Below are 72089 nucleotides of genomic sequence, written 5' to 3'. Positions count from 1 at the left end.
TGACCTAATGGAAATTGCCCTAAGTTATATACAAGGGAAGGTGGAAATGCTGTGGAGGCACAAAATCTGAATTAGACAGACGTTCCACAACAGAGCAGTATCCCTTGTGTTTTCTGGCACTGGATTCTTAAGAATGAAGAAAATGAGGATGACGGGTAACAAATTTTGCATAGTTTCTGCTAACGATGGCATACTGACAAACACCCTCATAAAAAACCTGCTATCCTGTGTCTTCCATCATGGCAGATACTTTTTGTGTCATTTGTCTGACTACTATATCGTACAAGATCTTCCTGAAACCCTAAGAAGTCTTGAATGCCAAGAAAAGGATGTCCCCAAGTAGATTTTCACTGTTAACTTGTTCCCAGAGTTTGAGTTATACTTCCATAATGTCTCCAAAGGTAAAAGTAGCTTCTTGGGAGAAACTGTGAATGGAATTCTTCCCCGAAGTCCCATCAAGTACTGCCAGATTTAACATATCAATAGCAATATTTGGAAGTATTTCCACCTTCTTTTAATTTGGTCCATATGCTGGAAAAAGGGACTACGTCTGGTGTCAAAATGCATGTACGTATGGGAGAAAATGGGAAATAAATGGAAAAAACCCTCCAGCTTTCCTTAAAAATGGGGGTTTGGATAGAAATCAGAGCAGCTTTCAAACATGGATTTCAAGGTGAGTGAAGGCAAATAATGCCATGCCAGCATTTTTACAGTTCATATATTCCTGCTGTTGACTTTTCATGTGCAGAAACAAAGACAGCTCCCCATTGACTTTTCATGTGTTTTAGTTATGTTGCAGGTAGAAAGCAGATCTGTCATATTGTCCATTTATCAGTGTATAAGTTCAAGGAAGTCATTGTGTAATGTGATGTTGTTTTAAGTGATGCTATCAATGAAATTCCTCCATTTGGAGCAGGTAGACTCCCCAGTAAGTTTAGGATTACCATTTTATCTTCCTCACCACTGACCTGAGTGAAGATACCAGTATTATCACTGAAGTATTTTGACTCAAATTGAGTATGCTTTTGTGAGGTGTGAATTTTTATTCCTTAAGAGGCAACAGAAGTGTGAAGCATCAAAATTTTTACTGTGGTGAAATGCGCTGAAGAGACCCCAGCCATTGCTGTATCTGTTTTTGCAGCCTGTCTAGATGGAAGTGCTTTGAACTGGTGGTTGCAAACACTGTGTAGCTACAGGGGCTGCAGGGGGAGGTGGTTGCAGCTCATCAGATTGTTCTAAATAGTGCACTACAGTACCAATGCTTTCTGCTTTGTTGCTGGCTGAACATTATGTAAATCTGCAATCACAACATAAAAACACTTTCTCCAAGTAATTAGGAATCTTAACATTCTCCCCCTCTCCCCTTCAATGAATTGCTGTTACACATATATTTGGCTGGAGACCAACAATGCCCGCCAAGCCAAATTACTGGAAATTAATTATCTGGAAGTTTTGACTCAGCTCTTCAGTAGGTCCATCCAACCCAATGCATTTTTTTGATTTACCATGGATTTAGAAGTGGCACTCTGCTGCTCCATGTGATGAACAGCCTCAGCACACTTTCACACTTCATCTTGGTTTCTGTCCATGGCTTAAATCATGTCTTGAGAACATGTAAGGCTAATGAATTTCATTAACTTTCAGGTCCATATTAAAGGTATAGAAGGTGCCGTCAAGTAAACCACTCACTGACAGAAATCCATTGACTTCCACTCATTCACAGTCACTGCTGCTTCATGTAGATATAAACCAGCTCCTTTATACTTAAAAGTACAGACTGTTTCTCTTAGATGGAATATGTTCAAGGAAATTTTTTATCTGGCATCCATGGAGCTACCATTGAGAGTGTTTTCCTTTCTGCATGCAGAAATGCTTCTGATGTCCAGATTAAGTAAGTGTGAAAAGAGAGGTTTGGCCGTGAAGCTATCTCCAAAATACCCTAGTCCCATCGGGAGTACTGACATTATGCAGTGAATATTTCATAATGCTTTTATGTACATTAGCATCTATATTGTGCTCCAAAATGTGTTGAGTTTTTTTCTGAAACAAGACTGCAAATGCACTCAACAACTAGGGTGGCAAAGGGGCAGAATGTGTATCATGTGGAAGGGTGCTTCCCTTATATTAATAACTTTGTGTCTCCTGGAAAGAGGTGGGTGCTCTCTGTAGGCATACCCCACTGTGTTTATGCTGCTGAACAGTTTGACCTGTTTTTATCATTGCAGCATTCTCTTTATCTTCTATTTTGTAATTTTCCAGAACCTGTGATTTTCTTTCGAGACAAAGAACTGCAAAAACAAACATCCAGGATTTCTGTTGATGAGATTCAAGCTACCATGCTGTTCCCTCTCATAGGCTGAAGGATAGAAGCACAAGATCAGTTGGGTAGCTGAGTGGTAAGGTGTTTAACAGGAATAACCCCCACTTTGCCTGTGCCTCAAGATTACAGGATCTTAATATCTGAAGTGAAAAGCAATGTTCTTGAATTAGGGATAAAACCTTATTTAGTAGTGGAATAAAGAAATTCAAAGTAAACATCTAAGATGTCAGAAAACTATCTGTAAAATGAAAATTTTGAGTTTCCTTCAGAACCAATAAAGAAAAAAAACCAACATGCACATTTGCCAGTTTTTGCAATTTCATGGAAGTAAAAAAAAGCAAGCAAACAATGAAGTAGGAAGCTGCTGTTACTGTGGTCATAGTGTGGGAATGAAACTAATGGTTTATTAAGTAGCAACTACCCTGGCTTAAGTTAAAATTATTACATTCAAACTATAGGGAGATCACAGCTGTATGTTTCTTTCATTAATTTTGCAAATCATAAGATCTACGTGCATGCAAACGTCTCTGCCACAACCCATTACACAAGTAGCAAGATCAGTCTTCTAGGTCACTGTTGTACTAAAGACCAAGAAAACCACACAGTGTCAGCAACATCTAAGCTGTGGAAGAAAAATCAAATGAAGATGAGAATGACATCATAAAGTGTTTGGATGCTAATTTCACAAAGTCTGATATGAAAAGTACTGTTAAATGGAAGAAGTATTTTTCAGAATTTCATTGCCAAACATATTTTCAATTAAAAAATCATGCTACAGAATGCTTAGTAGAGAAAGAAACAATTCCCGAAAGAGGAAAAACAGAAAAATCAGCTATAAGTCAAGTGGGAAAAGGTTCAGTGTGTAGTGATGGGTATCAGACATCTTATGCTTGAATGATGAACATTTTTAAGGGAAAGGCACAGCTCCTGCTGCCATCAGGAAAACCAGAATCTTATCATTGTGGCTTATTAGGCTCAGTCTTGAAGTAGTTTCACAGGTGTTTGTATTTATATTTGAGCATGCTGCAGTGTGGTCTCATTTCCTCACTTGATTGTCTTTTGCTTATTTTTTAAGGATGAGAAGTAGGGAGCAAGGTGGAATAAAGATTTTATTAATTCCTAAATAATGCTGTTTAGGGTTTTTTTAAGATCCTGTTGATGCTTTACAGAAGGTGATCCATGACATCATCTAAAAAAAATCAATCAATCAAGCATCAGTTCAGATTCATGCCATCTAAAATATCCATCAGCAATCCACACTAACAGTAGTAGATTCTGATTTTTTCGGGGGGGGGGGGGGCATCTGAAGAAGCAGAACATCAGTGGAAACTTTTATCTGTCATTTAGAAAATTAAACAGCCCAATGTGAAAAGTGTAGATCTTCCTTCAGGGCATACCATATATAATCAATGGCTATATGGCAATAGCATACTGTATCCCTCCACTGATAGAGGAAAACAGAGCTGCAGAACCTTTTTGAAAACTTATTTGGGAGCATTCTTACAGTCTGGTTGTTGCCTACATTATATTTCCCAGCAGCACTTCTTTTGTTAAGTCTGAAGGGCTGGGAGTACAAACCTAGCAGGAAGGAATGCTGGGAGTTTGAAGCTTTTTGCAGTTTGTGTAATGGAGGGAAGAATTAATTCATCAAAAAGAGAAAGACATACCTACATTGTTTCCCAAAGTTCCCCAGAGGACTGGCATTAATGTGTTCCTTCCTTTCATTGCCCTGAGGCAGCTGTGGTGACAGCGTTCACCCTTGGGGAAGAAGGTAGTGTTATGATCCAAGTTCTGCTTGTACTAATTTTACCACTAAACTCAGTGGGATTTTCTTGACACTACTCACTTTACTCAGGTAAGCATTAAATTTACATACCCATGTGAGAGTTAGTGCCAGAGGACCTTATCTAGATCCGGTTTTCTTCTATCCCAAATTATTCCACTCTGTATGGAAAAGTACAGCTGGACACATTGGAGGAATGTTTTCATGAGATGCCTGATTGATTGTTCTTCCTATGTGTTCTGGCTGTCAAACAGAGTCCAGCCAGACTAAGTGTTTCCAAACAGCAAATCCTTCCAAAAAGAGGGAGATCAGCTAAATATAATTTGAAAGTGTATTAGGCTGTCTTTCTTGTATTTCCATATTTCCGATTTAAATATGATTCACTTGGACGTCTGAATGAAGTAGTTCAAGAATGTTGACATTTTCCTACTTAAGAGAAACAAAATGAAATGATTCTCAGAGGATCCTCATAAAAACCTTTCACTGTGTGCTTAGTCACAGACAGCAGGAGATGCAGAATTCCAGCAAGATGCCCGGGGGAGCTGCACGTGTTGTGTTTCCTCTGCTCTTTGTGCACAGACTCACAGGCAAACACACATCCATATCACTTCCTGAGCACAGCCCTGCTACTTTATTATACTCAAATTGTCTCTGTAGCAGCTGGAGAGGGTGAAATGGCAACGAGAGAGAGAAAGGCAGAGGGTTGTTCTTAACAGTATCAGCTGATGGACTTAATTGCATGTTTACTTCAGAACTGAATTTTCAAAAGAGACATATAATTTTGAGTGCTCAGTTTGAGAGACTTCAGGCATTTTTCTTTTATTCCAAGGTCAACCAGTGTTTCCATTACAGCTGGAATTTTGGGGGCTCAGCCAAGTCTACCCCTTTTTAAACAGCACATCATTTTTATTTAAAGCAAGTATCCAATTTGGGCAGATACTGGGTCATGTTTCTGACCCATTTTTAGAGTCCAATTTATATTAAAGCATACTCCAAATTAGAAGCAACATGAGGTCATTTAGAAATAAATAATTATCTTTTACCAAGTTACTTACATTGTAAACAGTACTTCCAGTGACTTTCCCACCTCTTTTTTTTTCTATCACAGTGATTTTTGCTAAACATGACAGATAATTACATCTTAGTTGATCCCTTGGCTATTGTACTTAAAAATGGCTGGTTTTGCCTAATTCACCTTTAATTCACCAGTTGCCTGCAGCCTACAATAAAAATGAATATGAACTGTGTTTAAAAGCTTTAGAAGGCAGATCTGACAAATGCACCATAGGATTTAGAGACATAAGGCAATTGGCCACTCCTACCAAATCATATCCCAACTAATGAGAGGGTTTGGGATCAACAGAACTCTTCCGTAATTTGGAGTCTCCTGACAGGCAACTAAATCTATTGCTGTCAGAATTTGGGCACCATGTTGAAGTCAAAGCAGAGGAACATTCTGGGAAATGTGGGAACAGAGGACTAGAAGGGATTGTCCGGGTCATCAAGTCCAGTTTTCTAATGTTGTAGACATCCATGTTTCATAATCCCTTTCATTAAGTTACCAAGGCCTATCTTAAAACTAGTTAGATTGTTTGCCCCCACCGCTCCCCTTGGCTGGCTGTCACAGAACCTTTTTCTTCTGATGGTTAGAAGCCTTCTAATTTCCAACCTAAATATATTCATGGTCAGCTGACGCCCATTTCTTCTTTCGCCAACACTGTCCTGAAACTGAAAAAAACTCTTCTCTCTCCTTCACTTCAATCCTTTGGTACAGGAGATTGCATGTCTCATTTATTCATTCTACTGCACTATTCAAGTTAGGTCTTTTGGGGTTTTTCTCCCATAAAGACATCTCCATTCTCCAGGGATGCCCTTCTCCAAGCAAGCTGGTCACAGTTTGAGTTCAGTTTTTTTGACGAATAGCAAGATTTAACCACAGTATGGCAGTGTGAGATCTTACCAGTTCCTTGTACAAAAGGGACATCCCACCTCAATTCTGCTGAGGACACCTCTGTTCAAAACAGTGGTTCACGCTTGTAACTCAGATGTGAAAGAGGATACCTGCAGTTGTCACAACATGAACACTGCAATTCATAAGCAGAAAGATACTGCAAGCTAAGAAATAGGTCTATCCAGCCTTAATGGATGAAGGTTTTAGCTTAAAAATGTGTCTTTGAGATTTTTCAATAAAATCACAATAATATAACTCTAATTAAAGCTGTCAATGAATTAATTTGTCCTACATGATGATATTGATCACATTCAGACAATGTGAACAGAATCTTCTTTATCAGATAAGGTATATGTGAGATTGCTTGCAAAGAAGTAACACATTTGTGTAGAGTGAATAATAAAAAGAAACAAATTTAAAATAAACTAGCTCTGTAGTAAAGTATTTAGGAGTTAGAAATCCTTGCTTTACCAGTAGATGGCACAAATCAGCTTGGTTTGGTTTCAGAACACGTATAAAGAGTACACTGAATAAATGATTAATTGAAATAATAATAAAATTCCTTTATTACGGTAACTAGATGACAGTAAAAATTATGAATGGGAAAATAGTATTCATATATTGTGTTATATTGTGCTAGTGGGATTTTTGGTTAAAATAATTTATCTGCCAATGTGTCTTAAGGGATTTTGACCTGATTCTGGGCTATTCAGACCCAAGCAGAAATGCCAAGGCAATTAGTGGGTTTGGATCTGGTCCTGATTTCATGAGTGCAAATCTTCTTGTTCTCTCTAGGCACTTTGCCTTGCACAGAGAGCAGATATGTGTTTGTTTATTTCATTGGTAGGGTGGTTTGTTTTTTCTTGCAAGAGGGAATACACTCTCACACTAAATCTTTCATTTCAGCTGCTTAAATACCAGTTGGTGAAGAGTTTCATCCGTTAAATTGCCAGCTCTTTTTAATTGGGCTGATTTTAGCTCAGGGCATTTGATACTTTGGAGAATGGCTCTGTATCTTGGAAGGCACATCCCACACTGAGCTGTGGAGGAGTGATTCTGACAGAACTCTTGCCTCATTCTCCACCCCTCCCTTGCCAACCCTGTGGCCAAGTTTTTCATGGGGAATCCCAGCCCTGGTGACTGAACAGATTGGCTCCTTACTTTGCAAAACAGGGCCATATTAGGGAGCAAGGGGGTAGTCCGAGATCAGGCAGCTACCTCCCTGTCCTCTCAGGTGTTGCCTCCGCCCTGATAACAACCAGAGAGTCATGGCCCATTTTCCCTCTGTCTCTGTCCCTCTTTTTGCTTCTACCAGGTCTTGTCACTAATGGTCCCTTTCAGGCAACATCACAGCACATTTTCTTTGAAATTGAGTTTTCCATACAAGACTGTAGTCTATGTATGGGTTACATAGCTGAAGATGTTTCTTGCAACAGGAGCAAATGCTAAGAAGGCAAAAATTGAATATTGGCTGTCTTTGAAAGTAGGTTTTGTCATCGTGACGATTAATTTGATTCTGTTATCCAACATGAAGGGAATTCCAGTTCAATGTAGACATTTTGTAAAGGGCCATCAGTAATTGGACAAAAAAAAGTGTTTTGTTAGGAGAGCTTGGAACAATAACACAGGATCTTGAAACAATTTTATATTTTATTAACTGAAGGGCTGATAAATAGCTAATTATTTTTGAGGTAAATAAAACCTCTCAGCCAACTTCTTCCCTCATAAATAAAATTACAAAAAGGCTCCTTTGAAGTGGAGTGAGTCAATATTACTTGGACAGACATTTATCCAGTTATGAACATTTAATGAGGACATTTTCTTACCAGGGAAAATAGCACATCATGTTGTATAATTAAAAAAGAAAAAAAGCAAAATAATTGCCTTTTTCCCGTTCCTTTAATTTCTCTGTATATAGTGAATATATTACACTTTGGCCAAGGAAGTCAGTGGAGAAAGCAGGATTTAGCCAACAGCATGTGAAAGTTGGGTTTGAGTTATATTCTAGCTTGAATGCTCTTTTATTTTTAAATATTTGAAGGGGCTGTGTTAGGAGCTCTGCCACAGTGTATGTCACTGGGAACACTGTCCTGGAGGAACTTAGGTGCCAAAGGGGAGATGCTCAGGAGCTATGTTTGTCCCCAGGTAACTCAAAAATCCCCCAAAAAGACAACACAGAGGTGAAGATGCTACTAATGACAACATCCCTCAGCTGATGAGTTGTTTCACAGCTCTTGGAAGGTGATTCTGACTTCGTTCAGGTGTGGAGGATTGGAACTTGAAGAAGGGATTTGTTTCAGGAACTACAAAGCAGGGAGGCAAAAAAATCACTTGTCTTTGGTGATGTGGTGTCCTGGGTGGCTGGTAGATGGCACTAGCACACGTTCATGTGGCAGAGGGGATGAGCATCTGGGCAGGCAGGGTTCTCATGGACTCCTGTTTGGCTCGTTCCAACAGCACAATGTGATGGACAGTGACTTCACATCTCCTGAGACTGACTTCCAACCTCATCCCTACTTTTATGGTGGGGTTTTAAGTATGGGAGAACAACTTTCCATTCATGTAAACAGCTTGTATTTCAGTGCTTTTAAACTTTAAAGGCACTTTGTGTTTCTTTGAGGATGAAGGATTTTGTGCAAATTTAATTATTGCTGTGACACTGCACAGCACAAAATCCTGCATGGGCGAAACTGGGCTTAAACATGAGAACAGGCCTTCAGTGCAAGGCTTTGGATATTTTTATGGATGAGACTATTTTTTAAATGCTCACAGCAAACAGAGAAAATTAAATTCAGTCTCATGAGACTCACTGTGAAAATGGAGAGAGAAAACACATAAAAACCATCCTGGATGATCATCAAAGCCTGATAATTATTTTTATTAGTTGTGCAGCACCATTTCTGATTGCATTGGCAAGCTCAGTAAAAGGCGGTGCGCACTTTAGAAGGGATTAAGATGAAAAGAGAGTGTCTGTGTCTGCCTTTCCCTGTCTGTGAGGTAGAAGGAGTTTGGTGTACAAGGAGCTGATGGGAAGTGGAGGTAGAGGGAGTTTCCGAGGAAGCAGTAGTGCCAGAGGCACTGGCATAATAATGGAAATGAAGAATAGGAGGAATTAAGAGCAAGAGTGTAGGCAGGGATGGACTTGTGCAGGGTCTGGAAGATTCTCTCTTGCCTCTGCTGGTTTCCAGGCAAAGGCACACTCATCTAATCTTTGCTATGGAGTGTGAATATTGCTCTTAAAATTTCTGGCTGTATCTAAAAGTACCACCTTCTTCTCTTTCCACATGTCTGAAAATGCAAACTGGGCTATCCAGACTGGAGCATTCACATTGTTTTTATACACTAATGGTGCATATGCACACCCTACACATGGAAGGGGAACTCTTGGTGCTCATGGCACCCTTGGCTCAAGCATTATGCTCACAGCACCATTTTTGCAGTATTATTTATGTTCATGGGGTTAATACAGATACTAGCAGTAGAGTTATTACAAGGATATATATTTAAAGGAGTGTATGGAGTTACAGTGATGATGAACTTACCCCTGGTCTTTCCCAGAAACTGCTATGGCAACCAGTTTTGGAGGGCAGCGTGAGATTGGTACTAAGGTACCCCTTAGGGAGGTTTCACTTTGACACTTTAGTCAAAAGAAAGGATTAAAAAAGGGAGCCTCCTGAGAGTCCAAATACCATTTAGAAAACTCTTAAGAGCAACCAAAGAGTTTTACTCTTCAGGTAATGCTGTCTCAGCTGTACTTTAATGCCTCTGTGTACCTGCTGTCCAGGCGTCTGCCACAGGGCAAATCTGGAGAAGCAGGATATCTTATAGCACTGCTAGATTTGTAGCTCAAGGCTGTCTGCATGCTTTTGGGTCAGGTTTATGGTAGTTGTAAATGACACCTTAGTAAAGATCCTTTAGGGATCAAGATACTGGTTATCTGATCATAATTGTTTCAAACCCAAGCTTTACCAAGGCCTGTTGCACAAAAGTACTGTTTTCTATGTTTTCTTTGTTTCATCTGGATAAAAACAAGAAGTTTATATGGAACTGGCAGTTAGCAAAGGGTTATGTCCATTTACCTGGAAAGAAGAGAGGGGGAACACAAGAAGCAAAATTTTCAGATGCTGGCAGAAGGTATTTGTATGTGTGATCAAAATTTTAGAGGAGAAAAGAAAATATAAATTTTGAAGATGTTTCTCTTTTAAAATGTAAGATAATAGACTGTAAGTTTGTTTCACAAAACATTTTTCCAAATATTTAGAATTTTCTACATTTTGGTATCTTATTTCCTTCATATTCTCCTTTTCGTTACTTAGCATAATAAGGCAAGTATTGTCAAAAGTATGTGAGCTTATTTTCCATTCTTTCTCTTTTTCCCTGCCACCATTTTTTTTTCTCAGTTCCTTTCTTTATTTTAGTTTTATTCTTCTGGAACTTTGTAAAATGTTTAAGAATTCTTTAAAAGCTTTTCTGATTTAGGAAAGGCTTCAGGATGGTAAGGAGGAGTAGTAACTTCATAACACTTGTTCTGCAAATCTTGCAGTTCTTATACCTTTAAAATCAGTTTTTACTTTCTCTATTTTCTCTATTATCTTAATTTTGGTGGGGTTTTTTAATGCTTCCAAACTGAGAAAAAATTCAAAAATTTAATTTGCCTAAAAAGAGGAAAAAAAGGACAAATCCCCAAAACTCATTTGTTGCATTCAGGGAGCAAAAAGAAATAAGGGGTACAGAGTAAAAACAAAAAAACTACAGTCTTTCTGAAAGAAATCTGATGACCGTGGTGAAAGTGAACTGGTTTCACATACGCAGTATTTTCTTGAATTTTTAATTTTAAACATTTAGTTTGTTTATTTATATCTCTATTGCTCTAAGGTATAATCTATAAGTAGTGTTCTTTGGGCTATGCTAGTTACAATTTAAAATAAGAAATGATGAAATTTGTAATGGTAGATTCCAATTCAGAAGTTGCTTACAGCAGCACAAAAATGTACTTCATCTGACAGCCTCTTACACAATTGTGCCTGATCTAAAGTTCTACTGGTATGTTTAAAACTACACAAGTTTGTGTTGTGAAACAAATCTTGTGTTAGACATGCTCTGAATGTTCCCATGGTGTGAGCACACAAAATGCTTCTGCATAGCTTAGCTGTTAGGTACACACCTGCTCTGTTATTGATGTATAATCTCCATAAACAATTTTGTCTAATTATGATCTAATCTTAATCTATTTAATCTTAAATTATATTTTATTTCCTTTAACCCCCCCCTTTTCTATATATTATTTTAAAACTCTGGTTTTTATAGTCTTTCTTGGCAAAGCTTGTGGATTAATTAGGGTAGAAAACTGCCATGCATACTGTAGTGACTGTGGCTACACATACTATGTGTTTATACTTAGATGTCACTATAGTTAACAAACTGAGATTAATAATATCATTCTTTCAATGTACAATACTTTTAATTAATTTTATACATAAAAAGTATTTATACGTAAAAGAAAAGTAGTACATTATACTTTCAGGTAATCTGCTAGTCCAAAAATATGTGCTAAAACTAAGGAATTGATATACTCTGCCTAGTACTAAGAACAGCACTGCTGACATGTCATCTTATTACTTTGTCTTCTCACCCTGTCATCTCCCATAGTCTTGTTTCTAAGCTTTTTCACGGAATGACAGAATAGTTAGGGTTGGAAGGGACCTCTGGAGATCATCTAGTCCAACCCCCACACCAAGGTAACCCCATACCAACTTCTGGTACAGGTTACTACTTTTTCAATGCCTGTATTTGGCATAAGGACCCTCCTAGGTGCTATTGCAGTGGTAGCACAGTAATAACTAGAGTGTACAATTATTTGGAACTAATATCTATATTACCTCTGAAAATTCATTAGAAATCAGTCAAATACTGTTAATTCTAGTTATCATTTGTGGAAGTGGATGTCTGTAATGCATAACTCAGTGTTCTGGAGATGACATTACCAAAAACATAGCTGTTCTCATGCTGAACTCTGTCTGTATCTTTGAGAAAAAAATTCAGTTGTTTGCTAAAGAGATTAGACTGCATCATTATTGTTACCTATTTGTTTGTTTGATAAAGCCAGTGAAGAACTTAAAATATAGAAAAGGAAGAAGAAGTTGTTCATGTGAAGAATTCTGTTGGGAGTGTGATCTTGCTTCTGGTTGGTTTTATTAATTGTTGTGATGGACAGTCATAGTAAACACTGTGTTAGCTTTTTACTGCCTAGCACCAAGAAAAATTGGTTACTTGAGATCCAATCACTCGTTGCATATGAAATTCTCATGTTTTGTGAAGAATTTACTGCCCTTCAAAAAGCAAGGTAACCATTTGACAGCATGCTAGTTCTACAAATGTCCTTAAAAAGGTAATGAGAGAAAGAGGCATCATATAAGAGAGAGCGTGTGGAGCAAGGAAGGACGGAGAGGAAGAAGCAGCAGGTCAAGGAAGGTTATCCTGCCCCTCTACTCAGCACTGGAGAGGTCACAGCTGGAGAACAGTGTCCAGTTCTGGGTTCCCTAGTACAGGGGAGACATGGAGCTGTTAAAGAATGTCCAGCAAATGGCCATGAAGATGACTGAGGAAGCAGATCATCTCCCATAAAATGAGAGGCCGAGGGAGCTGTGAATCTTCAGTCTACAGAAGACCTGGCTCTGAGGGGGATCTCATCAAAAGGCAGTTGTAAAGAAGATATTGGAGATAATTTGGAGATACTCAAAAGCTATTTGGACATAGTCCTGGATAAGCTTCTGTAGGTGGCCCTTTTTGAACAAGGAGATTGGACATGGTCACCTCCAGAAGTCCCTTCCAACCTCAACCATTTTGTGATTCAGAGTAGAGGAAAAGTGTATGCAGGTGGGAGGAGGGCTTGTTGAGCAAGTCTGAGACATGGAGAACATTATACTAACAGGCAGTCCAGGAGAGTGCCAAGTCAGACATGCAGAAAGAGCTCTTGAGATTTTTTGATCACCACAGTCTCTTGGTACCACCAACAACCATGCCTATGACTGTGCCATCAGATGGACAGTTTCTCTATCTCAGGAGCTGGCCCCTCCCTAGAGATGTCCTTCCCCCAGCAAATATATCTAGGAAGCACGGGAGCAATGCTCTGATTCTGAGTGCTCCTTGAGTGGTGAAGTAAGGTCAAACAGTGCTTGGCCTTCTGGCTAGAAAGTTGTGCAGCAGGACAGTGAGGAACCAACAGCTGCAGGTATGTAAGTCACCTGCAGATGAGCAATGCCAGAGTTTAGGAGTTGCAGCGATAAAGTCTTGTAGATAATCAGAGATGGGACTACGCCTAAAGGAGGAGAGAAAACAGGACGTACTGCTGCCGACAGTGTTGCTCCACCCGGAGGTTCCTGTTGAACAGGATATCCGCAAGTCCCTTCTGTGCTGTGTGCAAAAGGGAGTAAGAAGGGGAATGTCACAAAAATACTCAGCAGAACTCGTAGGAAGTATGCATGTATGTGTGTCTTGTGTGTGTGTATGCAGGTACACTCACATACCTACATACTATATGGCAGATGCTGGGAGATCTTAAGCAAAACTGAGCAACAGTAGGTAATATGGGTGTGCCTAAGTATAAGCATTTGTTGCAAGATGTAGGAGAGCAGAGTATCCAGAACATAGTTTTCCCTGTGAGCATCATAAGGCAAGATATTGCGCTGATAAGAGCTGCATAGACGTTCTACAGTGCCCTGTGTATCCCTTCTCTCCTGGACTTCAAAAACAGCAGAGGGCAAGCAATCTGGCAATGGTACCACATGTTACTAAATCCCAGTAGGCTGTTAGGAGCAAACTGAGAGACCTGTTGGTGACAAGCAGGATACCTCATATGCAGCCCAGCTCTTATTAATTCATTCATATTTGACAGTGTGGTTACCCAAATGGCAGTCAAACTACACGTGTATGATCAGCATCTTTGTTCTCGTCTCTGCAATTCTATTGTGGTTTAAACTCTCTTGCCAAATCAGATACAGGTTTTACAAAAGTCTGTGAGTGGAATGAGTGGTGAGAGAAGAGTGAACTTCTTATCCTCCAGCATATCTTTAAAAGTCTACTTTTTGCTGGGATTTCTTGCTGATTTTTCTCTTTGTTCAGGTCAGCTTATGCAGTCAGTCACCTTTATCACCTGTAGTTTCATGTTCATGCATCAAATGATTATGGGAAACCTCTTTTTCATTAATGAAGATTGATGTAGCTCTGTTCTTACAGCATTCTCCATCTGCCAGTGCTGGAGCTGAGTATCATCCTTTCACCTGATAGTGGGTGGGAGTAGTTGCATCTCCTTTCGTCCTCTGGGAAGCAAAAGTGACCTTCAGAACATGCTAAGATGTTGGCAAAGTGGCCAAAAATCTTCTCCTACTGAAGGAAAGAACTGAGAGCAAGGAAAAAGGAAAATGCTTCCATTGAAACTGCCTAACAGATCATCTCTCTTCCTGTTGTTTCCCAATATAGCTCTCTCTCACAGACTGTCACCAAGATATACTGAGTTTCTACTATCCCTACAGAGAGAGAAGTGGTGAAACATTATGATAAATAGGGTGAAGTAACATAGAGAGAGGAGAATACTTTACAAACTGCGGATAGATTAATATTCAATTGTTTTTATGCACAAATGAACCTCTGGTGCATAGACTTTATATTCAGTCAGTTCATCTTCTTTGATAGACAGGGCATATTCAGTAGATTATTTTCTTTTCAGTAGATGCATGCAAAACATATAACTTAATTTTGTGCATAGTGGCTAGCTCAGAGGGTCTGTTTGCTTAAAAAATTTTTGTGTGCCCAGGATAAACATCAGTTGGTGATGGCAGTGATTTGGTGTTTTGATAACTACATGGTGCTTCACTAGCGACAGGAATAGCTCTTACCACCAGACTTGATTTGTCCCATGGTTTTTGATGATAATATCAGCAATGGAGATGCTGAGAATTGCAAGTTTCTCAGATGGTATTGCCTGATGTATGTGGTGCAAAATTTCAACCTACATGAAAATAAGATTCCTTCTTCTTAAGAACATTTATTGTTTTTTTCCCCCATATCATGACACATTGTTATAGTACTAAGCAGAAAAGTTTAAAATTTTGGAAGCCAGTAACAGCAAGACTTGGATTTTTTTTCTTAAATCTCTGAATACTTTTGCTATTTGAAAGACCAGAAAGAAGATCAAATGTAGGTAATATGTAGCATGACTTTCCTTGTTACCTGTGTAACTACGCAAATACCAAACATGAGGATAGTGTATAAAGTGATGACAGCACAATTGGAAGTATTATTCTCTAATGCAAACTGTATCATTTGTTTTGGTGAGAAATTTGGAACTGAATCACTCCTGTTCTCTCTGATCTTTTGCAGTATTCCTTATTTTCAGTTGTTACATCCCACATAAGATTGGCCTAGACTCACTTCAGGAGGTAGCACAGTGACAGAGACACATTGTTGCCATGGAGGATATTGCTTACAGAGACTGTGGTGCTCTAAGCAGATGATTAATTTGATTTGTATTTGATATAGTATATAGTCCAATTAGCTATATATAGCTGATTTGATGCAATCAGCTTTGTAAGTAAAGAGCCTGGTTTCTTACAAGAGATAAGACTCATTAGCTTGTTGGCTGTTCAGCCTCTTAACTGACTAAGATAAAAGGTACCTGAAAAATAAAGGCATAGATGGTCATTGCCAGGCCATGGTCAACAGAACCAATTACTCTGTTTTCTGTAAGTTTCCGCGCATACAATAGGATTAGTGTATATCCTGAATGATGTATGGTTCCTTAATGACTGCAACTCAGTATCTGTATACGATGTGTGCCACATGCAATAGTTGATCTCTGTGTTGTCCTTCTGTTTATGAAAGACTAAAACAACTGAACTTGGCCATGTTGTTCAGACACTGTTTCTATAGATCACATGCAGTGGCTGCCAGCTGCTGAATCAAGATGCAAGCTCATTCTGTTAATTTCCTGTCTTCTTTCCAGTTCTCTGTGAAGTTAGTGCTGCCGTAAGACCAATCATTCTGTGCGTAAACAATATTTTCCTTCCATCCAGTGAAACAGAAATGGTTGCGTTCTTGGAATCACAAATGCCTTCATTTTGTTGGTAGCCCCATCACCATTAAGAGCAACCTGGGCTTGGCTAATTAGGGCATTCTCATTTGGCCTCGATTAATTAACTAATGTATTTGCAGTCTATAGGATGGAATGGAAGTACTACATAAATGTTAACTTACTATTCTGAGGGAATAGCTCCTAGAACAGCATTTAATTTGCATTTATTAGTATTATGGTGGTGGTGCCTGCTTACCATTTGCATAGAATTTGAACAAAGCACCTGGCAAATGAGGTGCAAAATACATGACCCAGTGAATTTGTAACCTTCTATCAGGCAGGTTCTCAAATGAATTAGAAAAACAAAAACTGAAAGGAATGCAAACATGAAGCTCAGTATAATAAGCAAGCATTGTCATGTGTAGATGGAAATTGTGGGGCCTTAGGAAAGATCTGAGAAGATAGTACTGTGTTGGACAAGAGTATTGTGACATCCCATGTACATTCATGTAGAAACAAGTAAAAGTATAATACACGAAAGAACAAAATATTTAGCAAACCACAGAGGAGGAGAATGTGCAGAGAAGTCAGGGTCATTTTGGTGGTCAACTGCACCAGTGTAAGAATTTGTCACATTTGTGTTTCTTTTGACTGTTCTTCACTCACCGTCAAGCTCTAGTGAGGATGGAATTCTTACTGACCTTTGGCAGAGAAGGTGATAATCACAATAGCGGCCTGTAATATTCTTTATCAACAAGCAGGTAGGAATGAATCACAAAGATGCTTGCTCATCTGGATGTTGTTACTACTTTCAAGTGCTTAAGGATACCATCTTGCAATATTGGTATCAGTAATTTCCCTTTCTATCTTCAGTGAAATCAAGTATGGTTCTTGTGCCATATGTGTTTAGCACACTTGCTCAAATTAGTTGTTCCTCAGGCCCTGCATCTTGTACTGTGTAATGGTATCTCATCATTTCTTGGTTCTGACTTTGCTAATCACCAATACACAGAAAAAACTGTGCCTAGGAACTTTCAGTTTTAGTAGAGAAAAGAGGAAAGATGAACATTGGTAGACTGATGAGCAGCAGCAGCAATGAGACTCTGCTGACTAGTGCGATTTGCACCATTCTCACAGAGTGAACATTGCAAATATATGAACAGCATAATCTCTCTTTTCTACCATAGTAGCATTATAACAAAGGAAAGTATAAGGAAGATCTAAAAAAGAACAACTAAATAATAGAATTTTTGAAGTTGGAAAAGACCCTTAAGATCATCAAGCAGAACCATTAACCTAACATTGCCAAGTACACCACTAAACCACGTCGGTAAATGCCACATCTGCACATCTTTTAAATACCTCCAGAGATGGTAATGCCACCACTTTGCTGGACAGCCTGTTCCAATGCTTGACAATCCTTTCAGTGAAGAAATTTTTCCTAATATCCAATCTAAATCTCCCCTGGTGCAACTTGAGGCCATTTCCTCTTGACATATTGCTTGTTATTTGGGAGAAAAGAATGACCCCCACCACTACCCTTCAGGTAGTTGTAGAGAGCAATAAAGTCCCCACTCAGCCTCCTTCTCTCCAGGCTAAACACCCCCATCTCCCTCAGCCACTCCTTGGAAGACTTGTGCTCCAGACCCTTCACCAGCTTCATTGCCCTTCTCTGGACATGCTCCAGCACCTCAATATCTTTCCTGTAATGAGGGACCAAAAATCGAACACAGGATTTGAGATGTGGCCACACCACTGCAGAGTATTTCAGTCACTGCCCTGGTTCTGCTGGCCACAATATTTCTGATACAGGCCAGGATGCCATTGGCCTTCCTGGCCTATTCTGGCTCATGTTCAGCTTCAGTCAACCAGCACCTCCAGGTCCTTTTCCTTCAGGCAGCTTTTCAGTCACTCTCCTCCAGCCTGTAGCACTGCAGGGGATTGTTGTGACTCAGCACTTGGCCTTGTTGAACCTCAAACCATTGGTCTTGGTCCATCAATCCAGACTGTCCAGATCCCTCTGCAGAGCCTTCCTTTCCTCCAGATGATCAACACTCATGCCCAACCTGGTGTCATCTGCAAACTGACTGAGGGTGCCCTAGATTCCCTTGTCCAAATCATTGAGAAATATACTGGCCCCAATACTCAGCCCTGGGGAATGCCACTTGTAACTGACCATCAGCTGGATTTAACTCTATGCACCACCACAATTCTTTGAGCTCAGCCATCCAGACAGTTTCTCAACAAGTGAAGAGTATGCCCATTCAAACCACAAGCACCCCGTTTGTCCAGGACAGTGCTCTGGGAGACAGTGTCAAAGGTTTACTAAAGTCCAGGTAGACAAAATCCACAGCCATTCCCTTATTCACTTAGCTGGTCATCTTGTCAGAAAAGGAGGTCAGGTCGGTCAAGCAGGACCTGCCTTTCATAAACCCATGCTGGCTGGGCCTGATCACTCAGTTGTCCTCTGCATGCTGTATCATGACACACATGATGATCTGCTCCATAACCTTCCCTGGCACTGAGGTCAGGCTGACTATCCTGTACTGTCCCAGATCCTTCTTCTGGCCCTTCCTGTAGATGGGCATCACGTTTACCAATCTCCCGTTGTCTGGGACCTCCCTGGTTAGCCAGAACTGCTGATAAATGATTGAAAGGGATTTGGTGAGCTCTTCCACCAGCTCCCTCAGTATCCTTGGGTGGATTCCATCCGGCCCCATAGATGTGTGTGTTTCTAAGTGGTGTAGCAGGTTGCTGAACATTTTCCCTTTGGTTATGGGGGCTTCGTTCTGCTCCCCATCCCTGTCTTGCAGCCCAGAGGTCTGGGTAGCCTGAGAACAACTGGTCTTACTATCAACAACTGAGGCAAAGAAAGCATTGAGTGCCTCAGCCTTTTCCTTATTCCTGTTTTCCCCCACATCCGATAAAGAATGGAGGTTCTCCTTAGTCCTCCATTGCTAATTTATTTATAGAATCATTTTTATTTTCTTTATGGCTAAATGGTTGTGTCAATAATTACAGGGAACTTTCTCAAAACATTGTGAGAATAATAGGGCAAGAGTTGTCCTTAGGCATTGAATGAGAGATTTAGGGAGTAGAAAGACTAGACAAGACTCTGAAAAGAAGATAAAGAGTTTATATTTGATATAATTAAAAGGATGAGAGAGTTAAGAGATGTGTGGGGAAGGGCAGTGTGATATTTTTAAAAAACCCTTGAAGAAGTACATTTGTCAGGAACAGGAAAGGGCTTGGTAGTATACTTGGGTAAATTTTTTGTGTGCATGGACAACAGTGTAAGTATGTAGGCAGGTTACATAAAAAAAATCTGCAGGCCTTGAACTAGACTGGTTATAACTAGTTAAGGAGATGCGAGGAAAAGAAGTAGGTTATGAATCCAGGCACATGTTTCCTGAGAGTTTCCTGGGAGTTTCCAGCTTTAAATTCTGTGCTAGTTTTAGCTGATGTGGTGTGCTCTTCCCTGTCTCCCAGTAGTGTCAAGTCCTCATGGCTGTGCAGACATTTCCAACTAAAGCTGCGCCCTCTCTGATACAAGCACAGTAGGCAGTAGTGAAAATTCCTTTTGAGGAATATTTAAGAGTTTTTATCTTGCTGTACTGAACTCAATGTGGACACTAGGCAATGAAGAGATGACAGAGAGACAGGCTAACATTTCAGCTTAGCTAAAAGGGGCAGAACATGAGATTTAGTAATAGTGTATCTGCCTTTGTTTGTGGATGAAATACCCCAGAATGAGGCACAGATGAGAAAGAGACCAAAGCCAATATTCTTTAAAATCCCCATCAGAAATTGAAGGAGTGATTATATAAGGTCCCAGACAAGTTCTTTAAGATAAGGGTTACATCATGAACTCCCTATAACTGAGATTAAAAGCTCTATTTTCAACTTAGTGGTGATCATATTCTTCTTGTGATGTCCCTGGATTCCTATGGGGCTGAAATTCTTAAAGGTAATGACACAAACAGAATAACAGAGGATGGTTAGACAGAGTTCATATCAACAGACGTTATGTACAATGAAAGAGACCCTCTGAAGGAGAACTGGTTTCTTAAGAGAGCAATTGTCCAAAACAAATTTACTTAAACATGCTGTAGGAAAAGATTTTAGAACACTGAGTCATCTGGAAGACGATGTAGATGTTGAACCTTGGAGTTCAACAGGCTAATGAACTATGGAGATTACCTGTATTGCGTAAGTTTAACTGAAGATTTTAAAGTGGAAGGGTGATGCATTGACTAGATTCCTCAAGGATTTGATTTGTGAAGGACCAAGTGTTTGTGACTTCAGATGTCAGCTCAGTCGGTAGCCTAAAACCAGATGTTCAACTAGACTTCGTTGCAGGATGTTGTCTTTGAGGGATGTATTGAAGGAATAAATAAGGAGGTCAGAAACAAACTAGAGGAAGTCCTAGAAATCCAAGAAGAACAAGATTGCCTTTTGCCCTCAAGCCTTTGGATGCCCTATTCCTTATATTTTGTTTAGTTTGTATTAATTTAGGGCTAAGTTCCTGCGGCTATGCAGAACACATCACTCCTGCCCAAGCTTCCTGTTCATTACAAATGTCACTCTATCCAGCCTCTGAATCTGATTTCCTTCCTTCAAGGCCTGGTTTCCTTTGTTCTGCTCTGCATTTCATGCAGAGTAGTTATTCAGCTGATTTCTTTAGACTTCATCCAACTAATTGTGCCAGAGCTCTTTGAACAGGTTATCATTAAAGTTATAACAACCCATTATTGTGCTTTGTTTGGGAGAGATGTGATGAAGCCTTTGTAAACGAATGGTGGATTCCCCATATAATGAGGTCTTCCATGATTCAAGAGTTTTATAACAAGTGTGTAACATCAACTAGAATGTATATGTTGTACACAGACTCCTTCCTTCCTTTCTCATAAATCACAGGTTACTGATGTACCTCTTGGGCTACAGAAGAATTATTAAATATTCTGGTAAAAACAGCTTCAGCTGCAAAAAGAAAGAACCACACAAGGAGAGAAGCCCCAGGTAGAAACAATAAAGGTTGTGTTCAAAGAGCTCCAGATTGAAAAGAAGATGGAGTAAGTTGGCTCAAGTGGGATGCTTTTATAATGGGAGTGGTCAAAGGAAGCTCAAGTGAGGGAATAATCTGAGGGAGAGTGAGAAGTTACACATTGTAAAAGGGAAGTGATGAGGAAGTATATGATGGAGATCAAGACAAATCATGCTATAAAAGCAGGTGGAGGTTGGAGCACACAGGAAGAGGAACCACTGCTTTCCAGCTGTCCAGGTATATATCAGTCTTCACCCAAGTCCTATTGATCTGGACTTGTCACTGGAGTAACCAGTGAGAATTGTGCAGTCCTTTGCATGTTAAGAAGCATATGGTGTACTTCTGTCACCATAATGCCAACAGTCAAGTTATGGGCATTTGCTACATCAGATGTTATCTTTGGGCCTCATGTTGTTTGTGCCTTACATTGCTTTAACTCCTTTGAAGTTGGAATTGGCATGTATTTTAGCCATTTGTTTCTGTTGTGGGCTTTATCTTGTGGCTTGACCTCTTTTCATGCTCTTTGGGCTGTGCCTTCCCCCATGACAAGGGTGTAGGCAGGCCTGTTAACTTCTGCCATAAACACATTCCTTCAGGGTGGTACTGGGGATGAAGCAAGAGGTTAATAGGAACTTCTTCAAATAGTTACAGAGTTCTGTATGGCGGGGTGTATTTTGTATGGCACTGTGTTCTATCCTGCTGTACTGGCCCTGCATGCCTCACTTAAGTAAATCTCTCTCTACTCGTTGATGTGGGTGTGTCTATCACTCTGGCATTGGGAGGGAGTTAGAGCCAAGCCCTATATGTAGGGATTGCCTGTCTAACTGTAGATCTTGAACTTGACTCTGTGCTTGTTGCTTTATGCCCTTGCATTGACACAAAGTGGATGATTGTTGAGGTCACGGCAGGCATTGTTCTCTTTGGCCTTCCATGCTGCGGATCTCCATGTAGTTCAAAGTGATTATTGCGCTCTACTTTGTTGCATCATGAAGTTTCCTGAATGACTGGGCATTTGTTCACTTTTCAAGCCACAAAATTCCAACACAAAATGAGAGAGTTCTTGGAACATACAAAACTAATTTGCATGGAAAAAAATTCAAGTTAGCAAGTGAAGGTAGTGATGTAGTTAGTCAGCCAGTTTAAAACCATGTGGGCTGGAAGATTCAGGCATTCAAACAAACACTCTTTTACTTTTCTGCTAATCTCTCTCTGCTCCCTCTTACTTTTTTTTTCCCTCTGACTTCCTCCTCCTGTTAGCTACTAATTGGTGTAATACTCTACAGGGTATGTCTTTGATCTGAGATATATATATATATCTATTGTGTAAGAAGAGTAGGTAAAACATAGTAGCACAGTAGTCCAAAACCATTTAAAGTGGTTTCTTTCTGTGATTCTACTCTTATTTCTACCTAAAAATACGCTTTAAAATTTGATTCCTCCAGCACTTACTGAGATGAGATGAGATAGTTGCTGTCCCAAGGGTAAAAGCTATCTAAAGGGTCACATGTCAAAAAGTTGGCCACTGGATTTTGATCTTTTATTCTGATATGCTTTTATAACTAAGTATGAACCAAATATAACTTAAGCTGTGTGTATCAACAAAGCATGGCTGCAGGTAAGTTCAACACAGATGCATGAACATCTATGCTGTGTTAACATTAACAGTGTTAATTTGGTAATCTTTCACTTACAAATAAAACTATGTTTGGAAAAGAGAGCCTTTTTTAGAACCATGGAGTTTAGTAAAAAAACATAAACAATTCCCCAAATCCCAAGCAAATGAAAAATACCCTCTCAGTATGAGTCTTTGACTCATTTATGTGATAAATATGTGTATAAACCATAAGAAGAATGAAAAATTTTATAATTTGTCTAGTTAACAGAGTGCCAGTATCATAAGCTGGGTTTACAATCGAAGTTAGTCCTTGGTCATTCAGGGTATAATTTTGTTTCATTTTTTGGGGAATCAGTGTCATGGACATCATATATGTCAGGCTGTTTTCATAAAAGTAACTTTTGAGTCCACGACCATTTCGAAATAAAACGTTTACTTTTGAAAATCAGACTGTGGATTTTTATTAGAAGAAATTAAAATTGGTTTTCAATTTCACAAAAAAAGGAAGAGAATATATTGTTATAAGTGAGTTATAAGTAACTGTCTGCCTAGAGCTAAATTTTCACATTTAACTTTTCAGTTATTTGCAAGTGAATTGTCTTCCACTTTCTATAAACATTTCATTTTGTATTTCATAAGGTACAGTTTCCTTGTTTTCTTTGAAGAGGGAAAGCATATCCATCTCCAGGCAACCCAAGGGACACCTCCATGAACAAAGTACCATGAGGCAAGTCAGGGTGTGGATTTACAGCATGTAACCTACTCCACCCAATGGCTTCTTTTATGGCACATGTAAGGTCTTTTGCCACACATCCGTTGAGGTGCAAACTACATTATACTCAATGGGAGTAAGATTACATGGGCATCCAAGAGAAGTTGCTGCTAAGTACTTTAATTTCACAATCTGTATTATCTCTTAGCAACTTGTTTGTGTGGTATGCATTTGCTATAGCAGAAGGTTGTACACAAAGAGAAAGGGAGCTCAGAAGGGTATTACTTTGCAACCCAGTACTCAGTATCGTCTTAGTAAGAGGAAAAGCATATTTGTATTTGTGTATAGTGTTGTGTATCTGTTATTATGAAACTCCTTTATGAGGTGAAATGTCTACCAGGAGTATTTTAGGAAGAGATTTTAGCCAAATAGTATTTTATATTGACTTTTTACTGAATATTTTTCTACACAAGTTAGAGACATTGATTTATTCAGTTATTGTAAGAAGACAAATAACGTAGATAATATTATAGTTCAGGCATTAATGAGAGTTTTGGAAAAACTTCTGCCTCTAAAACAGAGGATGATCTTTTTCTCTCCTTTTGCAAGTTCTGCAATAGATTTTTAAAAAGAAAATAACAGGATTATGATGAGTTTTATGTCATTTTGTATAGATATAAAACTGTATGAAGTGGCTAACATATTTAACTTATTTTTCAAAAGCCCATTGTTTTCTATTTGTCTCCCCTCCTTCTACCTTTTACCTTGTTTTCCTGTTATTCACTCTAACTTACTGCCACTCACCTTTTCAATGGTTTCACTTTGTTTTCATTTAACATACATTTATAACACTTGTCCAATAAGGTTTGGTTCATCAAACGGGAGAGCGGAAATTATACAATATAGTAAAAGAAATCCAATTAAATCCATACCTGTAGTTGTTAGTGCTGAAATATCTGTAACTATCACTTAGTTATTAAACCCTGTGATCTGTGGGTATCTAATTATTGAACTGTATTTGTAGATTTAGATTTCCTTCTCTTTTTTTTTTGTTCTCCTTTACTTCTGAAAAAATACAGAAAAATCACAATTAAAATATTTTCATATTTGTGAATCCAATTTTTTTTAAAGCATTGGAACAGTGGTTTTCAAGGACTGGGGTTTTGAAAATGTTTATGATAAAAAAAAGACTGCCCTTTGCTTCTAAAGTGCTCAAATTAGTTACAAGTCTGCATGTGAGCTGATGAAAAGTCAAATACCGAAATACCTCAAACACTAAATACCTTTGAAAAACCTTAGAACATCATTTACTTTTGAAAATGGGGCATAGGCTCCAAAAACATTATTGCATTTCTGAGAATATTACCTTATGCCTTTCCCATCAACGTTAATCTTGTTGAGCCAAACTGCAGAGACATCTGACAATGGTTACTCTATCTGGAGAATATGTACCTTGGCAAGCCCAGGGTTTCTTTTAGAAAAGTGCAAAATTTGGAAGGGTATTTTTAGAGGAACTACGAAGGGAATCCCACTAAGCTTCCAAACCCATTGGATAAGTACTTTAAAACTGGCAGAGGACAAGAACAAAATGTGCCTTTTCGTATTTGGAGTTATTTAGAAATCTGTATTAATCATGACTTGATATGAAGAATAGCACTGCCATACCTTTTTATGTGTAATATACAGTCAATTTTCTCAAGGAGCTTGTAAAAACTAAGCCAGTAATCTTGGAACTGATCTCACTACAAAAGGAGGAGCTGCTGTCTGCTTTTTTTCTGTGTTGTATTGCCTGTACTGGAGTGTGAGAACCACCTCACCAGAAATTGTCATATTTATATTTACCTGAGTGACCACTGTTACCCTGCAATAAATGAAAGGTAACCTGCTCCTAAATGAAAGAAAAGTAGATTAATGCATTTTTACTGCAGGACTTGGACATATATACAGGAGCTTATCAGAGAGTATCTGGTACCCACAAACTTCCTGCCTTGCTTATCTTGCAGTAACCTGTTCTAATTCCCATAGGCTCAGGAAACTATTGCAATGGGCACAACTGTAAATAAAGCTTATGATATATGATGTAAACTCCCAGAGATTGCAATTGGATTCCCTTGAAAAGCTTTGAAAATCCTGTAACAGTTGGTGTTCTGGCTGCTGACTTCAGTTTTTGTCCTTCAGCAGCAAAAGTGGGCTGACACAGCCTTGCAGGACATCATGACATAAAGTCTTGAGATTGCACCAGGCAGTGAGAAACTGAGGCAAATTGTAGTCTTGACACCATTTTGCCATTGCATGAACTGATTGTGATTCCACAGTTTGCCCTGCAGACAGTGGGGTAGCCTGGTGGAGCGCAGCAGGAGCTGCAGCAGAGACCCAATCCAGACCCTGCTGAAATCAGGGAGGAGGGAGGGCTTCTGTTGACATTAGGTTGCTTGGATGAGAACCTCTCCAAGAAGCAGCAACCACCAGCAGGAAAGTCCAAAATCTGAGTTCTTTTATCTTTTTTTCTGTTCTGCTCTTGCCAAAGTGCTTCCTGCTTTAGTAGCTGTGGCAGTGTCTTCACTTAACAGCTCTTGAGAAACCATTGCTTTTTTTTTTTCCTTTCATGCCTTCAACCTATTATTAAGCAACTTTTAAAATACATATATACATCAATCTATAATATATACATCCTTCAATGACTGGCTTGTACTTGATTGTAGGAGAAGAAGGGATGTGTGTCTCTGGTAGGTTTTGGTCGTTATGGTCTGACGAAAAAGTTACTTGATTTTCTTTTTGTTTTCTTCCTCTAGAAGGTATGTCTCTCCCCTTCTAAAACTTCAGAATTCCTCCTAGTGAATTCACGTTTCTGGTTCCCCCACATGTTAATATTATCTGTGGAAAGAGGGTTTGTCCCAAACACCACTCCATCAGAGAGTTCACTTGCTGCTCTGCTCAGGCACATTCCTGGCAGACAGAGGAAGGTGCCTAGCAAGATGCAGTGATGCCTATGCATACAGGATCTGAAAAGGGACATACCATTTGTGGAGCACAGAGAAAGGATACTGAATCCTCTTTCCAGCAGTACAGTGGTAAGCACAGCAGCTGTACTGTGCTGCTGATCTGCCATCATGTCTCTACAGAACATCCTAAGTCAATCAGCTTTTCTACACCCACTGTCAATGCAGTTATGATGTCTCTGCTTCCACATATTTGAAGATTTTCATAGATTGTTGCCAAAAAACCCCAAACATTTGGGGAATAATTGAGCTGAATCATTTGGAGCATGTATCATCTAGTGTGTGTACAATGGCAATGATGAGGCAATTCCCTTCTCATTTAGTACCACAGTTACAACTCACATTACTTGTTTGGTGATACACCCCACATTTTCTGTGTCCACTGAGTTAAACCATTATAGGTACAATTGTACCTACAGACCTTTATTCTCCACCTGAGACATATTAGCTATGCAGTGATTCTGCAAACAGATCCAGCCACCCAGGATGAGTTTACTAGTTCCCCTGCCTAACCAAGTTCAGTGAATCTCTGAGGCCCTTTGTCTTCTGGACATGAAGTTCCCTCTTTCCAATATCATTACTATTGATTCCCATTGTTTATTGTCCTAGAGCTCATTTTCTTTGCTATTGTCAACATTGCCTCAGCACATTTGTCTGTCCTTGGATGATGATATCCATACACCATTGAACATGTGCTCATTATGATCATTAATTTCTTTTATAAGTGTGATTTTCATGATGGTCATGAAGTGACGAATTCACCCAGCATCCCAAATAAACAATATAATTTCTTTAGAATTGTGCAGGTCTAAAGTTCCCTTGGCTACAGTTTAAAGATGTTAAAGGCATTCAGATTGTTTGTTTTCTGCTAAATTAAAAATCTGCACCTGACAAATCCCATTTTACTCATTTGCTTACTTGTTGCTAAACAGTGCAAAGTCCAGATCAGAATTCTACATTTCAGTCTGTCAGAGTTGATATAATGGAGTTCAGTTTTCTGAATACAACTGCAAATAGTTGCAACAGTATAGATGGAAACTGCATGTCTCTTGACAAAGTTGGTGTAATGGACCAGTAGCACAAATGCGTGTGTAGCTGTAATATTTCACCCTAAGGCTATTTCACAGAAGTGAAAATAATACTTTGGAAAAAACTCCACAGTATTTTTCCAACCAGTGTGAATAAATCTTCAACTGCAACCTTCTGAAAGGGAAGAAGTTGTTTCTTGCAAAGTTAAAAGTGTGCCTTGTTAAGTAGTATGTTCTTTTAAGTCCACAGTATGTCCTGTTGAGAGGTCACCTCTCAGATACAATCTACATTCCACAGAGTCTTTCTCAGTGACCCATGCTCAAGTTTTTACTCAGTTGTTTTGTTCATTTCTCTTTCCAATGATCTCATTGCCCGGAGACTGGAGAGCAAGGAGTATTACATACTTTTACAGACCCTGCTTTCAGGAAAGAGCAAGCTTTTCCTTCTCAGTTTATTTATCCATACCTGTAGTTCACGCATTTCCTCCCTGTGCACTAGTTTGTGGCTGCAAACTCTGAATTTCACTTCTGTAATTTCTACTCCCCAAAGTTTTAGTTGTGATTTTAGATTTTTAATCATCACATGGGTCTGTGCACCAGGATCCAATTTACAATGAGCAATGACCTCTTCATTTTCTAATTATCAGTAATTCATCTCCTGGTGCAGAATTGTCTAGTGCTTCTATGAAAAAATCCTTTGAATTAGTAGTAAGAAAGGACAAGGACCTTACTATGCTATACAACTGCTGTGGCTCGTAAATTCTTCCGAAGTTATACAATCAGTTACATTTTTGCTTTTCTTCATAATGTAACATCTGCATTGCCCTGGATTGGTTGCCATAGGAGGCATCATGAGCTAATCTTGCCAGATTTGCTTACTTCCCAGAGTATGTCTACTCTGTGCAAAACAGCTGTTTGTAGAGATTTCTAAGGGAGATCTGGATGAGCTAGGTCAGGTATCAAAAGCAGTGAAGTTGTGAAGTGTGACACTCTGACACAGAACATGTCTTTCTGATTGGAGCTCCCATTCTGGTACTACTCTGGATTCTCAATGCATATCTAAGGTTGTGTTGGACCACACAACCTCCCTTAGGGCAATATTGGAATGTCTACCTAGGGCTACTCTCAGTTCATTCACCAATCTCTTTCCCTGAGCTTTTCTATGTTTTGAACTCCATTCAGAAAGGTTTTGGAGATGAGAGAGTTGGTGTTTGCCTACAGTTTGTGCAATGTGATGTCATGCTAGACACCCAAGTTTGTTCCAAATAAGGCATGTGAGTATATGGCAAGGAACATGCTGTGTACAGCTCAATTGTCACATTTGAGTAGTAGCACAGATACATCAGCACAATTAGCCTGAAGTCTAGAGGCCTGCACAGCTTCAGCATCTTGTCACTGCCTTAGTTGTCTTCCTTTCAGTTCTGGCATCATGAAGTGATGCTGCACAGCATAGCAATCTCTAGGGTTAATTCCCCAGGTGGGAAAGTTTGCATTTCAGCCCTACTTTCTCACAGCTCTTTTCTTAGTTTTATTTTCCCTTTGTTCCCACAGTGAAAAGTCTTCCTTTCATGTTTCAGTCCTACATGGAGAACAGTACTTCTTTCTTTCTGAGACACAGCTTCTTACTTGCCCTCATCAGTCTGTAATCTCTGAGGTGTCTCTGCATGTCTAGCAGAATTAGTTCCAGAAAGTATTACGCTACAGTTCAGGGTAATCTCTCACGGTTCCATCCCATGGCAAGAGTTGGTAACAATTCTTACAACTGTTTCCAAAGTATTTAGATAGTTGACACTCAATGATTAACCAATTTTTTCAGAACTTGATTTTGTCAAAAAAAAAAACTCTTATGATTGTCATCCTTTTCCCTGGTTTCTCCTGTTTGTGCTGTCAGAGTAAGCTACTTTTTACATGTTCTTTAGAAACCATGTTGAAATTTCTTCTATCTGAAATGCCTCAAGATTTATTGGTGAAAAATGTGCTAGTATCTAGTGACTGAGTAAACACTTTTTTTCCCAGTAGTATGTTTCTAATATAATCAAAGAGTACTACACTTCGAATTGCTGCTAGTCTGACTATTCATGCAGGACACAAAACTCTTTAGTTTTGTGCATTTTGAGAAAGCCATTCAGAAGGGAAATCAAAGCTGGAGAGAGGAAGTAAGAAAAAGGAATCAAGATATTCTTGGGGTAGTTGTCTATATATGGTTTATCAATTATCAATTTAATACTGAGACTTTTTGTGGTTGGCTGTGAATCTCACTTTGAATATTTTCTCTGTAGTGTGTTTTGGGGATTTTCTCTGTAGCGTTTTTGCTTATTTAAAATGTCAAGAGCTAGTGATAAGGACTGAAAGTGAAAAACCACCTACCTTAGTATCTGCTATCAATGTGTTAGTGTTTTGGGACAGTGAGATTGTTTGAAACTAAGAGGAAAACAGTGTTATGTGAATTTTCTCAGCAGACAGAAACTTAAAAGTTGTAAAATTTCACCAAAGGCAGATCAAAGAAAATTTACAAGAGCAAGCTGTTAAAATTGCCAATGAAGTGTGGAACAGTGTTTCACAGAGCTCTTGCAAAGAGAAAAGGGAAAGGAGTTGGTTTTGTTGTTTTTTTGTTTTGTTTTTTTTTTTTATCAGGAAAGTCATATTTAACTGAAGGATGTGCTGAGGTGGGAGCTCATTTCATGGGAGAAATAGTTCTATGAGCTTTGAGGAGAAGCAATGACAAGTAAACCAATACCAGTTCTTCAATGTAGTGGTTCTTCAGCTCTCTTGAAACAAACTGCTGCCTATATCTTGTCCTCACCTCTCACTCTTCACTTTGTGTAACATTGATCCTAAAGGAGGAGCTGAAGGTGACGGTAAAACGTGCCAGTGGAGCTGAAGGAGACTTGGTGGTGAGTCTTTTGAGGAGGTAGCAACTGGAGTGAGGTTGGCACTTGGAGGGCTTGTAGTACTGGGTGGGGGATTTAAAGGGTACGAGAAGACTGGAAGGACATTCAGGGGATGGCTGTGTGCAAGGAAGTGAGATTTGGTCTCTGACTCGATAGGAGAGATATTATACAGAAGAGGCCTATTCTATCCAGCATTTCTTCCTTACTCTTGCCTCCTTTCCTGGTGCTCTTACTTCTGGCTAGGAGAGCAAAAACAGCCAAAAGGGGATAAAGGACTCAGGGAATAGAGGACTCAGGAACTCCTGAGGGAGTTGGCTGATGTAGTTGCCAAGCAACTTTCTGTAATACTGGAAAAGTCATGGCAGTCAGAGGAAGTCCCACATGACCAGAAAAGGGGAAACTTTGTACTCATCTCTGGGTCCCTTGCACAGGAAGGATATCGGCCTGTTGGAGCGAGTCCAGAGGAGGGACACCGAGACAATTAGAGGGATGGAACTCCTTTCATATGAGGAAAGGTTGAGAGAATTGGGACTCTTCACACGGGAGAAGAGAAGGATTTGGGGTGACCTAATTCCAGCCTTCAAGTGCCTGAAGGGAACCTACAGAAAAGGCAGAGCAAGAGCATGAAGTGAGAGGACAACGAGTAATGGATTCAAACTAAAAGAGAGTAGGTTTAGATTAGATATTAGGAAGTTCTTTGTTGTGAGAATGGTGAGGCAGTGGAACAGATTGCCCAGAGAAACTGCAGATGCCTCATCCCTGGAAGTGTTCAAGACCATACTGGATGGGCCTTTGAGGAACTTGATGTAGTGGAAGGTCCATAGTACAGGGATTGGACTAAATGATCTTTGAGGTCCCTTCCAACCCAAACCATTCTATGACTCTATACTGTACAGTTCTGTTGAATCCTCTGCAGAAGAGATGGCTGGAGAAGTTGTGTGGGATCCCTCCCTACTTCCTCCCCAGGGAAGAAAAGCTGGGAAGCTGGGCAGGAGGGAAAAGAGCTGCCAAGCCACAGCCACTTCTGCCTTGCTCCTGAAATAAAGTGTTTTGTTTTCTGACAAAAACTGCTGGGTTTGCTAATAGTGACCTAATTCAAGAAAATCTTGTAGTTGTGTTACAAGAGAGTTGCACCTCTCTACATACAGCCATGCCTTTCCAGTGACAGGTAGGGTATCACTAAGTGTATCCAGGAAACATTGAAGAGTAAAGTGTGTTTACTCGTTTGTGTATAGCACAGGTCCTTGAAGAGTGAATGTAGGTGAAATGTGACTTTTAATCTGCTGACTGTGGAGAAAAAAGAGATTGAAAGCTAGGGGAATCATTGACCAGGATGCTGAGGACATGTAGGGGTTATTGTCTGTTTCATTGACTGACGAAAGAGAGCTTGAGAAAGATCTTTGGAGGAAAAAAAAAGAGACATTGAAGGAAGAGAACGTTTCAACCTTTTGGGGGCGGGAGGTGGTGTTTGTCATTTGTTTGGTTTTTGTTTCCCTATAATTTCTTTTTAATGGAGTTTAAAATAGGCAAGTCCATTTCACTGGACTCAAACATTGCAGGCTTGTGAGAATCTAGCCCAAATGAATGCTATCAGGGTAAGGCTCTCAGTTGGAGGAATGTTTCAAATAGTTTTGGGAACAAAAACCGTTGACATGCTAGACAACTCCAAACTATCCTAGTCTTTGATAGTTTAGTGAATTCTTCAACCTGTTTGTTGTGTAGTGTAATAGATTTACTGGCAGGAATTCCTATGATTAAAGGAATTGAGAAAAGTCCCATAACTAAACAGAGATGCCTTGGAGTGCATACTATCTCTATAGGTCATCTCTAACAGTGCCCTACTTACTATGCAATAATTTTTGAGAAATTCTTCAAGATCTGAACTATTTATAAAAGATCATATTTTAGTTAGTGTAAGGAAACAGAAGCTCCATAATCAGATGGATCACACCTTACAGTTTACATAGGTTGCACACTCTCCTCTATCATATTTTCAGGAGAAAGTATTGCTAGGTCCAGAAGAGAACAACTTAATATAAATTTGTTTTCCAGTCTCTGTTGCCTCCCTTTTTAATTATGGTTATGAGGAAGTGCTTTAGTTTCAATGGGGCAACAAATTAAGAAATTCTTCCATCTCTTTGAAGGTATATACACACCTGGTATCTGTGGTTTAGCACAGGCAAAGGAGAGGCTCTGAGGCCTTGTTTGTGCTGTAGAATTCCCTGCTTGTGCCATCAGTGGTTACTATATATAGCAAAGAGAGGAACCTTGTATCGACAAACCTTTTTCAACCTCTTTGCTCAAAGTAGATGTATTTACATTAAATTTTGCCAGCTGAGGCTTAAACACCTATAAACAATCAGTGCTAGATGTGTAAGAGCTGTGGGAACTTTTAGAAAAGTCCCCAGTGTAGGTGAGGAAATTTTCTGTTCACTACTCATATCATGTCTTCAACGTATGCAACATTGCTCTGGAATATCCCAATCTTCAAAACTAAACAAAATGGCTGAATTATTTGTAAATCAGTATTATGATATAAATCATTGTTTATGCTTGTTGAATATTTTTCATCAAATACAGAAATTATACAGCTGTTTCTAGACCTGTAACCCTTTCCTTCACCTTCCTTTCTCTCTTACTGGTAATACATGAAAGAAAAATTTTGACTTTCTTTAATATTAGTCTCCAGAGATTCACTTTATTCATAGAAATTGATCCTGAATTGATTTTCTCTGCTTTCTTTCCAGTCATAGGGCAGGCTTTTCCATGTTCAGCAGCAGGCTTTCTCCTGCAAGTGTGCTGAGGTGTGGTCTAGGTGTGTTCAAATCTGTCTTAGTCATTCATCCTTCACCTTGTCATTAGCATGGCGTCTGTATTTAATTGGGCTTCCTTCCTTCATCAGAAATCAGTTTTTATATACCATGAAAACTACAGCCCATTATTAAAAGTTAGCTCTAAGTGAGATTCTCGGCTCTTATTTGTACAAGAAGCAGTGAAAAGAGTATCTCAAGTATTCCTTCAGATGAGTGGTATGTGTGAAGAATGTACTATGTGCAAGTCTGGTATTCTATCTCAAAGCCTTCTATTTCTCAAGTTTTACCTCAAAAGCAACTTGCTTAAGAGGGGTTTTTTTGCAATCTGTTGAGTTGCTTGGTAGGTTGTAATCACCAACGACTTTCACTGGTTGCATCTTTGCCTCACACAAAATGCTGCCAAATTATTGTTGTGGTTAGTGTTTCAATTGTCTTTAGAAACAGCACTCTATTTTGTGTATAGTAAGGGTTGGTCCCTCCCAGAAAATGTTTACATTTTGAAGGGAAAATGAGAGAAAATATTACCCTGCGTTTAGAAAGTGAGATGCTGTGCTTGAGAATCTGAGGCTCCTGGTGGACACCAAGTTGACTCTGAGCCAGCAGTAAGATCTTGCAGGAAATGCAGACAATGACACCAAGATGAGTGGTGCAGTTGCCACACCTGAAGCACAGATGCCATCCAAAAGGAACTGGATAAGCTTGAGAAGTGGGCCCATGGGAAACTCATGAGGTCCAACAGGGCCAATTGCAAGGTGCTACACTGGGTCAGGGCAACCCCTGGTATCAATCCAGGCTGGGGGATAAACAGATTGAGAGCAGCCCTGCTGAGAAGGACTTGCGGATGCTGGTGCATAAGAGGCAGTGGATGAGAGGCTGGACATGAGCCAGCAAAGTGCACTTGCAGCCCAGAAAGCCAATTTATCCTGGGCTGCATCAAAAGCAGTGGGGCCAGCAGGTTCAGGGAGGGGATTCATCCCCTCTACTCTGCGCTTGTGAGATCTCACCTGGAGTGTTGCATCCAGCTCTGGGGTGCCCAGCAAATGCAAAGGTGAAGAAGAGGGCCACAAAAATGAGTAGAGGGCTGGGACTCCTATGAAGACATCTTAGAATAGCTGGATTTTTTCAGCCTGGGGAAGAGAAGGGTCTGGGGTGACCTTATTGTGGCCTTCTAGTTCCTAAAAGGGTCCTACAGGAGACCAGGAGAGGGACTTTTCACAAGGGCATGTAGTGATATATCTAGGCTTTAAACAGAAAGAGAGTAGATTTAGATTAGATATAAGGAAGAAATTCTTCACTATGACGGTAGTCAGGCACTGAAACAGGTTGCCCAGACAAGTTGTGGATGCCCCATCCCTGGAAGTGTTCAAGGCCAGGTTGGATGGGGCCTTCAGTAACCTGGTTTAGTGGAAGGTGTTCCCGTTCATGGCAGTAGGATTGAAACTTGATGATCTTTAAGGTTCCTACCAACCAAAATCATTCCATTATTCTATGATTCTGTAATTCCACGTACTTAAGCTGCATTAAGTGCATTGCTAGCAGGTCAAGGCAAATGATTCTTCCTCTCTATTCATTCCTAGTGTACCGATCAGGAGTCCTGCATCTAGTGCTGGGCTCCACAATGCAAGAAGGACATGGACATACTGGAGTGACTTCAGTAAAGTGCCACAATGGTGACTGAAGAATTGCAGCATCTGACATATGAGGACAGGCTGAGAGAGCTGGAAATGTTTAGCCCAGATAATAAAAGGCCTGTGTAAATTTTAACAGTGTGTGTAAACACTTGATTTTTGACGAGTAAAGTAAGAGATAACCTGTGCTCAGTGGGATCCAGTGACAGGACAAGGGGCAGTGAGCACAAATTAAAATAAACGAAGTTCTATTTAAATCCAGAGAAAACCTGTTTCAGTGTCAATGTTCTCAAACAAGGAAGGCAAAACCCAGCTGGACACTGTCCTGAGCAACTGACTTAAAATGACCCTGCTTTGAGCATGGGGTTGAACTATGTGGCCTTCAGAGTTCCCTTCTTCAATGCCTCTGTCATTCTGCACCCAGGATGCACACCTGAGCACAGGATGTCTGCTGTCTGCTTTGACCCAGCTGAACTTGGCACAGGATCAGAGGGGACTGCTCCCCACATCCCAGATCACAAGATAGTAAGCTGATCTAAAGACTTGCTCTATTTAACACCCTTGTTCCTAGGCTTCCACCCCCTGTCCCCAGGCCATGCTTGTAACTGGGATCACCTGCATTCAATGGCATCCCAGCTGCATTCTTCTCTCCTGGGCACAGGGCCATGTGAGTAGCCCAGGAGTTGATATCACAGCTCTTGCTGCCAGTGGATTCCCCGTCTGGGAGTGGATAGTCAGGTACACATACAGCAGCACTTGCTAATACATCAAAACAGTGTTTTAAGCCCTGCACCTCTTAGAATCATCACTGACTTCAACTGGAGAAAATCAACACCAGTCATGGATTATACAGGAGACAAAGCAAGCTAGGTCACAAAAATTCAAATTGTCCTGGTGCACCAAGTCTTGTCCTTGGCCTTAGTGGTAGCAATGCTATAGTCACTAGAAATCATGTTGTGACTCTCTTGTTCATAAAATACATTGGGGCAACTGAGAAGTGTATGAATGTTTGATATGAAGAAACAGCGGGTTCAGTTGAAGGAAAATGGGTTTGAATCTAACAGGGTGATTGTATAGTCATGAATAATAAAAAGCCACGTGTGAAACACATTCAGTAAAGTTAAGTGTCCAGTAAAACTAGTTTCGACATCATACTAATCTCTAAAATTATAATGCATGAGTCACAGCCCTTAGATGATCTTAACCTTTACTAGAGGATACCCTGCTTTGTGTGCAGCAGCACAAACAACTGAGCAAGGACCTGTGCAGACCTGGTGAATACAACAGGACACTTTTGACTTTACTGTAAGTAATGCTTTTTTTATTCCTGTGTGACAGTAGGACAACAGTTTTTGAATAATCAATCGAAAAATTGTCGTATTTTGGTTTAAAGCTTCTTGTACTGTTTTACTATGATTTTGTTTTTTTTAAATAAAAAAAATAAGTCCTCTGTTAGATAGGCGTGTTTATATGGCATAACTCTCCTTAGAAAAACTACATTCCTAAGTGTTTTAAATGAAGTAAATTGATGATAGTAACAAATGTAAGGCATGAAATGAAAAGGAAATGTGGACTTAAGGATTGCTGTCTAAAGCATCTAGAGGCTCCTAAAAAAAAGAAACTGTGGCTAAAAGAATTAGAGTAAGAGTGATGGTGGAAAAAGTCACAAACAAATCAAGGAGCTTAAATTTAAATATGTTCTAGATACAAAAGTGCACTGACTGAAAGTGGTTTGTCGTGGGATTCAGGCCCTTCCTAGTGATAGTAGTATTTCTATGGCCACGATATTCAAAGACTGTGAATTAAGGGACATTTAGAGCATATATTATTAAAGCAGAGATCAGCATTCTTAGTTCACTGGGTTTTAGAGAACAAGATGCTGGAAAGTGGAGAACACAAATGTGGGGCCATGGTGGGAGCTGATTGGAATTCAATGAATTTACAAGGCAGTCTGCATTTCTCAGTGCAATTCAGAAACCCAAGGTATTTTCCTCCTAAAGAGTACTTTGTTTTATAAAAGATTCTGTAGGTGAAATGATCGCATACCACAAGTGGATATTCTAGATTTCCAAATATTTTCCATCTTTACTTCTTTCTCTCGATTGACACAAGATATTGAACCACTTGTGATACAGTATTAATTTCTAGAGGTAAAAGTATTGCCACAAATGTGGAATGAATGGTTTCCATGCTGCAGGCACGGTTGTTTCCATTTGCTGTTTGTTCTATGTACATATGCATTTTGCCTTCCTTAATAAACAGCACTGTATTTCCATGGTCTTGATAACATCCTAATTGCTGTTTTTCTCTTTTGTTATTTATGTGGGTATTGGCTTCTTTCAATGGTGCTCAATTGTTCAGCCTTTATGAAATCACTGTTAATGTTCATCAGCTCCTCATTAACAAGTGCATTTACTTTCTCTTTGGTGCCTGCATATGGGTTTACATGGATCCTATTAAAAAATGTATAATATTTTAACTTTTACAATGAAGGAATATTGTGTTTTAATTCTGCTTTGATTTTTCATCTGTTAAATTTTTACTTTCTGCTCTATAGATCTGTACTTTTGACTCACAACTCTTAATCACTTAAAACCACATTGAAAAGAGAACATTGGAAAAAAACAGTTTCAAAGGAATTGCAGACTAACTCTAATGAGGGCATCTTTGGTATTACCTCATCCCTCTTTAACTTTGATTTTTTTTATTTCATAACCTCTTCAGTAGGTTGAGTAATTTTCCACAGTCTACTTCCTTGAAATAGAAAGCTGGTACCCCTCAGTTCAAATGTCTTGGAATCACTGGTACTAAGCTAACTTTTTATAGTGAAGGAATTGATGTGTTGCTAAACACAAGGTGAAAAGATTTGTAAGCCAATTGTAAATTTTCTTCTATTACAGAGTCACAGAAACATGAAGAAGTTGTTTCTCCTGTGTCTTTTACTTGTTGGAATTAGTTCCAACAGTTATTGCTATGAGCCTAATCACCAAGGGGTAAGAAACCAAAATCAAAGAGCCCAAGGAAACCAAAACATGCCATGGCAAAGTGTAAGGAACAGTGTTTGTCGATTTGCATGTTGTTTCTACAAAGAGATTTCTTCTTACGAAAACAATCGGAATGTTTTCTTCTCTCCTTTGAGCATCTCTACTGCCTTTGCAATGCTGACTCTGGGTGCCAGATCAGACACCCTGACGCAGATTCTTAGGGTCCTTTGCTTTAACCCACGCGAGATTTCTGAAAATGACATACATGAAGGTTATCGTCAACTCATGCAAATGGTAAACAGAAAGAATGGGGGCTTACAGTTGAATATGGGAAATGTTCTGTTTGTGCTTGACCGACTGAAGCCACAAGAAAAATTTTTAAGTGATCTCAGAAACTTCTATGAAGGAGAAGCTTATCCTATGAACTTCAAGAAGGCTGATCAAGCCCAGCAAAAAGTCAACAAATATGTAGCAGAAAGAACCAATGGAAAAATCAAGGACCTTGTAAATAACCTTGATCCACTTACTGAAATTCTCCTCATTAGCTATATTTATTTTAACGGTAAGATACACATATCATATTCTTCTATTTCATAATTTATTTCCTCAGGTCAGTCTTGGACTTCATCACCTTTTTTTGCAATATGGTTTTGCAGATGGACTCATATCTTGTTTTCCCTTTGGTCCTCACTTACACTTAGTTACAAACAAAGCTTTTGAAAATTATGTTCTACCTGACGCTGATTCCTAGCAAAATGTATGGCGAATTTTCCCATATTTTTTAATAAACTTCTTTCCTTCTGAAGATTTAGTGAAATATATGCTGAGGAAGGCACCTCTAGTTAGGAAAGATTAGATGCTTTCCTAATCGTATACAATCTAGTGGGATTCAAGCACTTTCTTAAATGCTTTGCTATCTAGGAATTAATTTGAAGTCCAGTTCTGTGGATTTCAGTTGGTGTTTTGTTCAGCAAGTCAGGAGTTAAATTTAAAAAATGCTGTTAAAGTAAAATGTAGCATCTTACCAAATAGAAGTATGTTTACTCCATAGTTTTGCTGTTACTGTGTATGTTCATGTATCCAAAACTAAACAGTCAACAACTTCGGTTTCACACTGGTGTTCTCCCTATTTTTTTACTAACTATGCCTTTGCCAATCGTATGTCTGTAGTCCTGATGTGTCTAGAGGCATAGGTTTCACCCTTTTTTTTTTGATTTGCAGATTCTAATATTTTCCAGTGAAGATGGACCCACCAGTATCAGATACAAGCCTATTGACAATAAGCTTGTTTTTCTTAATTAACTTGTGCAGTCTGCTTAGATACAGTCAACAGATCTTCCCAGAGCTTTTCAGACTGCTGATCTAATGAGAAGACGAGGATCAAGGCTGTAAGGCTCAATCAGTGGTCTAATAACAGATATTGCATCTTCTTTCCAACCTTCTCTCTCTTACTCGTATGCTGAAAACAAAGCAATTGTACTCAGAAAAATAATATCCTATAATCTATCTGATAAAATTACCATTAAGCTTTTTAATTGAAGTGGAGATGACACAATAGGAATGCGATTCTTTTTAAAAGGAAAAGCTAGGAAAAGCTATTCTTTTAAAACTGTTAACCTGGATGTTTGCACACTGCAGTATGAGGGTTCCCCTGCAAGTAATTAAGAACTATATTTTTTGGGGGGGGGGGATTTCTGTTGTTTTTCATCGGTGTCTCTGCTCCTTATATTAATCTCTGAAGATCTGGCCACGGTTAAATGGAGTTGATTGAATTATAGATGACTGATGTTTCTTAATTCTCTTGAAAACATACTTGTTTGGCTCAAATAATGTTTTCACTTAGGCTTTTATTGAGCAACAGGCACATCTTTCAAAACAGGCAAAAACCCCTTTCTTTTACTGAAAGGTGTTTGAAGAATAAGCAATAAATTTAGTAGCACAATTGAGACAAAAGCCTGAGAAACTTTTATTTAAAATAACTTTGTATTACAGTTAACTTTTACATGTTCTAAAAATGTGGGGTTTTTTTTAATTAGATGTTCATTTTATTACTGAAATGATTTCCTGCCTTCTCCAAATATGGTGGAGTTTCAGTTTTAGCTCTTTGATTTTAAAGAAAATAGATTAAATAATAGCATTAATAGCAATAATATAACATTTTTTTATCTTGAAATCAAGAGTAGGTTAAGGTTCTAGAGGCTGGGACTAATCTGGAGAGGACCTAAAGCCCAGTTAGCTCTATAATCAGTCCATATTTCTAGGCTCTTTTCCACTGTGCATTGCAACCACCCTTGCACAGTACTGGTGACTCTCTTTCCCCTTTTTTTTGTGGTGTACTGCAGTACAGAAGTCCTTCCCTAAGGACAAAAGCCTGTCTCTGAGCCAGTGGGTATATTATTCCACTGTATTACACCAGCCCCTTATCATGCCCTTGTCGAGCTGATCACCACAAAGACTACCCCAAAGTTCATTTTTCCACTTGAACACTGTGAAGCATTTGACAAAGGTCTCATCCCTAGAAGGTAGACCCCTAAGATAGAGGTGAGGATAAGAATAAATGTTCCTTTGAAACAGGAGGAAAGTATTAGTGAATATCATCTATTCCTTATATCTAGTCTAAATCTAAATCTGCTCTCTTTCAGTTTAAAGTCAGTCCTCTGTGTCCTATCACTATCTGCCCATGTAAAAAGTCGTTCTTTGTAGGCCCCCTTTAGGTACTGGAAGGGGCTTTAAGGTCTCCCCTGAGCCTTCTCTCCCCCAACTCTCTCTCTCAGGCTAAACAACCCCAACTCTCTCAGCCTGTTTTCATAGGAGAGATGTTCCTGCCGTCTGATCATTTTCATGACCCCTCCTCTGGACTTACTCCAACAAGTCCATGTCCTTCTTATGTTGGACACCTCAGAGCTTAATGAAGTACTCTGGGTGGGATCTCACCAGAGTGAAGTAGAGGGGAAAATCCCATCTCTTGACCTGCTGGCCACACTTCTTTTGACATAGCCCAGGACACAGTTGGCTTTCTGGGTTTCAAGCGCACATTACTGAGTCATGCTGAGCTTCTCATCAACCAACACTCCCAAGTCCTTCTCCTCAGGTCCGCTTTCAACTCGATCCATTCCCTGCCCCGCCTGTATTTGTGGTTGGGACCTTGCACTTAGCCTTGTTGAGCTTCATCAGGTTCCAACGGGGCCACCTCTCAAGCCTGTCATGCTCCCTTTGGATGGCATACTTTCCCTCTGGAGGACATCCCTTCCTTACAGCATGTTGACTGCATCACGCATCTTGGTGTCATTGGCAAACTTACTGAGGCTGCACTCAATCCCACTGTTCGTGTTGCCAACAGAGATGTTGAACAGCATTGGTCCTAATCCAACACTGAGGAACACCATTTGTGACTGGTCTCTTGGAGAACAAGCCATTGACCACAACCCTTCAAATGCAACCATCCAGGCAATTGCTTATCCACCAAATGGACCATTTGTCAAATCCAAATCTCCAGTTTAGAGAATAGGATATCACGTGGAACAGTGTCAAATGCTTTGCACAGCTCCAGTTAGATAACATCAATTACTCTTCCTTTAGCACAGCTTGCCCTTAGTGGTCATGTTGTCTGACACTAGTCACCTCCTAATTTTCCACCTATCTTACCATAGATTCCAAAAGGATCTGCTCTGTGAACTTGCCACACAAAGAGGTGAGACAGACTAGTAGTTCCCTAAATAATTTTTTTTTTTTTACTTTTTAAAAATGAGAGCTATTTTTCCTTTTTCCAGTCAGTGGGAATTTCACTGGACTGCCATAACTTCTCAAATATGACAGATAGTGTCTTAGCCACCTCATCCACCAGTTCCCTCAGGATCTGCAGATGCATTTCATCAGGTCCCATGAATGTGTGCATGAACAGTTCCTTAGATGGTCTTGAACCTCATCTTCTCCTATAGTGGTCAGTTCTTCATTCCCTCAGTCTCTGTTTTTGCCTTCTGTGACCTGGGTGGTGTGGCTGCAGCACTTGCCAGTGAAGACTGAGGTAAAAAATGTCATTGAGTACCTCAGCCTTCTCCACATTACGGGTAACCAGGCTTCCTTTTTCCTTCTGGAGGGGGTTCACATTTTTCCTAGTCTTCCTTTTGTCATCATCATACTTATGGAAGCTTTTCTTGTTGCCCTTGATGTCCCTGGCCAGATTTAATTCTATCACACCTTTAACTTTCTTAATCTAATTCCTGGATACTCAGAAAATCTCTTTGTATACCTCCCAGGTTACCTGTCCTTGTTTCCACCCTCTGTAGGCCACCTGTTTGTGTTTGATTTCACCCAGTAGCTCCTTGTTCATCCACACAGTCCTCCTGGTGTTTTTGCCTGACTTTCTCTTTGTTAGGAGAGATCACTCCTGTGCTTGGTGGAATATTAATATGAATATTCATAGAATCATAGAATCACAGAATAACTAAGGTTGGAAAAGAACTACAAGACTGAGTCCAACGTTTGACTGAACACCACCATGTCAACTAAACCACAATGCTAAGTGCCACTTCCAGTCATTTCTTGAACACCTCCAGGGATGGCAACTCCACCACATCTCTGGACATCAAATTCAAATTTCCGACAACCCTTTCAGTGAAGAAATTCTTCCTGCTGCCCAACCCGAACCTTCCCTGGTACGCCTTGAGGGCATTTCCTCTTGTCCTATTGCTAGTTGCCTGTGAGAAGAGGCCAACTCTCACTTCACTTCAACCTCCTTCCAGGTAGTTGTAGAGAGCAATAAGGTCCCCTCTCAGCCTCCTTCAGGCTAAGCAACTGTTTAGCTCCCTCAGCTGTTCCTCACCTGACTTACTCTCTAGACTGTTCACAAACTCCATTGTCCTTCTCTGGACATGGTCCAGCACCTCCATGTCCTTTGTACAGAGAGGGGCACAAAAATGAACACAGGATTTGAGGTGCAGCCTCACCAGTGCTGAGTACAGCAGAATAATCACTGTCCTGGTCCTGTTGACCACTCTACTGATGATACAGGCCAGGATGCCACTGGCCTTCTTGGCCACCTGGGCACACTTCTGGCTCATGTTCAGCAGCTGTCAAACAGCACCCCCAGGCCCTTTTCTTCTGGACCTTTTTCCAGCCACTCTTCCCCCAGCCTGTAGTGCTGCATGGAGTTGTTTGGTGATACAGCTTTCTTGGTCCTCTGTTCCCTCCATGACTTTATCCCGTGGCACTCTACTAAGCAGATTGCTGAAGAGACCAAAGTCTGCTCTCCTGAATTCCAGAGTTAGCAGTCCTAACATCCTACTCCGTTTTCAATCAAGCGAAGTTCTTTGTGAAAGCAGTGGGTGTTTTCCCTGAGTTGAGCACTAGATAAAGGTTGTTTCAATGTTTCAGGACTTGAGTCATTCATGTTTCTGTTATTCATTCTGCTTTATTTTTTCCCTTAAGCATAATAAGGTAGAAGTCCTGCCTGTTATATACCTGATGACAGAAGTCACTATTAATGAAGAAACATAAAAGTAGAAACTTTTCCCTCTTCAGAGTATTACCAGTTGTCAATCTATACTTTCAGAGCCCAAGACATGCCCTAAATTCCCATTTCACTTTTTTCAAATACTAAGTGCAGGCTATGTCAGATGGTGGAAACAGCAGAAGATAATTATTTCATTTGTAACAAACTGCCTAATAATCAATGTTCAAATAGAAGTCAGAAGTCAAAAGTGGTTGCATATTGTTTCATTGTTTTCTTGATGGCAGTTACTTTACTAAGCATCACAACTCTAGTTTTGCCTAATAAATTTGATAAAATGTTAGTTTTGCTCTAGAAGGCAAAATTTACTGCAGACCAACAACACTCCTTAAAAATAAAAGCAACAAAGAAACATTTCCAAAAACCCCCACCCTTTTTTAAAATCTGCTCAGCCTCTGAAATTAATGATGTGGATACGTGGAATTTGGCTTAGAAATTTTTCTCCACTGAGGATAAAAATCTTTCAGAGTTCCGATGTAGAGAGTTTGTTTCACCATGACTAAGTGAGGAGCCTTGGAAAATTTAATATTGTGAGGATGCAGTGGAAAAAGTTTCTGTTGTTGTTTTGCTTTTTAACCCAGCAGTCTGGTAGAATTAAGTTCCTCATGACTCTATACATTATCAGCTAATGCGAGATATAAACACCTTGTCTCTGAAAGTAACCAAATTCCTTAATTTCTCTGGAGAATTCATCCCTCATGTCACCCTTTTCAAGTCTACTTTGATCTGGGAATAAGGAAAGGAGAGAATATTCTCCAGAGCTCAGAGAAAGCATGGGGGCTTTACAGACTCCTTAAAACTGTTGTCATTGTGGAAAAGTGGAAGTTAGAACCTTTGATATGTCATCTAAATGAAGAATATTGCAGCCCACTGTAAAATCTGAGGGAGTTTTTTTACATCGCATTCTACCTACTGTGTGTTGCTATTAAATTATTCCCAGTATTCAGTAAGATCAAGTGATTGTTGCAAACTGGTTTGTCTTTGAAGCCGATCCAACAGTACCAGTTTCTGTCATCTAAGAATGTGTCCTGTGGTGATATGTCCTATGGTTTCATGTCCTCAAAATATCCTCTAACTCAATCTCTTTTATTTCAAGCTGAATGGGAAAAACCTTTTGATCCACAATACACTAAAATGGGCAAATTCTTTGTGGATGGGAACAAGGCTGTTGAAGTCCCGATGATGTTTGGAATGGGCCTGTTCAAGCATGGCTATGATAACCAGCTGTCTTCCACTGTGGTGCAAATGGATTACAAAGGAGGCGCTTCAGCATTTTTTATTCTGCCCGATAAAGGAAGAATGAGGAAGCTGGAGAAAAGATTGTCTTGTGAACATATGTCAAGGTGGAGGTCATTAGTCACAAAAAGGTAAAATTCTGAAGTTCTTGGTTCAGATGGTAGGCAAGGAAACAAATGTGCTGGGCTATGACACAGAATCAGAACACCATTTTTAGTTCTGTTTTATCTGCAGAAGTATTCCCACTGACCAAAGTTGAATCTGGCTCTCTGGTGTCACTGTGTTTTTACATTCAGTACTGCATGCACTGAAAACCTTCACAGCTTTAGAACTTTTTCCATTTCTGCAATTTTTTTCCCATATCCAACTCCCAATAGGTCCCTGTTTTTGGACTTAGACCTCTACTCATATTTTTGGGGGAAGTCTTCTGCCTTCTTCTATTTACAAGTAAATTCCTACCACTTCAGCCTTTTTTCTTGTCTCTTGCTTCTTTTCTACCTATTAAAATTAACAATAATTGCACAGTTAATGCTGAAAGAACAACTTCCATTCGGCAATCATGAGGGCAAAGCACGTTGCAGAGCCACTATATTCAGGCTCTCTGAGGTCTTAGGAAGGCAAAATTGGAACAAGCTACACTTGTTTCAAGGTAACTCTGAGCCTAGAAGGCAGAAAGGTTATCTGCTTTCTAAAAATAATTTTATACTCCTTACATTTAGTGTCCTGTATGGTACTCGCCTTTCATGGGACAAAATGTGTTGTACAAGCATAGGCAAAACATGTTTATAGTATCAAGCCCTTGTGCTCACTTATGAATTATGCATCAAGTTAGTGATCTTCACACATACTCACTTGAAAAACTTATTTTTGATGATCCTTTTTCAAAAGAAAAATTGCATCCTAATACAGAAACCCAAAACCAGTGTCATGCTCCTAACTCTGATTCACTGTTAAATCTCATCAAAAGAATCTAAATTTTTTTAATTTGGAAAAAAAAAAGGACCAGGAAAAAAAAATAATTCTCTGTGCATCTTAACAGTTTTGAAACTTATGGAAGCAACTACATAGTTTGTGACTATAGGACAAATAAGGTGGTGAATCAAGATACATATGTATAATTTTTGTCAAAGAAACACAATTGCCTTTAAAACTACCAAGAAAGACACTAAATAAGGTTGAGGGGATTTATATTTCCTATCTTATAATATAAAAAAGCATCACTGTCAAAAACAAGTTTGTTTCCTGCTGCTCCCCATTTTTCATAATGACCATTCTTTCCTGCAAACTGATGACACGAACTCCTCCTTTTACCTCTGGTTTTCAAAGCAATTGATTGCCTCTGCTCTTATTCAGAGTCTCTGGGAGGTCTTAATAAATGGGCTTGAAGTAGTACATAGAATGATTCAAGGGCTGTGGGCAAGCTATGTTTGTCCCTGTTTCTGTGTCTGCAAACTGATATGAGTTGCAGAAGTGTTGTGAGGGGCATTTTTCATTACTGTTGGCTGCCAAACAGTGGATAGTGCCAAAGTTTCACCAGTACAGGCAGCTGAGATCTATTTAATGGCTGAACTGTGGAGAAAGCATCACTTTCACTTCTGAAAAGTGCATCCCGGGGCTTCCTTCCTGGTTGCACTGTTGCTGTGGCTTTCTCTTTCCTCCATATTGAAAGAAAGTAGGGGCTTGTGAAGGAATGTCTTTACACAACAGTAAGATGGATGATTCAGTGATAATTGCATCATCATTTGGGACAGCAATCAGCATAGACTGAAATTAGGGAGAACTAAGAGATCAGCAATCAGTTATCAATCCTGTAGCACTTTCATTTCTGGGTACCAGCCAGACTTGGCATTAGATGCTGTGCAACACTTCAGGTATGGGCCCTTTCCTTTCCACTTGTCTGCTGGATGTCTTGCTCTCTGGCTAGCTTCATTAAGTGTTCCACATCTCCCTGACCTAGAGCCCTGGAGAGTTGTCCTGGTTTCTCACCAGAAAACAGTACCTAATGTCATCACTATTTCTAACCTCTGTCTCATTATGCTGCTTCTGGCTGTAAATGTTGTGTTTAACCCTTGAAAAGTAATTGTTAGATCTGTATGGAAAAAGTAAGGAAGAAATGAGTCAGAAGTATAGAGCTTTGGGTTATTTATGGAAAACAGCAAACTAGTCACTTAAAATTTGGTGTCAAACATTGGGCTTGACATAGAAAAATGATTATCTGTTGACTATCTATATTCTGTCAATGTGCTTTTGTTTTTTACTTTGTCATCCATTCTATCACTATTTATCATTGTCCTGCTTCTTTGGTATATATTTTTGTTTTCTCTGTCCTGATTTATATGATAAATACACAAGGCCAGCCAATGGGTTTGGTTTTTTTTGTTGTTGGTTGGTTTTTTTTTTCCAAAAATAACCAGTGAACTCACATGTGTTGGATTTTTTTTGTGCTCAGTCTGAGACACCTAAAGGAATCTCTTTTTCACAAGGTGAATCCTTTGCATCCTCAGTAATGGGTAATGATGAAGGTGTTTCCAGCAGATTGCACAAAAGATCACTTAACTTCTGAAAATGTTAGAGGAAGATTCTTAGGGAGGTGCAGTTGTGTTGTGCTGAATCACTGGGTCAATTTCACTGCTCTTGGGTTGGGTTACTGCAGACTGGGAGCCAGCAAACTACAGCCTTATCCTCTCAATCAGCCTTCCAATTGTCATAAATCTTCTTTTCTTCTCCTCAAATTAGTGTCAGTGTACATCTCCTTTGTGGGCTGAAAGAGTCTGCAGGTAAAATGTCTTGAGGGAGAAAGCAAAATCAGTTTCCCTAGTGAGTCTATGTTATTCTGTGATATGTGATCAAATGTTTCACTATACTTCTGTACTTCTTTTCTGGCAGCTCAGTAAATTTGTATCTTCCAAAATTCACTCTTTATGGGACATATGACCTAAAAAATATCTTATATAAAATGGGCATTATGGATCTGTTCACTGATAAGGCTGACCTCTCTGGGATCACTGGACAGCCCCAGCACAGAATTTCCCAGGTAAGTCATACTGCTTTTTGTTTTATGGGCCTATGGTTACTGATACTTGCATCACTTTCTGTGCAACTATTTGTGATGCAAAACTCATGCAGAAAGGCTTGGCTTCACATGAAAAGGTAGTTGTTGGCATATAGAGTATTTTGTCCATGCACTGTAAGTGCAATTGGGTTGGAGCAGGTTACAAGTCTGTAATTTTTTAATCTAGAAGGCTGTTTCGATCTACCTGGGGGCAACCTTATAAAACAGACATGACCAAATTGCCATCTATCCACACCTCACTACCTTCCTGCAGTGTGCTGTTACAGTCACTACATTGCTGCTTCTGTTTGCATGTGTCTTCTTTAGCCTGATTGTGGGCAAGTATGGACTATAGGATGTGTCACCACTTGTGTTTTATGGAGGGGAGGGGAGAGGAAAAACACTTCTTGCTTTTAAACTGTTTAGGGGAAAGGAAAATGCAGTTAGTATAAACATTTGGCTTCAAGCCTATGAACAATGACTCTCATTAGTGTCAGCCCAAGGTAAAAGCTACAGACAGGTCATACTTCAATGAACCTAGAGTTAAAACTGACAATCAGTGCAACTTTAATTGTCTAATATGAAGAAAACAACTGCCCTCATGACCTCAGGAGGATGTTAGTAAACCAGGATCTGTCAATGTCTTGACTTTGCAAGGTAAAACATAGGTTTCTCTGCTCTAGCCCTCCATTTCTGGACCTTCTCCTTTGCTATCATTATTTCCAAGACATGAAGGAACATAGAAAACATATTCTCAGAATTCTATCAATTGTGCTAGTCTGCATGTTATTTTTTTAGCTATATGAACTTTTAATAGACAATTAAATATGGTCTTGCTCTCTAAACATTTGGTCTAGCTGTACAGATCTCCAAGAGTGGGTACAGGGAATAAGAAAAGAAACAAAGCAAATGTTTTCACTAGTGGGGACATGTATCTCCACTGGAAATAAACTTTTCCTCTCTGGGACCAGAGCTATGCTGCATGTAGCTTGGTGATTCTTTTTCCGCTTTGCTGTCTTTATGCAGTGGACTCACACCTGTCAATCTGATGCTTGTTTCTTACCAATAACTTCTTCAGGCATTTTTAGGTCACATTCTTATTTAGGTGACTATTTTTGTACCCCCTTGACTTGTACATGTCTGTTTCTTCACAGGCTATTCATAAGGCTGTGATAAAGGTGGATGAGACTGGCACCGAAGCAGCAGCTGCCACAGGCATGGAAATAGTGCCTATGTCCGTTCCAGTTACCATTAAACTCAACAGGCCATTCCTAATGGTCATAACTTTGGAGAACAATATACTTTTCATGGGAAAAATTGTGAACCCTCTGAAAAGAGATTAAGTTAATGTACATATTGTGTAAGTGGTGATCACCACTCTTAAATCAAGTATTTGACCTGATGAGTATGGCATGGCTGCAGAGGGGCTCTCTGCCTCTTAACTGACGTTATTCATTGTTTTTTGTAGATGAGACTCTTCATCAATTTAAGTTGTCATAGTTGCTTGTTTGTTTGGGCCTTGCTTTTTTTTTTTAAGAAGGTTGCATTCAGGCAGAACTTTCATTAGGTCCGGGATAAAGTAGGCCTGTGTGATACTGATAGCATAGATACATCTTCTAGCAGGGAAGCTGAAGAGCATGTGGGTGGAGAGAGTTGTGTACGTCTGCTTCTTCCCTCATGGCTGCCTTCTCACATTTTTTTTGTGTTGACTGACAAATGGGTACAAGCTATGTCACTTTATTAGTTGTGTCCCTCTCCTACCAACACGAAGTTTGTAACTAGCATAGACCTTAACATGCATAATGCTTACTACCTTGCATAGTACCATTGTTGTCCAGTGAGTCTAATACATCCTTGCTTTTCAGCTGTTGTCCCAGCTTGGCTGCTGCAAAGGGGTCTCAAAGAAGGTGTGTTTTACCCCTGCAGATATATACTGGCCTGCCCACAGTTTCTGTGAAATGTACAGTCCAGACTCATTACAGGGCAAACTTTAGAGGTTCTAAGAACTTGGTCTAAGAAAAAAAGAGGTAGATCTAATCTGCAGTTCATTCCCCAGGAGCCAACTTTCATGAATCAGATATACAGCTCAGAGCAGTCAGAAGACTACTTCTAGCCTGCGCCTGCACCTAAACTAGCTTCTAGAAGCCCCCAAGCAGCAGGAAACACAAGCCATCTCCTTCTGGTGCCAGTGTCTGCACCATTACTGTCTGTACCTGGGAGATTACCCATGGTAGTAAGCGCCATTCCAGTATTGTTTGTAGGATCAAGCACCCTACCAGTAACACCTATATCCCATCAGTGACACTTGCCGTGTCTCTTGATATAACCCCTTCTGTTCTCAGACTGTCCAGTAGTACAACATTGGTACTCTCTTTCTCATCTGCTTCATGGTTAGTATAGTCACAATATTATAAAGAGCTGTTTTCACTGTTAAGATACACAATACTCAAAGTCACATTCATAATGAACATGCTTTTTTTTTCTCCTGGTTTACCTTCTTATCTATGTTTTTTCTTCTGGTTTTCACAACATCCATCATTATTTTATTTCTTTGCTCGTGTTCATGGTATGTATCTGATCTCTGGTTGCAGGAGGGGTAAATTATTGACTAAAATGGGTTAGTCTGTTAATAGGTATTAAGCATTAACACCAGTCTTTGTACAGCCTTGAAATATGCAGACAAATGTACTATGGTAGAACAACATCAATGAATAAACATGACATTTAAAAGTTTCTAATTTTGCTATTTTACTTTTGTAGCTCAGACTTAAGTATGGTTCAAGCTGGTTTTTTTGACAGATGTCAACAACCAGTTATTAGTTTACTGTTCATATACATTAGATTGGCACAGTAGTACTAATGCCAGTAATGAATTTCAAAAAGCCGTCTGTCTCTAGCCTGGGCAGTAGGTTATCTCCGTTAGGCAGAAGACTTTGGGAAGGTTGGGCATTCCTTTGATGCAGAGATGTTTACTTCAAAGCCTATAGAGAGCAGGCTGTTTCTACTCTATCAAGTGTGTAGCTTCTGTATGTCTCTCATCTCTCTTCTAAATAGTTCTCTCTTGACTCCCTTGACAAAACCGAGGGAATGGCCTGAATTTGTGTCAAGGGAGGTTAAGGTTGGGTGTTAGAAAAAGGTTCTTCACCCAGAGGGTGGTTGGGCAGTGGAACAGGATCCCCAGGGAAGTAGTCACAGCAACAAGCCTGACAGAGTTCCAGAAGCATTTGGATGATACTCTCAGGCACATGGTGTGATTCATGGGGATGGTCCTGTGCAGGGCCAGGAGTTGGACTCGATGATCCTTGTGGGTCCCTCCCAGCTCAGTGTATTCTGTGATTCTGTAATAGATATGTTATCAGTCTCAGCATGTGTTTTGAACTGTGTTTCCTGTTATTCCATAAACAAAAAAAACAGGCTGTCTAGATTACACCTTCTTTATAATAAATTATGACGGGGAAAAAAGAAAAGTGTTAGAAGCTGTCAGCTTTCTGTAAAGGAAAACACTTCCAAATTAAAATCACAGTGAAGATAAACTCATTTCTGTAGCATTCAAGTAAGGCAATAAGAAAAAATAAATGTAGTGCTTCCCAAACTGAAAATTAAGTGTACTAAATTTGCCTACATCACTGGATCCATAGCAAACCTTGACTGAGGGTATTTTTCTACAGGCTCTTACAGTTATTTGCATTTTACATCAATGCAGAGGCACTGCAGATCTTGCTAGGTCACAAATAATTTTCTAACTTAACCAGATCTTGCAGCTTACTTTCCTGTAAAAATGTACAGCAATCCATTTTGAAGTAAATCCAAGAAACTCTAACTTGAAAAAGAAAAAAAAGGCATAGTTGCACAAAAAAACTAAATTAGAATTAAGAAAAATTTCACAAAATGGAAGCCATTATCCGACCAGTGAATGCCCCCTTGAAAAAAGAACAATCCCACAACATCAAATCTAAAACTGTAATAAGAAAGGACAAGGGCAACTTTGAGGGAAAGAAACTTGCAGAAATCATGTCACATGATAATATGTTCTTTTTCAAAGACATCATTTCAGAGAGCCTGAGGGGCCAGTGGATGTTCAAAGTGTAGAAGAAGTGCTCAAAGGGGGCACTGGCAAAACAGGAAAGCTCAATTCATTGCACATGTGCTTCCTTTGCAGTGTGAACCACTATTCTAAGTTGAACTAAAAATAGAAGAGTCTTCAGGGAAAAAAAAAGTAATCAAAGAGCAGGTAGCAACAAATCGCCAAGACTGTTTAGTACGCATGCAAGAGACCTTAGCCGTCTCAAAAAGATACACATCTCACTTTGATGCAACAGTTAAACTGTCTCTGCACCAGAGTAATAAGAAGTGACAGTTTTTTCAAAAAGATGTAAGTGAACATGCAGTGAGTTGCAGAACAGTTAGTTCAACTTCGCTTTTTGGGAAAATGCAGAATTTGTAGTTATGTATTATGAATAAGTATGAAAAAACATTGAAGAACTCACATGACCATCATAGAAACATAGAATATTTTAGGCTGGAAAAGACCTTTAAGGTCAACTCCAACCCTTAACCCAGATCTGTCAAGTACACCACTAAACCATGTTCCTATGTGACACATCCACACATCTTTTAAGTATAGCCAGAGATGGTGACTCCATTGCTTCCCATGGCAGCCTGTTGCAGTGTTTGACAACCCTTTCAATGAAGAAATGTTTCCTAATATCCAATTTCAACCTCCCCTGGAGCAACTTGGGGTCATTTCCTCTTGTCCAATTGCTTGCTACTTTCAGAAAGAGACTGACCCCATCTTGCTACAAACTCTTTCCTCCTTTCAGGTAGTTGTAGAGAGCAATAAGGTCTCCTCTCAGCCTCCTTTTTCCCAGGTTAAACAACCCCAGGTCCCTCAGCTTATCCTCATCTGATTTACTCTCTAGATCCTTTGCCAGCTTCAGTGTCCTTCTCTGGACAAGTTGCAGCACCTCAATTTCTGTCTTGTAATGAGGGGCCCAAAAATGAACACAGGATTTGAGGTGCGGCCTCGCCAGTCCCGAGTACAGGGGCAGGATCACTGCCCTGGTCCTGCTGGCCACACTATTTCTGATACAAGCCAGGATGCCATTGGCCTTCTTGGCCACCTGGGCACGCTGCTGACTCATGTTCAACTGGGTGTTGGCCAGCATCCTAGGTTGTTTTCCACTGGGCATCTTTCCAGCCACTCTGCCCCAAGTCTGTAGCACTGCATGCGGTTGTTTTGACTTGACACTTAGGGAGACAGTGTCAAAGGTTTTACTAAAGTCCAGGTAGACAATATCCACAGCCATTCCCTCATTCACTTAGCTGGTCACCTTGTCACAGAAAGAGGTCAGGTCGGTCAAGCAGGATCCGCCTTTCATAAACCCATGCTGGCTGGGCCTGATCACCCAGTTGCATGCTATGTCACGGCACGCAGGATTGATCTGCTCCATAACATTCTCCAGCATTGAGGTCAGGCTCACTATCTCGTACTGTCCCAGATCCTTCTTCTGGCCCTTCCTGCAGATGAGCATTGCATTTGCCAACCTTCAGTTGTCTGGAACCTCCCTGGTTAGCCAGAACTGCTGATAAATGATTGAAAGGGGTTTGGTGAGCTCTTCCACCAGCTCCCTCAGTGGGTGGAATCCTTGGGTGGATTCCATCCGGCCCCATAGATGTGTGTGTTTCTAAGTGGTGTAGCAGGTTGCTGACTATCTTCCCTTTGGTTATGGGGGCTTCGTTCCGCTCCCCATCCCTGTCTTGCGGCTCAGGGGTCTGGGTAGCCTGAGAACAACTGGTTTTACTATCAACAACTGAGGCAGAGAAGGCATAAAGTGCCTCAGCCTTTTCCTCATCCATTGTCACAATGTTCCCTCTCACATGTAGTAAAGGATGGAGGTTCCTCTTAGTTACTTCTTATTGCTAATGTATTAACAGAAATATTTTTATTGTCTTTTCCAGCAGGAGACAAAATCCTTTGCCAAAGAATTCTTTTAAAGAGTTGATCTGTCCATATATTATAATGGTTTGATTGATATATGTCACATACTTCTGAAAACATATAATATTCCCCAGGGAAGGAGCTAAAAAAAACCTGTAAGCTAGTGGGGGGGGAAGACCCTTAATAAGCAATGAGCTCAGGCATACATTATTCAGAGAAGTCAAAGATGATGTGGGACTTTAATAAATTGTGAGGTGACACATTTTCCCAGTGGTTTCACCTTTTTCATTGGGAATAATTTCACAGTACACATTGGCTGGCTGATAAAATGTCAGAGGAAAATCACTGCCAGGAAATATAAGGTAAAGAATCCAAGGAAATCATGGCTAGGCTTCGCAAATGAAGATTTGGGAAGGACTCTACCCACATTTGCTACAAGCGCGCTGGTGGCTAAAGAGGCCAATGCGAGATAGACAAGTCCAGTTGCAAAAGGCACAGCAGAAAGACTCCTTAGATGGTATCGGTAACTGGCTTTTCCCTTTTTTTTAACAAGGAAATAAGCCCTTGGTTTATACTCAGCATGGTGGTCTCAGGTTAGTCATTGCCACTCAGGATAGATACTTTGTAGTGATCCTGGGTAGGCCACTGAATCTGTCATCTCCGTGCTCCGTGCTGATGAAAAATTAAACCAAGCAGTGTGAGATAACGATGAAAGGAAAAAAGAGAAAGGGAAACTCAGTGTGCTCAGTGTACGGTGATATGTCTATACTGTGTGTGCGATGTGCAGCACTGGATACTGAGTCTTTGATCTAAGCTAAGGGTACCCATTTTATTTGGCTTATAGGATGAGGTATCTGTATATATACTATATATGTATACTACTGTGCATCTATAGGCTCAATTCAGAGCCAAAGCCTAGGTGTTTGTTTCCTTTTCCTGTGACTGAGGGTGTCTAAGACAACAGTTTAGGGCTGGCATTTAAGGGTATTTTTGTTGCCTCAGTTAACAGCAACAGTTGATCAGCTCAATGGTTCAGTAATCTAAGTGAATTTACCTGACTCAGTAGTTTAGGAGCATTCATTCTAAAAAAAAGTGTGGGTTTTTTGAGAGACTACAAGGGTCTTTTTATCACTTCTTTGAATGATTGAAGTAGGTAAATTTGCATTTGCCTGCTTATTTGCAGGTTTGGTCTTTTAACAACCATTGATTATACTTTTTACAATCACATGAATGCCTTGCTATTTACCAAAGACTCTAACAAGATCTATCATATCTCTTATTTAATGTTTCTAGGTTTTGTTCTTTTATTTCTCTATCAAATACATGTATCTTTTTTGAATGGGAATATCTCATTACCCCATCAGATTCATACCAAACTTCTTCGAATAAAATTTATTTTTTTAATATGAATTAGCTCTCAGTATACCAGTTCTAAACTGACCTTAGAGTATATGATAAATCCATTTTTATTCCACAAAAAAAGGCAAATGAGAATAAAACTGTGAGTGGCAAAATAATTACTTCCTCATTGTTCAGATCATCTACAGCTGATATAGAAGTCTCTTCCATCCTGACTTGAAGAATTGAATGCTTGATCTAAACTTTTGTGTAAACAATTATTTTCTCTCAAGTCAGACTTTTTCTACAGAAGACTCTAAATAATGTCCACAGTTCCATGTTTGTATTATCTTCACATCCAATAAATGACCTTAAAATCTCAACAAATTTCCTGAAAATGGTTTTGAATTTTTTTCCATTTTATTGTTAAATGATAGGAAAATTGACCACTTGATAGCAACTTATAAAATAAAAATAAACATGGAACATTTTCATTATTTCTCTTTCAAAATATTAACAAAGCAAACATATTCATGAAAATTTTCTGATTTCTCTGACTCTGCTTTCTTACATGGAATTTGCTCTCTCAGATAACTTCCAAGAAGTTTTTCTGATAAAGGATTTTAAAGGGGAACATTAAGGGCCACAGGAAGAATCTGGGTATTTGTGCAATCTGGGAAAGTTTCTCAAATGAAGAAAAATATTGAGCATTTGTGAAGCACTGTTGTAAGTAATAGAATGATGAAGTCGTAGCTCAGTTATAAGCCTACTACGATCAAAGGTAAGTAGGGATCTCGAGCTCAAAGGATTTAAGGATTTCTTAGCTTTGATTTAGGCATTCTTAGCACTGAATGCCTATGGACCAGTAGTAAAAATAATTGCTTTTACATTAAGCCATGAAGGAAAATATATTTAGAACAAGCTGGTAAAAAATTTCCTGCTTTAGAGACAGTGAATCCTCTTAGACATAGTCCTGACTTGCAGGATTCTGTTTCTGGTGAGGAGACCTGTGCTTCAGAAATTATTTCAGGAAGGATCCCAATAGTTCAGAGATCTCTGAAGATCAGGGGATGTGAAGTGTCATCTGTGCTGTAATACTGGGGTGTTGGGTTTGGAGCTTTAGTAATTATGTGTGTGGAGGCGAATTAGAAAAACAAACGTGTTTGTTAAGAGATTAATTCAATCACCATTAGTATGAGAGCCGGAGCATTCACAAAGGCCAAAGACCAGTTCAAACTGGTTTTCATAATCCCCACCCACCTAAGTTCTACCAAAGGCATTAATTTAAAAACATTGCATCATCAGGGAAAAAAAAATACTCTCACTGGCTGATCAATGAACCTGAGAGCAGGACATTGTCACCTAGAAGTTCTTGTGACCTGATTAACCTTTTTGCTCTCTACAGCTGAGCCCCATTCTTGCTGACCCCAGCCTTAGGAGTGCCTTAATGCTCTGCTGCTCTATGGAAGAAGACACCTGGGTATTTAATGAAAACCATCTGGGCTTTCCCTGGTCCCCAGAGGTTGACTTTTGTTGAAGGGGCTTGCTGTGACTCCTTTGGGAATGCTTTCCTTCATGATTCTTCAACAGGCTCTATTTGCCATTGCTCTCAAAGCTGATGGAGGAAGCAGGAGTAGAGGAATGGTGTGCCAAGATGATAGTGGTCTGCAAGTGACTGTGGGTGATGTGAAGAAAGGCAGGAAAAGGATATCAGAGAAGATAACAGTACGTAGGAGTCAACATTAGACAGAGTATCAACAGGTTTGGGGTAGGGAAGTCTTCATCTGTATTGAAATAGCTACAATTCAAAAAATTTTCTGTTAAAACTAACAGATTTAAGATGTTTGTATAATGATTGATTACAGAGAAAAATGACTTTGTGGAACTTGTCTGAATATTGATCTAGAGTAGGATTTTTAAAAGTTATGTGATGTTGAGCTAAATCTTCTCCCAGTGTAATTAAAACTAGTGACCACAGTGAAATTTGATCTACTGTATATCCATCCAAAATAAAATTGAAACCTGCCTTCCTTCTGCTCTTGTTCCCTGGTGGATTCCTATGTTTGTACCTTCATTTTAAACAGAGCTGTTCTGTATGAGTAGGGAGACGGACAAGGTGTAATAAACAAGGTAAACTGACTCTTTTGCTTGCAAGACCACTTTCTGGGTCCTTTCTTTGAGCATTAGCCAAAATCCGTATGGTATGCTTGGGCAGCTGAGCTTCTGAGTCACAGAATAATGTCATTATTGTTTACTTCAATCCACTTTGATCAACCTTATTTGATCAGCTGTACAATTAAAGGTAGACACTTGATTAAGTATCGCTCAGGAGTACAAAGGAGGTAAAGAAAGCAATTCAGATGAGATGGTCCCAGATAGCAGGGTCAGTGGATCAAATGGGAAGGTGAGGAAGAACTTTTTAATGAAGGCTTTCAGAATAATGTTAGTTGCTTAAGTCTTGAATTACTCATTGGGATGGTTCTTGTTAACTACATTTTCATGTTGTATAGACACGTATTTATTAAAATTTTAAGTACTATATTGCTGTTGGAAACCCATAATTAATTGATTAATTTCTTTATTTCTTTAATGCAAGAACATTATTAGGAAAGGACAGGCCAGTAGTTACACAGCATTGGGTTGGGACTTGGGAGTTTCTACTTCCCTTCCCAGCTCAATCACAGGTTCACTCTGTAGAAACTTAGCTTCTTTGCTGCTTATACCTACCCACTAAGGCTGATCATCTTTCATTTCTTAGCTTACACAGTCAGAGCAGGATTCAGGCCTTATCACAGGTAAATAATACGATTTTAAAAGTACAATACTGGATGGGTAGTACATGAAGGGGTTCAAGCTGGCATATGCTTGGGTCAAATCAAAAGGTTAAAAAAAAATTTCAGCTAGCACAATGGTCTTGTCCTTCTCTATTTCCCTGTACAAAGTTCTTGTATTTGCATCTTCTAGTCATGAAAGAAAAACTTGTGGTAAAAGGATTGGATTGTGCAGTGTTGTATGGTGCATACAGATTATTAATACTTGCAATTCATGTGTGCTTAATCACCTCTCCCCATGTTGTAGTGTATCTGGGTAACTGCCACCCCTTGAATAAAATAAGCATATCAGGAAAGAAGATGCTTTCTGAAAAGTACAGAGGACTGTTTATGGAAGCTTGCAATTCAGGAACATTTCCATTTTCACTTTGAAGCTGTATAAAGCTGCATCTGCAGACCACAGATTTTCAGATTATGTGTTACTGTCGCCAAAGGAGGTGCCTTGGAATCAAACTGATAAAAACTCATCCTGTCTTCATTAACCTCAATAAGAACTAAAGTGATGCTAAAGGCCATTGAAAGTAACTTTTTATTTTCATGCCATCTAATCTCAATGACAAAGTTTGATGTGTCATTTTTATTTTACAGATGAGGAGACTGAAGCCTATCAGTGATGTTCCCAAGGTCAAAACCGAGCTGCTCAACAGAGATAGCCATCTATCCTTAATTTTCAGTCCAGTGGTTCTCTCATCAGGTGGTCTATCCCAGCCTGAAATCATTTCAGTATCTTGAAACGTACTTGGGTAATGGAAAATATATTGGAGACCTTTAAAGTCAATAAGAGTATTTTTCATCTATTTGGGGGGTTAGGAGGAAAATAAAACAGAATAAAAATTTTTTTTTCCACAGTACCCCTGCTGGAAATCATCGAGATATTAAATCTCAGTAAGCGCTTTCTTTACTAATATTAGTATTGCAGAAACATTCAAGTCTGAAAAGAAAGTCCATGGTAAAGATGTTACATGTAGAGATAATGAAAAACAGGCCTTCTTTTGAAAGATTCTGGGGCCTACATAACGGGTATTTATGCTAAAGCAACCTGTCTACTCTCCTGCCCCTTTTACAGGAGGTCTCAAGTCTTCTATAGGTCTTGTGTCATGCCTGCCAACTTGCACACACAGAAGCAGTAGTAGGAGATTCAGTTATTGGTGCACCATACATGTAACACACCTGCTACATTTACTGTATAGTTTGCAACTGGCATTGAAACTGAAAAATGATGATGAGTGTTCACTATCGGTGATTGCCGCTGGTATAGTAATTCTTTTAAAAAATTCTTGTCCCTGTTCTCTACTTGGTTCATATGAGTGATACTAATTCAGATGAAAAAAAAAGTTCTGTGAGCAGAATTTCCTTCTTCTTGTGAATGTTTTTTTTCACTGTATATAGACTATATTTCATCCTCATTTCACAGTCCCTTTCTAAACCACTGAATTTTTTCTTTCTGACAGGACAGTGGAAGAGATTCTTCAGTAAGTATTGAGAGCATGGCATGACCACTGTGTGCAGATTGCACCTTTATTCTTCACTGTATATGTCATCCAGACTAGAAAAACCATAGTTCACCAGACATGCATACATCTTCAATCTCAACATTCTCCCTGCACTCTGACTGCCTGATCCTTCCCAAAGACTTCTGCATAACTCAGAACTATCAGTGAGGGAATGAAAGGGAAGGTAATGTCCATTTTCTTCCTAATTCTATACTCCATTTCCTTCATATTGCTGCTAGGTTAATATACTTGTGATCTGTATACCTTACACTTGCAAATCTTTGTGTAACTTATAATAGGGATAAAGATTTTTTATACTTGAAGTAACCTGTGAGCTGTAATCCTAGAACAGCTATTATTGTTGCTAAATTGACAAAAAATCTCTGATTTCCTTTGAACACTGGACAAGTTGAGTGGTTCTGTTGCCATCAAATATAACAGTCATTGGCTAATTAAGAACTCTTTAAACCTGTTTCAGAATGGTCTGTTCAAAACGAAACCGATAGTCAGGAAGGTGTTTGCAAGATGTTAGCAAATGCATGAACTATTATATGGGTCTATTTCTTCTAAAGATGTCAAAATATGAGTTGGGGTGTGGTATCGAAACTGACCTACATGAAAGGCACAGCAGTAACATGGACTTGGGCAATGTAGACTTTGTCGTGATTTTAATTATCAGAAGGAATAAAACCCATCTGTTTGGTTATTTCAGTATTCTGTACTTCTATTCCTATTAAAAATAAATAATAGAGTGAAAGATCTAGTTCAGTATATAAATGATCAGTACGAAGCTGGTTAACGTGGTTTCATGACTTAGTTTTAGAGCTGAAATTGTGGTCAGTAGACAGGTGGGATTGTAATGGTTTGTGGCAGTGCGTGGTACACCTGGCATGCATGCATGTCCTCATCATTTTAGTTTCAAGCTGCTGTAGCACCTTATTGCTGCTTCTATAATGAAATGCTAGGGAAATGCCTTGTTAAATTTTAGCTTAGCATTATTAAGAACAAAACAATAATTACAAGGCATCACAAATGAAAGAGAAAACAAGAGGCTTATAACCATTTTGTAACACAGTTCGTCCTTGACCACCGTGATCTGTCAGTCACCTAGGCTTTGATGAGTAACATAATCTCTGTGTTTGTGACCTTTACAGGCAGAATTAGAAGGAACAAGTAAAAAGGAAAGGGGAGGGGAGTTGGGGGGTGGGGGTTTCGGAGTGAAGAAATAAAGAGGAAAACAAAGAAGGGGAGTGTCCAGACAAGGTTTATCTATGTTCTGTCTCCATGTTTATCTATGTTTGTAATGACAAAATTACACATGTGAGTAAACAAGTACAAAGGAAAGAGTCGTCCCAAATGGGGAAACGTATTTCATGTCAGCACTCAATCATGGTCTTTGTTGTTAACTGGAAAAAATCAGTCAGCTTGATTCATCAGCACTTAATTCCTATTCAAAAAAGTTAATAGAAACAAGCAGTACTTGTTTTCATTTAAACAATTTAGAAATGTGTGAGAGGGCAAAGAGAACGAGAAGTGAGTGCTCACATGCAGTATGTGCACGTGTGGGAGTAAACAGCTTGCTTCTTGTATTCCCGCCACCTGCCTGAGGCAGTAACTGAGATCCACGCAGTACTGAGATAGATGAAGGGACCACATCAGCCAGAGTAGGAAATCCATCAGGGAAACATGTCTGTCACATATCCTCTCAGTGGTATGCAGTTACAGACAGAGAGATAAAGTACAGGCAATTAGTTTGTCATCCATATACAGGCTGAGGATCAGGCAGAAGATTTTGCTCTGGATAGACTTTGGAAGAGCACCAAGCTGATGTGATACATGGCTCCATGTGTACTTCATCACAGCACAGAGAGTCTGACTTCTGGCACCAAGAGTCGCTGTCTGTTTCCGGTGGTTCCAGGCACAATCTCCTGGTTTCCAGTAGGGCCCTAATTACACAATGTTTGCCCTGTTTCCAGTGGTTCCAGGCACAACCTCCTGGTTTCCAGTAGGGTCCTAATTACACAATGTTTGCCCTGTTTCCAGCGGTTCCAGGCACAACCTCCTGGTTTCCAGTAGGGTCCTAATTACACAATGTTTGCCCTGTTTCCAGTGGTTCCAGGCACAATCTCCTGGTTTCCAGTAGGGTCCTAATTACACAGTGTTTGCCCTCATCTGCTCCACATGGCCAAAGGCAACAGAGAGAATGTCACAGCTACTCTTCAAATGGCTGAAGATTGTCAGCTTTGGCTGAATAATAGAGATGACCCTCGCAAACCTGTTTCATCAATATTTGCTTTGCTTCCTCCTTTTTTTTGGTTGGCTCTAATTTTTATCAGATCTGTTTAATGTTTAACAGCACTAATTAAGCAGAAGATTATGTACTAGTATAAGTAACAGTGTGGGGAACAACATGGTCAGCTGAATGCAACGAGGCTTCTGATTTTGTAAGTACTACACACGCACTTTTCTTGGAGACTTGCAAACGATGATTTCTGTGGTTGGTTGAATTTTAATATTAGGTTAATTTCATTTGTCTGCTTGTGATTTGGTTCTGTGCAGATGTTGCAATGGAAGATTAATCAAGCAGACATGTAAGGGACCAGTGGGACCTGCTGTTCTGGGGGAATATGCTTAGCCTGAAATCAAACTAAAATAACCTTTGAAGTCATGGGGACTTATTAAGTAGTTGTCAAAACAGAATATTGATGTAATCACCTTTTAGGTTGAAACAGTCTTCACAGTGACTCAGAATTAGTATAGTCCCACTATTGACTGAACAACCAGGTCCAATTTATAAATTCTTTCAGTGACTTAATTTAAAAAACAATCATTGAATTGCTAAGGCCATGCTTTCTAATTAGACAGTGGTGAGTGTAACGGGGGGCGGGTGGAAGGCCACAATTTAAATTTAATTGCCCCTTTTATTCCCATAGACAAACTAATATGTGGTCTGGAAGAGAATTATTTTCTGAATTTCCAATTTGCATAAAAAGTACTGCCAGATTTAGTAAAGCCTTTCCAATTTCTTCAGCTTTGAAGTGTTAACAAAAGTATTTGTGTGTGAAATTTTCTAATCTCAAAATGTTGAAATTAATGTGATTTCATCTCTAAAGGGAAAAGTACGGGAGGAAAACTTGATGACAATATTCAGTGTTTTCCAGCTTCTGGTAGAAGCATTTCTTTCAGATTTCTACAGAGAGCACTGATACTAAGAAAAGTTTTTTAACTGATCTGTTATAGTAGAAGCTATAACAGAAACATGCCTAATATAAGCTTGCTGCAGAAAAAAAAACCTAAACCATACTCTTTGCTTCAGAAATTCTTTGAAATTCAGGCTAAGTTCTGTATGGACACAGGAAGTGAACATGGACAGATAAAAATTATCTTCTCACCTGAGTGTGCAGTATCTCAAATACCTAGAGATAAACAGCCTACAAGATGTTAAACATCAAGTATTTTTGGAACACCCTGTGTACTACATTATTACTTCATTTTTCCACATAAGGGTTGTTTGGGTTTTGGGGGGTTTTTTTGACTGTGAAGAATAGGGAGAGTTCTGCTTAAAAGAGCTGCAAATAGCTGAATCATATTCCCATCTGGAGCCATATTCCATCTTTTGGTTTAAGGAAATTCAAATTTAGTGTTACCACTTTTTACTGCAGGTCACTGCAGTGGACCCTATCTTCTCTCAGGCACACTCAGCATACTCAGAGCTAAGCAAATATGAGAACACACAGCTAGTGTATACGTTTGCTATAAAAACAAGGGAGATCATCAATAAAAAAATAAAACAAAATCCTTGAACTTGGGCTGCCCTCAGAAACTCCATCTAAATGTTGTTTAGATAGTAAATACAATCATCTTTCACATCTGGGAATGAATGTAAGACCAAGACAACTTTACCTTGGCAGGACACGGGAAAATATGTTCCTGGAAGAAAAGGCTACAAACAGGCTGTGTTGTCTGGAAACCAGAAAAAGCCATAACAGTAGAAAAGTTCTAGAAATATTTTCATGCAGAAGCTACAAGAACAAAAAGCTTATTTTCATTGATAGCTTGTTACAGCTCTGAAGAGGGTTTGTATGAGATGCCTCCAGAACAGCAGGGAACTGAATTCAGTAAATCAGAGACTTGTCCCAGCTCCTGTGGAGAGCAAGGACTCACATGAAGAACATTACATCAGCATTAGGAGAACAAGCATAACAAAGAAACTTGTCATCTCCAAAGAAATTAATCTATGTCTTTTGATTTCCAAATGGGATCAATGGTCCTCTTCTTCTTGGACCCAGGTCTTTCCCATATCCCATGCAAGTTAACCCATTGGTGAGGGGCAAAACATCATTTAACAAATTACAAACACTTGTTGCAGCCTCCAAAAAAGAAAGGTTCCTTCACTCCAAACATGCACCTCATTTTCTGATGCAAACCTGCTGCTTCCCACATGTCTTTGTGCCCATTTCTGCGTGCACTGCTGTCATGTCACAGGATGCTCCAGGCTTTTGCCTTGAATTTTGCGTTGAAGTTCATGCCTTTCTTCCACCACCAGCTGTGGCCAATGACTGGCCATGTGAGTAAGTAAACAGGGCCATGAGGTAAACAGAGGTGTGAATTTAACAAGCACGAAATAGTCTGTGATAGCTGTCTGCCTCTGTGCTGCTGCCTTGGTGGAGGTGAGGGAATTTACCCCACTTCCAGTGAGTAGCGAGATGTCTCCCATTTCCTTACATTTATCAAATTGCTTTTGGGCAGATGCTGTGGAGTATTTGATGTCTTTGAAACCCCCACCCTGTCTTCCCTCATGGTAACTTGTTTGTTTAGATGTACCCTATGGGAGACGATGATCATAGGAAAATAATGTAATTGTTAATTGAGATTATTGTGAACTTTAGCTCTATGTTTTCATAGCCAATGTATTACAATGAAGAAAAGTATTGCCTTTTCAGGCCAGTTACAATGAAATATGATGGTTTTATTATGCTGACATTTTAATCTACAACTTGGTTGAATTTATTAATTAAATTTGACATTGTAGCCATGAGAACTTTAAATATCATGTGTATATTAGATATTTACAGTTGCACTACATAATATTTATGATAATAAACTATTTATTATTCCTTACTACCAAGCACATCATTACCATCTGCTCATTTAATGACTGTTTATTTTGTGACAGAATAATTTCAAAAGAAGATGAAGTGTATCCTGTGCCTGTGTTTACTCCTTGCTGTTCTTTGTGCTGTAACCCATTGCCGCCATGAAGATATTTGCCATGAAGTCAACAATACTAATCTGCAAGACGGAACTGAAAATTTATTAACACATAACTGTGACAAGCAAGGCTCAAACTATGCAGATTTTGTATTTAGATTTTACAAGCAGGCTATATCAAAGGAAGCTGATGAAAACGTTTTCTTTTCTCCCATAAGCATCTCCACTGCATTTGCCATGCTGGCTCTTGGTGCTAAGTCAACCACCCTGTCTCAGATTTTTGGAGGACTGGGCTTTGACGATCTGACTGAGGCTCGCATACATGAAATACATGACAGTTTTCACAAAGTTTTATCCATACTGAACTGTGCTGATGCTAATATCACATTAAATATAGGGAATGCCATTTTTATAGCTACTGGGTATGAACCACAGGAGTCATTTTTACAAAATATCAAACAATTTTATGATGCAGATTTTTTTTATAGCGATTTCCATAAACCAGAAGAAACTAAGAAGCAAATCAATAAATATATAGAGGAGAAAACCAAGGGGAAAATTCCTGAATTAGTTGGTCATCTTGAACCAAGTACTGTACTGGTTCTAACTAACTACATTTATTTTAAAGGTAAGATATTTAACATAATATTTCAATAGATGGTTTTGATGCAAAATAAAAATTTTAGGGAACTCCTGATGATTTGTTACCAGAGTGACTATTTAGGAAAGAACTAAATTGTGCAGAACCTTCAAAGTAGAGATTAGATCTGGCCAAGAGCAGGGTATCTGATTGTTGAGAAATACTGATTTCTTAATCATGACCCAGTTTGCCTGAAAGCTGTAGACAGAGAAGTCCCTCTCTAGTGGACCTCTCATAGACAGGGATCCACTGCACATAGTCGCACTGGTCTGAGAGCACAATGACTAAAGATGTTTCCAAGATCTCTATGCTGACTGTACGTGCCAGTCAAACTTGGTGGACAGATACTCTCGCATAGGGTCCCCAGTTCTATGGTAGATCCACTAGATGCATTGCATGAAAATTTGGGGTAGAGCATTTTGAGGGCCTGTGTCTCTGGAGGCTTGAGCAAATGTTAAGACCCTTTATTCTGCTGATGAATTCCTCACCAGGTTGAGTACAGTCAGCTTTTGCAGGGGCATAGCCTAATAGAAAAGGTATGAGAAGGTCCTGTGGCTGAATGTTTAAGCCATTGTATTTAAATGGCATAAAAGGCATTACATATGGCTACAGTAGAAGGACTCTCAATTGGTCCTCATCAGCCTTTTGTTGTTTTTCAGCAAGACAGGACTTACTTACACTTACTATGCTGGGCTAACTGCACAGCTAAAATTGCTTTATTGTGTGTTATGCAGAAGGTTGAAATTATTCAGTGATCATATTCTCCCATAAATAGCCCTCCATTGTCCTACATTTAAGTTGGTCTAACTCAGAAGAGCCATTTCTTATGATTATCACAATTGAGTGCAATATCTTATCTTTTACCCCATTAGCTGCCTGGGAAAAGTCTTTTGATCCTTTGCGTACATATGAGGATGATTTTTTCGTGAACACAAATGCATCTGTTAGAGTCAACATGATGCAGTATGACAATATCACTAACAGTTACTACGACCAGGATCTCTCCTGTGAGGTGATAGAGCTGCCTTACCAGGGCACTGCACGAGCATTGCTCATTCTGCCTGATGATGGAAAGATGAAGCAAGTGGAAGATGCTCTCTCCAAGGAAACTCTTTGTAAATGGAATAACAAACTTATGCCCAGGTAACTCTAGGTAGATGGATTACTATATTTGAGAACAATTCACTGTTTTTAAAAGGAAGTGCTAAGTTCGGATCATCTCCTGCTGGGGTATAATGTCCTGATTTCATAAATAAGCAATTCCCCAAGTGAGTCAGAGAAGAGCATAACTGCTAAGAAACTGCAGGCTCTCTGACCAGACAGAAGGGGTCACAGCATTGTAACAATTGCCTCAAGACTTGCTTGGCTGCCTTTTGACTACCGTACCTCCTCTTTCATGGTGCCAACACAATTCATTTTCTTCACCATGAATTTTGTCATGATATATTTTTCCTCCTTTTCCCTTATTTTAGGCTTTCCACAGTCAGTCTGCTTATTCTCTGTAACTCTCTAGCCAAAAAACTCTGCTAGGTGTCTGTATGTGGCATTGGGATGAATGAGTAGCAATGAAGAAATTTGTTTCTTTTCACAAAAATCAAATGGAGAATGTAGAAACAAGAAGATGGAGCATCTCTCTGGATGCCAAGATTGCTCAAGGAATACAAATGCTACCATCAAACAAGTCTGCAATGAAAAGAATTCTTTCAAGTGTCACTGAATTGCATACTATCCATCCTGCTGGCTGAAACAGGCCTGGAATGCCTCACTGTTGTTTTGTTTTCTTTGATCAACAGGAGATTAAATCTGCAGTTACCGAAGTTTTCTATTAGTGGGTCTTACGATGTTAAAAACCTGTTTGAGAAAATGGGTATTACTGAAGTGTTCTCAGGTAATGCTGATCTGTCTGGAATTAGTGGCAGCCATAATCTCCAGGTTTCACAAGTAAGTGCTAGTGATGGGGTGGTGGTTGGTTGTTTCGATCAATTGTGTCTAGGGTTTTTAAAGACTTTCTTCCCCTCCCTTTATTGTTGAAGTTATAAGTAAAATTCACAACGAAATGTAGGGGCTTGCTTAGTAATTTTGTTTTTCTACAGAAAGAATCTTCTGGATCACTTTTGTATTACTTTAATATTGCTATTAAAAGGCTGGATATTAAGTACATGGAAAAGTTGAACAACTTTAAATGATTTCTTGGCACTGGAATATAATATTTTATATGATATTGTGTCAAACTCTAAATGAGGAGTATATTATGATCTTTGTGTTGATTAGTACCTAATTTTTTAATATTCTCAAAGTTTCCAGGAGATTTCCAGTTTGCAGAAGCAGAATTTCGCTATGTCAGTTTAAGCTATGATTTAATGTTAAAGATGCCAAATGCTAGCCCTGTATTAGCATTTAAATAGCAGTGTTTCATTAACCTTGGAATAAGAGAAAGTGTTCCTATTGGAAGTCCTAACCATCTAAGAAAATAAACTAGTTTGTGCATGTGCTGTTATTATTTCTCTCTACTCATCACTAGTGAGAATGTACTTACAGTGTGTCCCTGTTTATTTTTGGCTCTCCTTGTTCAGTCCTGACATAGAAAACACTCCTGTTTCAGACTGCTGGAGATTTACCATAAAATAAAGTTTCATCCACTGGATTTATCACTCCTTTCTTCTCCTAAATATTCCATAAGAAGAGAATTTATTTTACCTCCTTCTTCCTGTCCCATATATAAACCACAGTGTTTTCTTCTTTTCTCTGCAGGCAATTCACAAGGCCCTGCTGGAAGTTGATGAGGCTGGATCTGAAGCTGCAGGAGCCACTGCTGTAATCTCTGCCAGATTTCTGTATCCTTCTGTTACCATCAAATTCAACAAGCCCTTCCTTATTTTGATCTATGACAAGCTAACTGGCACTACACTTTTCATGGGGAAAATTGTTGATCCTACTAAAAAGTAATTGCTGAGTTATTTGGCATATTGGTGTTGGGCACGAGTTGTAATGGGTACAGTGTTCACATTCATGGGCTAGTTAGTGCTACTAACTACTCTCTGATTGAGGGATATTCAGAAGTAAATGAGGAATTCTCGTCAAATTAATAAGCAAAAAATTATTAAAAAATCTCATCAAGTAACGCTTTTTAAATGTAACATTTTCCCCAGTTGAGTAATTATATAGGGTTTGCATGGCAAGGTTTTGGTAGTGGGTGGGGCTACAGGAGTGGCTCCTCTGAGAAGCTGGTAGAAGCTTCCCTCACGTCCAACAGAGCCAAGGCCAGCTGGCTCCAGGACAGAGCTGGCGCTGGCCAATGCCGAGCCCATCAGAGATGATAGTAATGCTTCCGTAATAACATATTTAAGAAGGGAAAAAAAGCTATTTTGCAGAAGTAATTGCAGCCAGAGAAGAGCAGACTGAGAATAAGTGAAAGAAACAGCCCTGCAGACACCCAGGTCAGTGCAGAATGAGAGGGAGGAGGTGATCCAGGTGCCAGAGCAGAGATTCCCCTGCAGCCCATGGTGAAAAACCTGGTGAGGCAGCTGTGCCTACGCAACCCCTGGAGGGATGCAGCGATCCATCTGCAGTCTGTGTAGGAGGTGGATGTCCAAAGGAGACTGTGATACATGTGAAACCCACACTGGAGCAGGTTTCTGGCAGGATCTGTCAATCCTGCATGAGAGGAACTCATGCTAGAGCAGGTTTCCTGGCAGGACTTGTGACCCTGTGGGGGACCGAGGATGGAACAGCCTGTTCCTGAAGGACTGCACCCCATGGAAGGGACCCATCCTGTAGCAATTCATGAAGAACTGTAGTCCATGGAAAGGACTCACACTGGAGAAGTTTGTGGAGGACTATTACCTATGGGAGGGACCCCATACTGGAACAGGGGTAGGACTCCCTGAGGAGGGAGCAGCAGCAGAAACAGCATGTGATGAACTGATCATAACTCCCGTTCCCTGTCTCCTTGCACTGCTGTGGGGGAGAAGGTAGTGCCTGGGCAGGAGGGATGGGTAGGGGGAAGGTGTTTTTAAGATTTGTTTTACTTCTCATTATCCTGCTGTGTTTTTGATTGCTAATAAATTAATTTAATTTCCCCAAGTGAAGTCTGCAGAGGTCAATAACGCTCAGACGATCCCAGTGGAGGCAAGAAGCCGGAATGCTTTATTGGACATACAAGTTCTTATTTAAAGGCTTTAGGGTCTACATATTCAATGGGGGGTTTACATATTCATCAGGGGCCAGAACTATTACAATTAGGGACTTTATAGGGATGAGGTAAAGGGGAAATCCTAAATTACCAACTTTTGGGTCTTAGCACTTACATCATAGGGGAAAACCCATCTTATCTTAGGGGGATTACATGGGGGGAGCAGATAACACAAAGGGAGAGATAAAACACAAAAGTTTTTCTGTACAGGTATGATGAGATCAGGGCATGGTTTCTCCGGGCTTGGGCAGGACATTCCAAACGTGTGACATCGATAGATCCTTGTCTGGACTCTAAATGGAGGTTTTTTCCCAGTCTCTGTCAGCCCAAGGCTTTTGTTTAAACCTAGTAGTTTTCTTTTTCTCATATCCAAAAATTTGGAATCCAACACAAGTCTGTTTTGCCTTTGACAGTAATCTCTCCCTTTCCTTATTTCAACTCATTAAACTTTCATTATATTTTCTCTCCCCTGTCCACTTGAGGAAGGAAGTGATAGAGTGGCTTTGGTGGGCACTTGGCATCCAGCCAGGGTCAAAACACAATTGAAGTTATTAATATGTTTTCCAAATTTTCCTTGAAAGATAACTTTTTTTAAAGTATGTTGTTATTTTTCAAAGTGAATTCTCTCTGCTAAGGAGTTTTGCTACTCACCAAAACCTTTATCCCAATAGGTAACAAGTCTTGTAATGCTACTACGTCTTCTCCAGCACATGATGATGACCAGTATTCACCTGAGCTGGTCCCTACAGAGTCTTTTCTTCTTTACATTGCTCTTTGCTGCCTAGGCTGTTTATCCTCAATCAACCTATTCTTTCTCATTTGTTCCAACTCTTTGCCTAGGATTTCTTAAGAAATCATTGACAAAAAAAAAAAAGAGAAAAATCCCTGAAACAATAGATTATTCTGTTGTAGCTCTCAATGTGTCTCTTTGCAGTCCACAAGATCAGCAAAAAACTTTGAGACAGTGACGTTAGGCATAGCATAAACTGTCAAAGAATTGTCCTGTGACAAATGTCATTCCTGAATTATTGTTATGGCCGATAAATAAACTAAGCATTGCAATTTAAATCCATCACTTAAGGAATTAGTCCAGTCTCTTGTTATCATTCTTTAAAGCTTTTAAAATTAACGGAAGCCCTCAGTCATTCTTATTAACATATCAGGATGTCTGTAAAATATGTTTTATGTCTATAAAATATGTTTTAAAGTCTGTTAGAGGAGTAAAACTTTTCTCATATGGAAATTGAGATTCTTTACATTCTCTTTTTATGTGCCTATTTGGGTAAAACCTGTTTTCAAGAAATACATGAACACTTCCTTTCTGTTGTGGGTCTGTAGATCACCACTCTTACTGCAGTGGAGTACTGGGGCTAAACCCTATAACAAACCATTTATCACACAGCTGCTGCCTCAAAGAGAGGCTGACTTCGACAGCGGCTCTCTCACTGCACTGCTTTAACTCATGCCATTGCATATTGATCCTGGATACATTTTTTGCAAGTGGAGTTGAGTCTCTGTCTCTAGGAAGGTGATGTTTCTGAATGTACTTGCTCATTTCCACACTGATCCTGGCAATGTGCTTTGAGCACTGCAAAGGCAGTGCAAACCCCTAATCAAAGCTCTCCCCCCACATCTCTGGCCTTCTGACCTGTTCTCCCAAACTTGGTCCACCCTACATAAAGGTGCTTTACTGAGGCCCATCAGTGCTTGAAGCATGGGTTTCATGTACGGAGGACTATGTTTCTGGCTGAGGGAGACTTGGAGATTGCTGCTGTGTATGAATCCGTTTGCACCACGTTCCAAGAATTCGGTGGAAGCCCTGAGCTATTGCTTCTCCTGGGACGAGATACCATCACTCAGAGGACTGGGAGAGACCATACTTTTGTGCAAAGCAGCGGCTTTTACAGAGTTGAGATCAATGATACTTGCTATGGTGTGAGGCAACCTGCTCTGCGATGGCCATACAAACTCAACAAGCGTTGGGAGCAGTTCCCACGAGATCCCATCCCAATAAATCTGTGCACCAGAACTGACTAGAAGGTAGGATGGGGAGATTTTTATCTGAGTAATGAGATTTTTATCAGGGTGCAGTGGCAGAAAAACAGGTTCTTGGCCTGTTACTAAAGGGAAAGAAGTTAAGAAAAAACCCATGGTTGCTAGGACATAGCAAAGGCTTTAGGAAATAACACATGGAGCAACTTCATGCCCCATCTACCTCTCAGGCTTTACTTTTGAGAGCAGAGGCAAGGAACAGCAGGACAACAGCTGCATTGGGAGTTTCCACACTGGACTGTGGAAAGTGACTGCTCCTGGTAAAAGTATCAAATGAGACACCTTTGAATGCTGGTTTGGGAGTTACCTATCACGATCTGGGGCATTACCACAGTTGTCCTCCAGTTGACAACTTCATGCTCCAGACCAGCACGTTGGCCTGAGTTGTAGCAGGGACCTGTGGTGGGAAGAGGGATCACACCAAATCTCTCTTGAAGGGAGGGATATTGAGGGAACAGGAAACTAGTTAGTCTTGTGTTATACATACACTGAAACCAGAAAAATGCCTATAGTTCACAGTATAGAGATCTATAGAGCCTGGACTGACACTGATGTTAGCGTTGTTCTAATGATATTCTTTAGGAACTGGACAATTCTGCAAAGTTTTTGTAGGGAGATAAGGTATTTTGTCCTAATTCCAAGAAATCTGTCTTAGTCTGTGTGCTGGTTTAAAAGTTAACCAGCAGGGGAAATGAACTGAACTCAAAATAGAGATTATAAGTCAGAATAATAATTTAATAAAATAATACAATAAGTACAA

At 39.6% G+C, this 72089-nt stretch overlaps 2 protein-coding genes across 2 annotated transcripts; both read left to right on the top strand.

The window, feature by feature from the left end:
• Positions 1–22772: 22772 nt before the first annotated feature.
• LOC103766529 (alpha-1-antiproteinase F) lies at positions 22773–49048 on the top strand. The gene is made up of 5 exons (XM_025896080.1): positions 22773–22782; positions 37710–38399; positions 44443–44713; positions 47469–47616; positions 48789–49048. Exons 1-5 carry the CDS (start codon positions 22773–22775, stop codon positions 48975–48977), a joined length of 1308 nt encoding a protein of 435 aa, XP_025751865.1. The 3' UTR covers positions 48978–49048.
• A 12502-nt stretch (positions 49049–61550) lies between these two features.
• On the top strand, positions 61551–68186 carry LOC112841294 (serine protease inhibitor 2.1-like). Its single transcript, XM_025896078.2, has 5 exons — positions 61551–61678; positions 64411–65073; positions 65958–66228; positions 66879–67026; positions 67837–68186. Exons 2-5 carry the CDS (start codon positions 64428–64430, stop codon positions 68029–68031), a joined length of 1260 nt encoding a protein of 419 aa, XP_025751863.2. The 5' UTR covers positions 61551–61678; positions 64411–64427; the 3' UTR covers positions 68032–68186.
• The last annotated feature ends 3903 nt before the right edge of the window (positions 68187–72089 follow it).

Source organism: Manacus vitellinus, unplaced genomic scaffold (genome assembly GCF_001715985.3).
Source record: "Manacus vitellinus isolate BGI_N305 unplaced genomic scaffold, ASM171598v3 scaffold_6_pilon, whole genome shotgun sequence".
Lineage (NCBI taxonomy): Eukaryota > Metazoa > Chordata > Aves > Passeriformes > Pipridae > Manacus > Manacus vitellinus.
This window is presented reverse-complemented; position numbering and strand designations above follow the sequence as displayed.

Bases quoted from the DNA above. Each gene is read 5' to 3' on its own strand.
- LOC103766529 (XM_025896080.1), top strand. The intron at 38,400-44,442 runs GTAAGATACACA...TTTTATTTCAAG, and splicing joins TAGCTATATTTATTTTAACG to CTGAATGGGAAAAACCTTTT. The intron at 47,617-48,788 runs GTAAGTCATACT...GTTTCTTCACAG, and splicing joins CCCAGCACAGAATTTCCCAG to GCTATTCATAAGGCTGTGAT.
- LOC112841294 (XM_025896078.2), top strand. From the start codon at position 64,428: ATGAAGTGTATCCTGTGCCTGTGTTTACTCCTTGCTGTTCTTTGTGCT. The intron at 65,074-65,957 runs GTAAGATATTTA...TTACCCCATTAG, and splicing joins TAACTACATTTATTTTAAAG to CTGCCTGGGAAAAGTCTTTT. The intron at 66,229-66,878 runs GTAACTCTAGGT...TTTGATCAACAG, and splicing joins AATAACAAACTTATGCCCAG to GAGATTAAATCTGCAGTTAC.